The sequence below is a fragment of the Thamnophis elegans genome, chromosome Z, assembly GCF_009769535.1.
Source record: "Thamnophis elegans isolate rThaEle1 chromosome Z, rThaEle1.pri, whole genome shotgun sequence".
Taxonomy (NCBI): domain Eukaryota; kingdom Metazoa; phylum Chordata; class Lepidosauria; order Squamata; family Colubridae; genus Thamnophis; species Thamnophis elegans.
The window spans coordinates 134,688,966-134,755,626 of record NC_045558.1 but is presented as its reverse complement, the minus strand read 5'-3'; the positions used below and the strand labels follow the sequence as shown (position 1 = coordinate 134,755,626).

Sequence of the window (66,661 nt, the reverse complement as noted above, 5' to 3'; positions counted from 1 at the left end):
GGCCTGCTTTGTGGGAGTGGTTTGGCAGCCATGTGACCATGTGGGAGTGGCTTGGCAGCCATGTGACTGGGTGGGTGTGGCCAACTTGTAAAATGTGGTGAAATTCACTTAACAACGCTCTTGCTTAGCAACCAAAATGTTGGCTCAAACTCTGGCATTTGAAGCACGCAAGTCTTAAAGCTGTCAAGTTACAAGACCGTTGCACCCCTAACCCTTTAGAGAAAAAAAACCAGGGGTGTTCAAAGTTGACAGCTTTAAGACTTGTGGACTTCAACTCCCAGAATTCCTCCTCTAGTCATGTTGGCTCAGGAACTCTGGCATTGAAGTGTGCAAGTCTTAAAGCTGTCAAGTTACAAGACCGTTGCACCCCTAACACTTTAGAAAAAAAACCAGGGGTGTTCAAACTTGACAGCTTTAAGACCTGTGGACTTCAACTCCCAGAATTCCTCCTCTCGCTCTTCATCTTGATGATGTATGGATGGACAGGAGGGAGGGAGGTGGAACCGGTTCTAAACAGCACTGTAGATTTGTGGAACCTCTTCTATAGAAGAGGTTAGAACAGGCAGGAACCCACCCCTGGGCAGTAGCCTACAAGGAAAATATGTATCATCATCATCTTTTAATGACCCCATAATCCCATGCTGGGTAGAGTCTGGATAATTGAACAAAGCTGAGTAATTACTGGATGGATGCCCTTCCTGTTGCCAAAACAGAGTAATATTCAGCAGATATATTCTCAGTGTGCCCAGAGAGAGAAGTAGCTGCCTCTACCTAGGATTAAACTCACAGCCTCCTGATTCTGAGGCAAGAGCTCCATCTTCCTGATTACCATAACTTCTATGTATTCTCAAGTCCCCTTCTAAAACCACATCAGTGTGCGTTCATTACATCTGAAAGCAGCACATGCCACAGCTTAACAGAGTGGAAGTGAAACCTGAATATCTACTTCAAGGTCACATCAATGACGAATCATCTCGATTTCTTGCAAAACACAACCCGTTGTCTCAGTTCAGTCCTCAAAGCATCCTCGACTTGTTTGTTCCTCAAACAATATATGAATGGGATCAAAAGTGGAGCCATGACAGTATTCAAAAGAGCCGTTATTTTGTTAAAGTCTGATTTGTTGCTGCCTTTGGGTCTTATGTACATGAAGATGCAACTGCTGTAGGTGATGGAGATCACAGTCATGTGTGAGGCGCAAGTGGAGAAGGTCTTCCTCCTCCCTGTAGTTGATGGGATTCTCAGAATTGTAGAAATGATTTTGATGTAAGACACAACGTTGGTAATTAAGGTCCCAAGCAAAGAGAATGTGGCAATCACAAAATTAATCAGTTCTAGGAGGCCGGTGTCAACACACGATAGTTTGATTAGTGGTCCATTGTCACAAAAAAAGTGATTGATGATGTTGTTAGGACCACAAAACGGCATTTGAAAGAAAAGAACGGCTGGAACTAGAATGAGTGACAACCCCCCAATCCAACAACAAAGTACCAATAATGAGCAGATATCTTCATTCATGATGGTTGGGTAGTGAAGAGGGTTGCAGATGGCTATGTATCGATCAACAGACATTGTGGCCAGTAGAAGGAACTCAACGGTGCCAAGAACGAAGTGGAGGAACATCTGTGTGAAGCAACCAGCTAAAGAGATGCTCTTGCTGCCAGTGGCCACATTGGCCAGTGTTTTAGGAATGATAGTACTCACATACCCAATCTCTACCCATGCCACATGCCGGAGGAAAAAATACATTGGGCTATAAAGTTGGACGTTCACCAGTGTGATGATAATAATCAACATGTTTCCTATTAATGTCAAAATGTAAATCCCAAGTAGGATGAGAAAAAGGCCAATAGCAAGTTGATGGTTGTTGGTCAGCCCTAACAATATGAACTCTCTCACCAGGGTTCTGTTTGCCATTTAGTTCATTCCTAGAAAATAGAATGAAACGATAAGAGATGGCTCCAACTTCATTTTCATTTCAATCACACATTTCAAATAAACACAGTCTCACCAGCTTTGATTCTCATCAAATGGTTAGCCTTATGGGCAAAGACAAAAACGAGGGGGTCAACCTGTTCTCCAAAGCACCTGAAGGCCAGAGAAGAAGCAATGGATGAAAACTAAACAAGGAGAGAAGTAACTTAGAAATAAGGAGAAATTTCCTGACAGTTAAAACAATTAATCCGTGGAACAGAAATTGCCTCCAGAAGTTGTGAATGCCCCAACACTGGAAGTCTTTAAGAAGATATTTGATAGCCATTTGTCTGAAATGGTATAGGGTTTCCTGTCTAGGCAGGGGGTTGGACTAGAAGACCTCCAAGGTCCCTTCCAACTCTGTTATTCTATTCTATTCTATTCTATTCTATTCTATTCTATTCAGTTAAGACAGTTAAAACAATTAATCAGTGGAGCGACTTGCCTCCAGAGGTTGTGGGTCTTCCAACACTGGAAGTTTTTAAGAAAAGATTGGACAACCATTTGTCTGAAGTAGTTTAGGGTTTCCTGCCTAAGCAGGGGGTTGGGCTAGAAGACCTTCAAGGTCCCTTCCAACTCTGATATTCTATTAATCTCTGATATAGTAGGAAATTATGGTTTGAATCAGATCAAGTTACTTCTAGTCATTAGAGATTCTAAGAAGGTGCAGAATATTCTCACCTGTTCAAGATTACGTATACTTCTAGTCATGGAAAAATCTACTTTTCACAGGTGAAGTACTTAACTATTTTATCTTTGCTCAATCCTCTCTTCCCATCTCACCTGAGATATCCTTTTTCTCTTTCAGACAGAAGAAAATTCACACATCTCTTTCAACTTTTCTTACTGCAGTTATTAGAAGTATCCTACTGTTGAATAGAGGGATGCAGTGGCTCAGTGGCTAAGATACTTAGCTTGTTGATCAGAAAGGTCAGCAGTTCAGTGGTTCGAATCTCTAGTGCCAGGTAACGGAGTAAGCTCCTCTTACTTGACCCAGCTTCTGCCAACCTAGCAATTTGAAAACACATAAAAATGCAAGTAGAAAAATAGGGACCAGAAGGAAGGTAAAAGTTTTCCGTGAGCCTTTGGCATTTAGTCATGGGAAATTTTGGACTAATTAACTCTCGGACAAAATGCTCGTCATCCAAATTTGTCAGTCATGTAAATACAATCGGTATAAATTAAGATCAAAAGAGACTTGGTTCAGGGGCACATTCCCTATGAGGAATTGTATGCATAAACCAAGTTTGGCTTCAGTTTTGTTTCAAAACCAGTCCTGAACATCCTTTACCTTTATCCTTTACGCTCCAAACTCAACTGCAGAAAATACGACTTCAGCAACAGAGTGGTCAACGCCTGGAATGCTCTACCTGTCTCTGTTGTTACATCCTCAAACCCCCACAGCTTCAACCTTAAACTGTCTATAGTGGACCTCAGCCCATTCCCAAGAAGTCCATGAAGGGGGGCGTGCATAAGCATACTAGCGTGCCCACCGTCCCTGTCCTACTGTCCCAGTTTATTTGTATTCATTTCCTTTGTTCACGTCCATGTTCATACTTATACCTCTTGTACGTGTTTGACAAACTAAATATAAATAAATAAATAAAAATGCCTTGGCAAGGCCACACTTGGAATACTGCACTCAATTTTGGTTGCCACAATGTAAAAAAGATGTGGAGACTCTAGAAAGAGTGCAGAGAAGAGCAACAAAGATGATTAGGGGATTGGAGGCTAAAACATATGAAGAACAGTTGCAGGAACTGGGCATGTCTAGTTTAAGAAAAAGAAGGACTAAGGGAGACATGATAGCAATGTTCCAATATCTCAGGGGCTGCCACAAAGAAGAGGGAGTCAAGCTATCCTTCAAGGCACCTAAGAGTAGGATAAGAAGCAATGGGTGGAAACTGATAAAGAAGAGAAGCCACTTAGAACTGAGAAGAAATGTCCTGACAATTAGAACAATTAATCACTGGAACAATTTATCTCCAGACGTTGTGAATGCTCCAACACTGAAAGATTTTAAGAAGATTTTGGATCCCCATTTGTCTGAAGTGGTGTAGGATTTCCTGCCTAGGCAGGGGATTGGACTAGAAGACCTCCAAGGTCCCTTCCAACTCTGTTATTTTCCTCTAAATCAATCAATCAATAATGTAACAATCTGAAACTTTTCAATCAGTCTCTTGATCTTCCGAACAGTATTAAAAATATTCTTAACCCAAGTATTGAAACATTTCCAAAATCCTCCCCAATGTACTTTAAAATATTCTCACGAAAATATCCATCAGAATTTTACTCCCTCATTCAAATTTAGGAAAAGGTAATATTCACCATTCAAAGTGCCTTTGGAAAGATTTTTTCTTGGTTCACAGGTGTATACAGGACAATGTTTCTCCATGCATAACTTCCATGTTCATTTTTTCTGTATGCTAAAAACACCAAGAAGAATTGATATATGCATCCATAACTTCCATCTCTTTTCATGGCACTGAGTATAGGAGTAACTTCTTATAAGCCACGGAGCTAATTATTATTTTGAAATAGAGGGTGTAAGAGGGATTCAAGATTGGCTTGCCTCCGGGACTCCTGAAGCAGCGAAGAAGTGCATTGCAGGAGAACCTGTAATAGGCATTTTATGTCTTTTTCCTTTATTGATGTCAAACCCAAAGGCAGGAAAAAATCACTTTGTGCATGTCCCTCCTGAATTGTGCTTCATTTTGTCCTCTCTCATGCAATACACCATACAACTTTAGTTATGTGTTCTGACCCCCTCCTCCATCCAGTAACGAATGCCGAGACAAGCTTAACTGGAATGTACTTTAATAGCAAGACACCAAGACCTCGGTGGCTGAAAGCCAAGCAGAACAAACAGATAAGAACCTTGGCAGCAACTCAGACAAACTCAGGCAGCAATAAACACAGATAAGGCTTGGCAGCAATTCAGCCTGTCAAGCTCCCAGTAATGTCCTCTGACATTCAATCCTGCGTTGACTTCTGCAAAGAGGGGTGTGTGCACCAGTAGCTTTTTATAGTCTGGAGAGGAGCCTAATGACCACCTACTGAGTACAATCACCTCCTGTAATTGCGTAATTGTTTCTGACGCCTCACTACTGGCCTCTGGGTCACTCTCCCTTGTCTCCTCCCCACTGGTCCAAGGCTCATGTGCCTCCTGGTGGCCAACCAGCCTCTCTGTGCCCTTCTCGGAGTCGGAACCCTGTCCAGGGTCCTCCACATCCTCCAGAGCCAACTCAGAGGGCCCCTCACTGTCGGAGTCTGGTGGCAGCTCCAACGGCTCCTGCTAGGCCACAACAGTTATGGTACCAACAAAGGAGAAAATTTGTAGCTCAGGGTTGAAATGAGGGGTCCTTGGTGCTCTCTGAGCTTGCTTGTTTCATTGCCCAAACTAGGTAACATCATCAGTGCTAAGATAATGAAAGTTAGGCTAATGAAATGTTCCCCTGGCAAAATTGGCTAAAACATACCTCCAAAATGTTGGAAATTACCAGGCACATACTACCACATGTGGTGGACCTGTAAAAAAAAAGCAAGGAAATTTTTACTGCAAATTCAGACGTGCCTAGAAAAAATGGTTGGCCAGCATATAGAATTCCAGCCAGAATTATTTCCATTAACTATTATAACAGAAGGCTATAGCAATGGGTCGATATACCCAATACTTCACATTCTAAACAGCAGCGAGAATGATGTATGCACAGCAATGGAAAAGTGAAAATACCCCTTCAGAAAAGGAGATGATAAGGAAGATACTGACTTGTGCAGAAATGAATAGACTAATGTTACAATTTAAAAAAAACAAAGGAGAGACAGAATATTATGACACATGGAACAGATTTTATCAATGGCTGGAAATACAAAGCGGGAGTTGGAACACGAAAAAAATTAGGCTAAGTAGACCTGGAATGAAATATTTTATTTGCATTAGAATGAATACATTGGTCAAAAATAATCATACAAGACTAGCACTGTGTAAGTAGTATATATGTTTTTTTATAGCAAATTAAATTCCAGGATGTCACACTGTGTTCGATATACTTATATGTAAATAATAAATATATATATATATTTTAAAAAGAAATGTTAACTTTTAACACCATTGTCAGCATTCCAAAAATCATGAAGAATTAAATCAGAGTCCAAGGCAAAACTATCCTTAAAGTTCTAATTTAATAAGACAGACATGTTGGCATCGTAGTGTGGAATCCCAATTCTGGAAGTTACATCGGATTCCCACCCAGTTGAAAGTTCATGATCTTGTCCCCATAACCACAAATCCATCACATGGTCCAATCTTCTTCAACCAAGCTGGCATCTCCACCCAGCTGCTTGTGGTCAGGTGCAGAGGTCCGGAGACAAAAGATGACATTGGCTTCTAGAAAAGAATGACAACAACACATTCCACCATTCTACTCCTTTCTATTCCCCCCTCCCAACTACTACACTAGTGAAACAGCATAATGAAATAAGAGAGTGTGGCAAGCCAAAGATCCTAAAAGGGATATAACTGCAGGCCTGACAACCATACTGGGCCACTTGGCTCCGGACGAAATAAGAGTAAAAAAATTGTTGCTAGCTGCTGCTACAGTACCCTTTGGAAGGCCGGTGTTATGCACCAGGGTCTTGGGTACGTCTCCTGCTGCCAAAGTGGCTGCACCCGAGGAGCACTTTTGGGAGAGAAGGCAAAGGGGAAGCGATCAACTTCGCCTCGCCCCTTGCCCTCAGCCCCCCCTTCAGCTCTCCCAGGGTCTCTCCTAGAACCCAGCTCTGCCAGAGCTCAACTGTCCGGTTTCCGAAAGATGCCCTAATTAATTCATGAGCCTCGAACCAAGTTTCAAAAGATATCCAGTCATTTATTAGGAACAACATTTCGGCAATACCTGAGCAGAGTCAGATCTGACCTCACGTACGTTATAGCTGAAGTTTGCCCCTGTTTTCCCCCCTCCTCTCAGTCTGTGTCATAAATCACATTATCCCACTAGGTGCTCCAGCAGGTTGTAGAATTCCATGCCTCACAAGCTTGCTATTGTAATCTGAGATCTAACTTCTTGCCAAAGGTATGTGTGGAATGCTCTCCCCACTCCCCTTTCCTCACATGGCAACTCAGTAACAGACATGGAAATGCTTTATGAGTTGACATCAACTAGACCTCCGCAGGCTTGCAGTAGCAAAGTTGAGGTTGACAGAAACCAGGCTGGGGGAAAGTCCAGTGCTGACACAGTGCTCTTCTTTCCTTGGAAATGGAGTCTTGGGAGGGGGAAACGGCAGCTCCAGGCAGGGTGGGTATGATGGTATGTGTATAGAAAGCACACAGCAAGGGAGACAGGAGCCGCGGATTAATGAGCTTTGTGAAATGTCATGCCTACATGGAAAGTGGATAACCAGCTAAATATGAGCCAGCAGTGTGCAGCGACAGCCAAAAAAGCCATTGCAATCCTAAATTGCATTAACAGAGGAATACAATCAATATCAAGTGAGGTACTAATACCACTCTATAACGCCTTAGTAAACCACACTTAGGGTACTTCAACCAGTTTTGGTCACCACATTATAAAAAAGGTGTTGAGACTCTAGAAAAAGTGCAGAGGAGAGCAACCAGGATGATTAGGAGGCTACAGGAACTGGGCAGGGCTGGTCTAGTGAAGAGAAGGACCAGGGAAAACATGAGAGCAGTGTTCCAATATTTGAGGGGCTGCCACAGTGAGGAAGGGGGTCAAGCTATTTTCCAAAGCACCTGAAGGCCAGACAAGGAATAATGGAAGGAAAATAACCAAGGAGAGATTCAACCTAGAAATAAGGAGGAGCTTTCTGACAGTGAGAACAATCAACCAATGGAACAGAAGTTGCCTTCAGAAGTTATGGGGGGCTTCATCACTTGAGACTTTCAAGAAGAGATTGGACTTTCATTTGTTAGAAATGGTGTAGCATCTCCTGCTTGAGTGGAGGGTTGAACTAGATGACCCACAGCTCCCTTCCAACTCTGTTAATCCATTAAAGTTGGGCAAGGGAGGGGGAAGAGATACTTCCCTCTCTCGGCAATCTTTGGATTGAAAATATTTGAAAATCTGACCAGAGAAGTGGTATGGATTTCCTCTTCTTCCATTATATTAGGCCTACCCCAACAAATCAGGCTAGGCCTTACTTTTTGAACAGGTCATATTTTCAGGAAAACATGGTGGTAGTGTTTCCAATATCTCAGGGATTGCCACAAAGAAGAGGGAGTCAAGCTATTCTCCATCAAACTATGGATGGCGTATGATCCACCTACAATTTTATTATATATATATATATATATATATATATATATATATATATATATATATATATATATATATATATATATATGTTTTATGTACAGTATATACTCTGTAAGTGTGTGTGTGTAGGTGTGTGTAGGTGTAGGTGTAAGTTAATGTATATGCATATACACGTCTTGTTTAATGAAAAGAAGGAGTAGGGGTGACATGGTAGTAGTATTCCTGTTGTGGCCCAGCATGAGCCGTTCGAGCTGCCACCAGACTATGACAGCGAGGGGCCCTATGAGTCGGCCCTGGAGGATGTGGAGGACCCTGGACAGGGTTCTGACTCTGAGCAGGGTGCAGAGAGACTGGATGGCCACCAGGTAGCGCCTGAGCCTTGGATCAGTGGGGAGGAGACAAGGGAGAGTGATTCAGAAACCAACAGTGAGTTGTTCCTGGATACACGCCATCAAAGAGCTACTCGGCATCAGGAGCAATTATGTAATTACAGGAGGTAATTATGCTCAGCTGATGGTCTTTAGGCTCCTCTCCAGACCATAAAAAAGACTGCTTGTGCCACGCCCTTTTTGCAGAAATCAATGCTTTGACTAAAGAGAAACTAACTTGGCAGGCTGGATTGCTGCCAAGGTTTGTTTGAATTGCTGCTAAGGTTTGTCGGACTTGCTGCCAAGGTCCTTATCTGTTTGTTTACTTGGCTTTCAGCCACCAAGATTCTGGTCTTGTTATTAAAGGACATTCGATTTAAGCTTGTCTCGGCTTTCGTTACTGGACGGAGGAGGGGGTCAGAACATATTCCAATATCTCAGGGATTGCCACAAAGAAGAGGGAGTCCAGCTATTCTCCAAGGCACCTGAGAGCAGAAGAAGCAATGGGTGGAAATTAATGAAGGAGAGAAGCAACCTAGGACTAAGGAGAAATTTCCTGACAGTTAGAACAATTCATTAATGGAAGAACTTGCCTCCAGAAGTTGTGAATGCTCAAATCCTAGAAAAAGTTTAATAAGAGATTGGAGTCTGAAATGGTACAGGGTTTTCTGCCTGAGCTAGGGTTTGAATTGCCTTTAAGAAGCCTTCCAACTCTGTTATTTTGTATATAGAAAATATATCACTTTTTCTCCACTGCAGCCCTGCTACTATGAATTAGAAGTCATCTGTTTCTGGACAAACTATCTAACTTGTTTCTTCCCAGTCTCCATATTCATAAGCCTCTAGACATCTATAATGATTTTTATACCTTTATTCGTCTTCTATTGTCCCTTTGTAAGTATCGGTCACGGAGGTTTTAAAATACAATGGGCAAATCCATTCATAAAATTTATATCAACTTTTTTAAATTTAAATTTCTTAAACAGCATTGGTAGTGTGACAGAAAGGGGCATCTATCAAAAAAGTGAGGAGACAGTTTTGCATTAGTAGGGAGTGAAAGAGAGAGAGAGAGAGAGAGACAGACAGACAGACAGACAAACAGAGAGACATAGAGACAGAAACACACAGAGAGACAGAGACAGAGGCAGAGAGAGACAGAGACAGAGAGAGGGAGAGATAGAGACAGAGTCAGAGACACAGAGATGGAGACAGAGAGACAGAGACAGACAGAGACAGACAGAGGGAGACACACAAACACACACACACACACACACACACACACAAATCATTGTATACTTACAGAGGTATTTGAAATGATGTTACCAGTTACATTCCTTTCATAAATATTTAGAAATTAAAATAAAAGCTAAAGAAAGTGAAAGATGAAACAAGAAACGATGAGTTACAAGGAATAGTCAAAAAAAGAACTCTGGACACAATAAAAGAGAATTTCAGTCCTAGTTTTCAACCAAGATAATTATTAGGATTAAAAAAATAAACAAATGTGACAATTTCACAGGACTAAAGTGAAGTGAAGCCAATGCAATCCATTTTCTTTTGACTGCGTTCTTCTAGGGTGTAGTTTTGAGATCTCAAAGAGGGGGAGGATTTTTTGAGACTAGATAATAAGTGATGCTTCTCTCATCCTCATACGAACAAAACCCAACTCTATTTAGATGTCTTTCCAAGCCCTGAACAATCCATATGTAAGGTCCCAGAAATTTTCCCAAGCCATTGAGATGCCAAAGAAAGTGAGACTCGAGACAAGGTTTGCAAAAGTATCAGTTTTTTATTTTTGTGCCTGTTAGGAATATAATCTAACGGTTGGGTTGACAATATATAAATCAGATAACAATGCTATACCTGTTTCTTTAAATCATACTGAAAAATGTGACTGGTTGTTGTTTTCCTCAATCGGCCATAAGAGGGAGCCAGAATGACTGTTAGCTGTTTGTTAGATGCTGGGCTGATCTGATCTGAGTGTTTTGGAAGCTGGCTGCTAGAGAGTGCCGTGAGCTATTGCAAGTTTTGCAACTGTTGGCAAACTTTGAGTACCAAACTGATTATAAGATACTGGACTATGTTATTTAGATTATCCCTTAACTGAAAGAAATTGATGACTGACTGTCTTATTCATGTATGACTTGAACTATTTGATGGATTCTGATACCTCTCTTTCCATGAAAGTAAAAGCCTATTTAAACTGCATTGTCTCTGTATGATGGTTTGTGTGTTCTCCAACACAACTCTCACAACGCTTCACTGAACATACTCGCTCTCCCAATAGGGAGCTTACCTAACAGTGCCAAAGCTAAAAGAACTGGGTGAAAACTATTTCCCAAACAAACAGGTACAATGCATGTAAGGAATAGCCACATCTCTGAGAGAGTATTTCAGAGTATTGTACGCATTTTACCCAGTTAGATACAAAGTTTACCACTGTCTCTGTCTCCCTTCTCTATGGAGCAACTCCATAGCCCTGTGTCACCCACCCTGGCCAACTTGTTTATTCAGCAGAATGCTTTCAGGTAACTCCCTGCTGTGGTACTATCTACGAGGCAGGAAACTCCCTACTCTGCTTCCTTTATCTATGGGGCCTGACATTCCTGGGTTCCTTCCATATTTTCAAGGATGTGCCTAGGTTTGAAGCCAAGAACAGAAGCAAGACACAGAAGTGAGATAACAAATGTTGCACGAAGGTCAACCAGTATCAAGGCTACAATTTACCAAGCTAGAATTAATACCTAACCACTAATTTCTGATGGTATACAATAACAGAAGCCAATAACAAAGCTTCAATTCCTAATAGATGATTTCTAGAAGTATTTCGTATCAGAAGCAAACAGCATATCTTGGTTTGATCAGGAACAAATATACAGTAGCAGAAGCCATTCATAAGAGAAGCAAATAGCTAATATTAGTTTGATCATTCTGCTCCTTTTCCCATCAACTGAAAAAATCATAAAAAAAACACATTTCACAAAATTTAACCTGATATATTCATGTTCGTGTCCCAGCTGTCCCACTGACAACAGCACAGAAGTCCTTTTTTCATTGTGTTCATCTGGAATGTATACTTGATATCCCCTTTTAGTTTGAAAAAGTAGATGACGGTTCTCTCATCCACATATTAATAAAATCCAAGTCTGTTCACATTTTTTGGGGATCAGCCAAGGTTGGTGAAGTCTTTCCAATGATTCATTCTCACAAAATATGTTTGGGTCTCTTCAAACAGTCTCGGAAGGCATCCTTGACTTTCTCATTCCTTAGACTGTAAATAAATGGATTCAGTAATGGAGTAACCACAGCAGTAAGAATTGCCGCAGCTTTCTGCGCATCCGGTGACCGACCTTTGCTGGGCAAAGAGTACATGAAGATGGAGCTGCTGTAGATGATGGAAGCCACTGTGATGTGAGAGGCACAGGTTGAAAATGTCTTCCTTTGACTGCCGCTGCTCTGCATCCTCAAGATAGTCACAATTATGTAGAGGTAAGAGAAAAAAGTTACACTCAAAGAGCTGAGAAACATCAGAGCAGTGAGGCCAGATTCCAGATTCAGGAGAGCATCTACGTCATTGCAAGAAAGCTTGATCAGTGGAGCATAGTCGCAGAAGAAATGATCGATAACATTAGAGCTGCAGAAGGACAGTTGGCCCAGGAGAGCAATTGGCCCAAAAGTACTAAAAAAAGCACCAATCCAGCAACCGAAAACAAGACTCACACACACACGTCCATTCATGATGATGATGTAGCGCAGAGGATGGCAGATAGCAATGTAGCGGTCAATGGCCATTACTGAAATGATGATGATTTCACAGGAACCAAAGAAGAAATAAGAATAGCATTGAGTGACGCATGCCCAGAAAGAGATAGACTTGTGTGAGAAAAGCAAGTTCACCAGCATCTTGGGGATGATATTCAGTAGAATGAAGATCTCAAAACAAGACAGTTTGCATAGGAAGAAGTACATGGGGGTCTGGAGGCGTTGGTCCATGCATACCAGGACGATGATGGTGAGGTTTTCAGCGATGGTAACAAGAAATACAAGTAAAAACACTGAAAAAAGAAGGAGTTCTGATGGCCTGGAAAGCTGGAAGCCAATTAGGATAAACTCAGTTACTTGTGTTGTGCTGTTCTGATTCCTAGATCTCATCTTGAATGTGCTGATGGAGAAAGATCCAGCAGAGAAACAACTCACTGCAGATCAGGGAGCACTGAATGTGACCTTTTCCCAATTAAGGACCTAGTTAGCACAGCTTTCTTTGTGGCATTCTACTGTTTGTATGTTCAACAAGCAATGGGAGCTGACGGATGATCAAAATCCTGTTGTTCGCTCTCTAAAATACATAAATAATTGCACAATACATGATGTAGCTGATAAGGCTGCAAAACAGAAGAACACTTAGAATTTCAAGTCGGGATGCTTCTTTGAAGACACATCAGGACCTTAATTAGTTCCTTGGGGATTAAAACATATTAATAAATTTATTCCTTCTGGCAGCATGTAATTTAATGATATTAGGCACAAGAGGCCATTTTCCTGCTTTGCGGGTGGATATTTTTACAAGTTCACTTCTACGACAACACCTTTGTGCTGGTTAACCTCTCCTTAACACCGTGCCATGAGAACGAAATGGAGAGATGAATTCAAGATAAAACTTATCTCGGTCAATTTTAGATTAATTAACTCTCTGACAAAATGCTAATCATCCAGATTTGTCGGTCAGATTGCAAATACAATCTGTATGCTTGTGACTATGATCAAAAGGGATTTGGCTTGGAGGTTGCTATGCCTCTGTCAGAGGCTGAATCTGAGATGGAAGACATACAGCTGACAGAGAGGGGGAGAGTTGCTCCGTTACCTCTGGAGGAAACTGGAGAAGGACAAAGTCAGGCTTGGCAGAGCAGGGGAAGGGTAGAACAAGCAAGAGGGGGTTCAGATGAAGACCAAGGCCCACCCCCTCTCATCCTAGGGCACGCAGGGGAGAATGCAGAAGAAAGGAACATGTGTTGCATGGTTTATGAGGAAGAAAATAAACTTTCCTAAATAAACTTTCCTAAGGAAAGGGCCCGGATTGACTTCACAAAGCCTGGGGATGGAGTTTAAGGGATAGGCAGTTGGGAGTGGCATTTCTCGGGAACAAATGCTGAAATAATCTAGTGTTGAGCTTTGGGGCCTGCATTCCTGGTATTCCTCCTGACTGTTTGAATTATTGTCATGCTTCTGTGTGCTTATCTTGTCTTGCTGGTGTCATTGTCTTTTTTCGCTGCTGCAACATTATCTTGTGCTGCTGGAGTGCTTGATTGCAGTCATTCTGCCTACAGCATTTGGACTGGAGTATCTGCAGCCAGAGGCTGCTACAGGTTTGTGAGAGAACTTTTCTTCAGGCCGGAGAGTAAATGAGACTTTGGGGGCAAAGTTGATGTCAATAAAGGGGCTCGTACCTGTTCTCTGGCTGTGTTGTCTTCGTGAGTCATCACAGAGGTTCTTCAGGGCATATTTTTCTATCATGAGTAAACAAAATTTGGCTTCAGTTTTTTTTTTGTCAACCAGTCCTAAACATCGTACATCTAATGATATCCACCATTGAGAGTACCTTTGGAAATACTTTTGGTTCACAGATGTTTACACGTCAATTTTTTGGCATGTATAATTTCCATATTCAATTTTTCTGCATGCTAAAAAAATCAATAAGAATTGCTATTGTTAGGAGTATATCCTAGTGTTGGGTATCTCTTTATACAACAACAAATGGTCGTTGTTGCTTTAAATAAGTGGATGTACTTATCAGGTGTAATTAACTTTACTAGAAGAAGGAGTCAAGAGAGCTCTCGCTCTCTCTCTCTGCTTGTCCTATGCTTGATGACTTGATGACTGGAATGTGAACTGTGACTGTAAGCTATTGTTTGTTCTTTGCTCTTTGAATTGTCTTCGGACTAATATCTACTATCACTGCTTGTGAAACAATTATCAGTAGTAAAGCTACTTATTTTTACTAGCAGTGTCTGAAACTCTATTCGTGTGTTTCTACTAGCAACATTCTTTCTCTCTAGCTGTACACTCCGCTGTGCTACTTTCTATCTCCCAACGGAGATACCCCTAACAGATATATTAAAACAAATGAGAGATGACAGATAGAAAAAGACCTGCCACCTATATTAGATATGAGTTATCAAGATTTAGAATAGAGATAAGAAATAGAAAGAGGGAAAAATTGTTATGTATACCCCTGTATAATGTTTTAAAATTAATATGTATGGGGAAGGATCAGAAGCTAAAAGATGCATATTTATAATGTTACTATGATGTGAGTAGGAGTAAGGTAAGTGTTGTGTCCAAGCAGGAGCTGTTGGAGCTGCCACCAGACTCCGACAGCGAGGGGCTCTATGAGTCAGCTCTGGAGGATGTGGAGCACCCTGGACAAGGTTCCAATTCCGAGCAGGGCGCAAAGAAGCTGGTTGGCCACCAGGAGGCGCCTGAGCCTTGGACCAGTGGGGAGGAGACAAGGGAGTGTGATCTGGATGTCAGCAGTGGGGAGGAGACAAGGGAGTTGTTCCTGGATGCCCGGCACCGGAGAGCTAATAGGCGTGAGGAACAGTTGCGCAGTTACAGGAGGTAATTGCACTCAGCTGGTGGTAATTAGGCTCCTCTCAAGACTATAAAAGGAATGCTTGTGCACACGCCCCTTTTGCAGGAGTCAACGCATTAACTAATGTTGGAGAACTGTGGTGTTAGCTTGGCAGGCTGGATTGCTGCCAAGGCTTGTCTGTGCTGGATTGCTGCCAAGGCTTGTCTGTGCTGGTTTGTTGCCAAGGACCTGTCTGTCTGTTAATAAATTCCGTAAAGTTTCTTCGGCTCGGTGTGCTTTGGTGTGGGACGAGGGGGGTCAGAACAGGTAAGTAATATAACTATAATGGATAAGAAGTGAAGGATAGAAATAAAATACCTTTTAACCTAAGATTGGTGTTATCAAGATATGAAATCATGATCTAAGGCTTGTTATAGTTGGACACATAGAATGCAAATGATATTACAGTCTTTTCCCGAAAATGAGACCTATCCCAAAAGTAATTCCTTGCTTGATTTTTACATATGTGTCAATATAAGCTGAAGTGGCACAGTGGTTAAATGCAGCACTGTAGGATACTTTAGCTGACTGCAGTTCTGCAGTTCGGGTGTTCAAATCTCACCGGCTCAAGGTTGACTCAGTTTCCATCCTTCCGAGGTGGGTAAAATGAGGACCCGGATTGTTGGGGGCAACATGCTGACTCTGTAAACCGCTTAGAGAGGGCTGAAAGCCCTATGAAGCGGTATATAAGTCTAACTGCTATTGCTATAAGCACTATTCCAAAAATAAGTCCTAATTAAACCACCACCCACTCCTGGATGCACAGGTAAAAATTAAGCTAGGTTGGAGATGGAAAGATGGAGCTGCCCTGCTACTTACCTTTGGATAGTAGCAGCCAGGCCTCGCACACCTGAACACCTGCCTTCCCAGCCTATTCTTTCTGCAGTCAGCAAGGCTTTCCTGAAGGCCTCTGTAGCCAATAACATAGCTCTGGATCGATCTGGAGCTCTGTTATCAGCTTCAGAGGCCTTCAGGAAGGCTGTGCCGGCCTTGCCAGCTGCCAAAGAAGAATTTCCTGATGGCTTGTGACAGTAAAATGTGGGCCGGGGGTGGCATGCATGAGTGAGGTGAGTCAGTGGATGACATCACCTGAAAACAAGAACTTGTGCCTTTTTTGTATAGAGAATGTTGCAAATGTAAGAACAATTGAATGATACAGAATGTAACATAAAAATATTTTACTACTGGAGATATTTGTATCTGAGCCGAGATGGCGCAGTGGTTAGGGTGCAGTACTGCAAGCCACTTTAGCTGACTGTGATCTGCAGTTCAGCGGTTCAAATCTCACCGGCTCAAGGTCGACTCAGCCTTCCATCCTTCCGAGGTGGGTGAAATGAGGACCCGGACTGTGGGGGCAAGTTGCTGACTCAATTTGCCAAAAAAATTGTAAACTGCTAAGAGAGAGCTGAAAGCCCTATGAAGCGGTATATAAGTCTAATAAATAAATAAATAAATAAATAAATAAATAAATAAATAAATAAATAAATAACATATTTTACTACTGGAGATATTTGAGACGATGTACTGAACTGCTATGGTGCAAATGATCCCAATACTTAATATATCTTGTGCAAAAAGGAAGAATAATGGTGACCGTCAAATAAATGAGATACAATAACAGTAATGTATATAAATATATTTGATTTGATAATATGTGGTTTTGTATGAATTGTAAGTGATGAGTAGGGAAAGTATGCACAGAAACTTTGTAACCAACCAACACACAGTTTGCAATGGAAGATGGCTTTATGTTTTTTGTCTCGTTCGTTTGTGTTTGTCTAAAAAATAAACCCACCCCCCCACCCCCCAAAAAAAGTGACACAACGCACCAGAAAGCTAGGCACAGAGTGAATATGGCTTCCCCTATTGACTTTGCCTGTCAGAAGGTCACAATAGGAGGTCACATGAACCTGGGACACTGTAACTGTCATAAGTATGAATCAGTTGCCAAGCATCCAAACTTTGAACAAGTGAGCATGGGGATGCTGCAACAGTTGTGTGAAAAATGACCACAAGTCACTTTTTTCCTGTGCTGTTGTAACTTTGAACCGTCCCTATATGAACTGTTATAAGTCAATGGCTACCTATCAGTGGTGGGTTTCAAAAATTGTTCGAATGTACTCTGTGGGTGTGGCCTCCTTTGTGGGAGTGGCTTGCCACCCATGTGATCAGATGGGAGTGGCTTGCTGCCCATGTGACCACATATGAAGATGCCGACGACACTTGTCAGAACCACCTTAAATTACCTCACACACAGCACTGGCATGCATAAGAATATGATGTCAACTTGTTTTTTAAAAGGCATCTTTGGTTTGCGTTAAAACAACTTCAACACACACAATGTTCTGATTGCACCACAAACGTAGTAGTCATCCTTACCTTTCACAGAGGCACTAAGTTTTATAAATATGAGCATGATAGTGTAGAATAATTATATCCAAGGACCAGTGGTGGGTTTCAAAATATTTTGTAGGTGTGGCCTGCTTTCCGGGTCCACTGGTGGAACCTCTTCTAACCGGTTCAGTAGATTTGACGAACCGGTTCTACCGAATAGGTGCAAACTGATAGGAACCCACCTCTGCTACCTATATTGTCTGCGCCTATGTACAGAACTTTTTTTCCTCTGTACCCTGACACTTGATCATCATTTGGACCTCAAAGCTGGAAGTTGATTAATTGATTATTAATTCCAAGGATACAAAACAAAATGACACTTAAAATTTCAAGTTGGGATGGAAACCTGAAGTTTTTTTATTAGGAATAATGTCTGCAAAATACAAAAAAAGAAATCCAGTATTTAATACTACATATAATTACAGCGGCAAGGATTGTCTTTGCCCAGAAATGGAAAAACAAATTAATTCCAAGCAAAGATGAAATAATAAAAAAGCTTATGGACTGTGCCGAAATGGACAAACTAACTAAAGAAATCCAGGGAAAAGAAGAATCAGAATTCTACAAGATATGGGATAAATGGTATAGGTGGATGGAGGAAAGAAACAAAAATCAATGAAAGAATATAACAACACTCAAAAAAATAATAGTTATGAGTAAAATAAGAGGGTTAAGAATGGTGAAATCCAAATGAAATACAATAGAAGGGGAAATAATATAATATAATATAAATACAATAGAAGGGGAAATAATATAATAATAATATAATATATTATAATATAATATAATACAATAGAAGGGGAAATAATATAATAATAATATAATATATTATAATATAATATAATACAATAGAAGGGGAAATAATATAATAATAATATAATATATTATAATATAATATAATACAATAGAAGGGGAAATAATATAATATAATAATATATTGATCATCATCAATTGATGATTGCTATTATAAGGAACAGGAAGTTCCTGTTCCTATTGTATAAACGTGATGTACGTCTAATTTTTGTGTGTATGTATTTTACATGTTTGTTAATAAAAATCTTTAATTAAAAAAAATTCAAGTTGGGATGCCTCTTTGAGACACATTGGGGACTTAATAGGTTTCTCAGGGATTATAATTTATCAATATGTTTATTCATTTTGGTGGCATGAAGTTTTAATGATATTAGGCACAAGAGGCAGTAATCCTGCTTTGCAGTTGATATTTTTCACCTTCAGGGATAACTGGGGATGTTGCTCTCACAGCTGGAGTCCATTTTGACACACTTTCACCGTCCTCCAATTCTAAAACTAATGAAATACCAATAAATACCTAAAGAAAAATAAGGAAGGGATCATTGACTCCTTCCCATAGTCTCTGTCCTTCACTGCTGATAGAATTTAAGCCTATCTGAATAATTGAATGATTTAATCTGATCTTTGGACAGTGGCAGGGAGGGAGGAAGAGGAGAGGAGAGGAGGGGAGGGGGGAAGAAAGAAATGAGAGAGAGAGAGAGAGAGAGAGAGGGAGAGAGAGAGAGAAGAGAAAGAAGGAAAGAGAGAACTGGGGAAGGAAGGAGAGAGGAGAGGCAGTGAAAAAGAGGAAAGAGAGAGGAGGAGAGGGAAAAGAAAGAATGAGAGAGGGGAAGGAAGGAAGGAAGGAAGGAAGGAAGGAAGGAAGGAAGGAAGGAAGGAAGGAAGGAGGAAGGTTTAATATATTTACATGCAAACTTTTTGTTAACCCAGATGCAAAGTGGATTATTTATGAACAGCTTATAATAAGGGAAATGCCTATAGTTTAGAGAACTCTGTCTTTAAAGAAGACATCCTTGTCCTGAACTGAATAGTTCCTTAATAACTTTGGTTTTGCTCAGCTTCTGATATTTTGGTCCTGCCATTTTTTTTTTTGTAATATTTCTAGCTATTCTCAATTCTGAATCATCAGTTCCTCTCTCAACAATGAGACATCCTGACATAATAGGATAGGATAGGATAGGATAGGATAGGATAGGATAGGATAGGATAGAAAGAATAGAATAGAATACCGTAGAATGGAATGGAATTAGAATTAGAATTAGAATTAGAATAGAATTGGAATAGAATAGAATAGAATAGAATACTGGTAGAATGGAATGGAATGGAACAGAACAGAACAGAACAGAATAGAATACTGGTAGAATGGAATGGAATGGAATAGAACAGAACAGAACAGAATAGAATAGAATAGTGGTAGAATGGAATGGAATAGAATAGAATACCGTAGAATGCAATGGAATGGAATACAATTAGAATTAGAAGGGAAGGAAAGGAAAGGAAAAGGAAGGGAAGGGAAGAGAAGAGAACAGAACAGAAGAGAACAGAAGAGAAGAGAATACTGGGAGAATGGAATGGAATGGAGTAGAATAGAATAGAATAGAATAGAATACCATAGAATGGAATGGAATTGGAATTGGAATTGGAATGAGAATGAGAATGGGAAGAGAAGAGAAGAGAAGAGAATACTGGTAGAATGGAATGGAATGGAATAGAATAGGGAATAGGGAATAGGGAATAGGGAATAGGGAATAGAATAGAATAGAATAGAATAGAATAGAATAGAATAGAATAGAATTCTTTATTGGCCAAGTGTGATTGGACACACAAGGAATTCATCTCCTGTGCATAAGATTTCATTGTACATAAATATATAGGTGATACATCATAATAATTGTCATCATGAGTACATCCATCATGAATCATACAATACAACTTTTAGTGATAGTCATAAATAACTAACTAACTAAATAACTAAATAAGCAATCGACAAAAATCATACTAGGAAACTAAATAAAACAATATAAATTGTAAGGATACTAGCAACATAAGTAGAAGAGGAGATAATAGGTAATATGAAGGATGAGACGAATAATAGGCATACTGTTTTCTAAATAGTTTGACAGTGTTGTGGGAATTAGTTGTTTAGCAGAGTGATGGCATGCGGGGTGGGGGAACTATCCTTGTGTCTTGTTGTTCTGGTGTGCAATGCTCTATAACCTCATTTTGAGGGTATAAGATGAAACAATTAATGTCCAGGATGTGAGGGGGTCCATAAATATTTTCACAGCCCTCTTTTTGACTTGTGCAGTTCTAATTATCCGTTGCAGTCTTTGGCTGTCTTTGTTTGGAGAACCAAACCAGACAGTTAGAGAGGTGCAGATGACAGACTCAATAATCCCTCCGTAGAATTTAATCAGCAGCTCCTGATTGATATTGGGAGATTCTGACATTTGTAGACACCTATAGTTTGTAAAATAATATTTCTGACATATATTGGAACTATTGAAAGGACTGTGCTGTAGATTGGACACAGATGGCATCATATCATTCAAAGTTCACATTTTGAAGAGAAAGGTTTGCTGGTTTGAAACAGGAATTAAAAAGGCATCTATGTCAAAATTGAACATCCCTCTCTCAACAGAGTGCCCAGGATAGGACATCATCAATCTTTAGTCTACAACACAGTCCTTTCAACAATTCCAAACAGGCTCCACACGCATTTGAAAGCACTCTGGTGACCCTGAGAAAACAGAAAAATATTCAGGTGACCTTAACAACTCGCTAAAAGGATGCAAATGACCAGCTGTCTGCAAGGAGTATAAACCCTCCCATTCCCCACCATCCAGTCAGAGCTGAAGAAACTTCTTGGATGAGAAGTGAAATATCTTCAAAGAAAAACCAAAAAGTCCAGTTGCTTCTTGAAAAAGCACCAGGGTAGTATTCACTTACTTCCCCTACTGGTTCGTAAATGTGAATGCCACTCAGCCTTCTGCGCATGCACTTTGCCTTGAAAGCATGCTTAAATAGAATGGTATAGAGTCAGGGCAGGTGGCCAGGCCCACCTGTGATTTCCACTACCAGTTTAGGTGAACTGGTCCCAACTGGCTGAATACCAGAACTGGACAACTCCTATAGTATCTGTTATATTCTCTGCCATTATTCATGATCGAAAAATGGTTGAAAAGCTTTTTCTCCCTGGATGTAACAAAGTTGTCTCCCATGACATTGAATGTGAGTTGTGGAATGAGACATTTAAGATGGATTCAGGTTTTCTACTTCTGTACAATTTACAATTTACAGCAGATGTAAATTCTATCAAGAATACCAAACTCATTAAACATTTAATTTAAGATCAGACATTAATAAGTATAAGTTGTTTAGGTAGCCTAAGTGTCAGCGTTCCTAGTATCATGTAGAATTAAATCAGAGTCGAAGGCAAAACAATCCTTTTGGTTCCAATTTAATAAAGCAGACATCTTAGGCACATCTGTGTTATTCCCAATACTGGAAATGACATCAGAATTCCACCCAGTTAAACGTTCATGATCTTGTCCCCACACCCACAATCCATCACATGGTCCAATCTTCTTCTTCCACGCTGGCATCCACACCCAGCTTCTTCCGGTCAGGTGTACTGGTGCGGAGACAAAGGATGACCTTGGCTTCTAGTAAAGAATGAAAAACAATACATTCCACAATCTCACTCCTATCTATTCCACACTCCCATCAACTATACTAAAGAAGCTGCATAATGAAATAAGAGAAAGTGTGGCAGGTCAAAATTTCAAAAGGAATATAAATGCAGGCCTGACACTAAGTGTGTTTAGGATGACACTTTCATATGGAATCCGAAACCTGTCATCTTGAAATGAAATCCATGCCAATTTAATGAACTCATTATTTTTTTGTTAGGTCATTCTGAATGTCAGAATCAGGGTAGCATATAAATTAAATATATTAATGTCTAAGTCCATAAAAAGGCAGACAAATGGCCGTACCTACAATGCAAATCTAACTTCAAGCATCATTTGCACATGCAATTCATTTTCAATTTCCTAGATGCAGATCAGGGGAATCGGTGCTCTTCTTCTCAGTGTGGAAATGAGTTCTTCAGACAGTCTTTTAAGACCTCCTTGACCTTCTGGTTTCTCAGGGTGTAAATAAAAGGATTCAATAATGGAGTTATAACCGCAGTGAGAAGTGCAGTGGATTTTTGCACACCCCGCGAATGTCCTTTGGTGGGTAAGGAGTACATGAAGATAGAGCTGCCATAGAAAACACTAGCTACTGTCATGTGGGAAGCACAGGTGGAAAAGGTCTTTCTCTGGCCTTTTGAGTGCATCCGTAGGACGGTGGAAATAATATAGACATAGGAGACCCCGTTGATAGATAAGGAGGTGAGCATCACCACTAAAGACAGAGCTGTCTCAAAGTCCAGGAGGAAAGGCACACTCTTGCTGCAAGAAAGCTTTATAATCGGGGCATAGTCACAGAAAAAATGATCAACGAGATTAGAGGCACAGAAGGATAGATGGAGAAGGAAGGGCACTGGAACGAGAAGGAGAAGAAATCCCCCAGTCCAGCAGCCCAGGGCCAAAATGACACAAAGACGTTTGTTCATGATGATGGTATAGTGGAGAGGGTAGCAGATAGCAACATAGCGATCAATGGCCATCACAGCAATAAGAACGCACTCACAGGTACCCAATGAGAAGTAGAAATAGCATTGGGCAATACATCCCCCAAAAGAAATAGTTTTATTCAGAGAAATCAGGCTTATGAGCATCTTCGGGCAGATGGTCAAGACGAAGAGGGTCTCCAGAAGAGACAAGTTGCAGAGGAAGAAGTACATGGGGCTCTGGAGGCGTCGGTCCATGCTTACCAGGGCGATGATGGCGAAGTTCCCAGTTAAGGTGAGCAGAAAAACCATCAGGAACACCCAAAACAAGAAGCACTCTAAGGTCTTGGAAAGTTGGAAGCCAACTAAGATGAACTCAGTCACCACTGTGATGTTGGGAGAGCGCAGTTCCATCACCAACGTGAGCCTGAAGGCCCTTGTAGCATGAATTCCTGCAATGTCAACACATCCCGAAACTTCAGAACAGATTGTCAGAAGTCCGAATTGTTTCAGTCTATAAGCTTCTAATTGTCCACATTTAGAATATGAAGGACATCTATTTCTCTGTTGCATTTGACTTGTGGCTTGATATATTTTCCATAGGGTCACACATTCAGTAAATTATACGGTTTAAAAAAAAAACAATCCAAAATGCATTGTATAATCCCCACTCATGTTTTACTCCACAAAAAACTATTTCCTTAAGAAATCCACATTGCTGATGCTTCCTTTCTTTTCATATGTAATTGTCCTTATTTTTCAATACCAAGGATTCCTACATATTGAAATGCAACATCCCAGCAGAATATATACTGATTTTACACACTGCTCGAATGATGCACTGCTTTTTTTTAGTTATTTACCTAGGCAAAAGTGTTGATAGACTTCATTCATATTTATGATTTGCATTCTCATTTGCAGCCACCTTTATTTTGATGATCTTCTCAGTAAAATCTCAAGAACATGAAGAAAATGAGACCAACATCTTTCCTTCTTGCTTGTAGATTCGTTTCGCTTCCGTTGACTTCATTGGCTTGATTGTGCTTACAGAAAGAAAGCTGAGGCTTGGTTTATATTCATATAACCAAGGATTGTCTGAATGTCATTTTAATTGCATCCTTTAGGAATAGAACCTAACCTTGCGTAGCTTCTTCTCTGGTAATACTGTAGTGCTAACTAGAGGATACAAAACTTTTGTTAGACCAATTCTTGAATACAGCTCACCTGTCTGGAATCTGCACTGCATATCGGACGTTAATACAATTGAGCAGTAACATGCGGTGAGGTTTATGGCTGGTGAGGCACTAACACAGTGTTGGGTTTCAAATTTTTTTAGACTTGTGGACTTCAACTCCCAGAATTCCACAGCCAGGCATGCTCAGTTCCGATTTAAAGCGACAGCATTTGTTTTTCTCCTTTGCGAAATAAGTTTCCTTCTTTCTTTTTCTTTTTCTTCTCCCTTCCCCTCCTTCCTCCCTCTCTCCCTCCCTCCCCCACTCTCAAACACACACACACACAAACACACACACATGTTGGATTGGACTATCTCTCCTATCCCCTTCCCTATCTCACTCAAACAAACTCTCTTTCAAACAAGCACACACACACAGACACACACACACAAACACACAAACACACACAAACACAAAGTTGGATAGGAGGGAGTCAAGGAGACCACAGGAGGAGGCAGGAAGCCAGTCAAAGAGCCATACTGGAACACACACACTTTCCCCCAGCCCCGGAAGGATCCAGCCCAGCTTCACTGATTACAGGTTTGAAAAGACAACGTGGCTCTGCCTGCAATCAAACTACACTTGGGGAGGGAGAGCACTTCCCTCCAGCCTTTGCCCAAAGCCCCACACCAGGAGGATGAAGTTTGAATTCCTCCCCCTCCCTCCACCCCACACATACCTTTTCCAGCTGTTTCAGAGAGGATTTCAACTCTGCTCTTGCCTGTCATCATGAAAAGGAAAAAAAAATGTAAAAGGAAAAAGGTGAGAGCTGAGGTCTAGTTGCTGCCAGAGTTACCATGGATGACTCTGCTTAACTGTTTAAAAAAGCCTCTAAAAAGCGCCCTCTACAGGGGGAGGCAGGAAAACAACTTGCCTCACCTACATCAGGAATTTTTAGGCTTTTAACCCTTGCTTAACTCTGCTCGAGCGATCATAAAACACCAGACTAGATGAGGCACATCGTAGAGGGCACTTTTTTAGAGGCTTTTTTAAACAGTAAAGCAGAGTCATCCACGGTGACTCTGGCAGCAACTAGCTCAGCCTGACCTCAGCTCTTGCCTTTTTCCTTTTACATTTTTTTTCTTTTCATGATGACAGTGATGAGGCTCTGCCTCCACTGCCTCCCCTGCCTGCACGTCACTGCAATTGTGTGAGTCCAGAGACATTTCACGAGAAGAGTCCTGTACTCCTCTGCTCTCAACAGAAGACCTTATGCCACCAGACTTGAAATTTTGGGCCTACACAACTTACAACAATGCTGCCTTTGGTCTGACCTAAGTGTAGTACATAAAATTATCTGCTACAATATCCTACCTGTCAATGGCTACCTCAGCTTCAACTGCAACAACACACAAGGACACAAAAGATACAAACTTAAGGTAAACCGCTTCAAACTCGATTGCAGAAAATACAACTTCGGCAACATTGTGATCAGTGCCTGAAATGCATTACTTGACTGAGGTTTCTTCCCTAAATCCCCAAAACTTTAACCTTAGACTGGCTACTTTTGACCTCACCCCATTCTAAGAGGTCTGTAAGGGGCGTTACAACTGGTACATCTTTACATACACTGTTTTCTCTCTCAGTATATTTCTATTCAGTTTCACATTTTTAACCCTCCCATTTCATTCTCTTTTATCTATCCATCTATGTTTGATAATTTACATCGCACAGACTTTATTATTCTTCTACTAGTATGACATTTTCCCTAGATTTGTAACTCTTATCTTTCTTGGACTATCATCACAAATTTCTGTTTCTATCCTCCAACCACCTGTGCCATTTTTCTCATATTAAACAATACTCCGTCTCTTCCTTTCCTTGGATTTCATTGGTTAGCTTGTCCATCTCAGCAAACTCTAGAATCTTTCGTATTATCTCATCCTCATTTGGGATTGTTTTCTTCTTCCATCTCTACACGAATGTTATTCTAGCCGCCATGATAATATGTAAGATTAAATATAACGTCTCTTTGTTGTATTTTGTCATCGTTATGCCTAGTAAGAATGTCTCAGGTTTCCAATCTATTTGCTTTCCTGTAGTGGTTTCCAGCCAGTTTTACATTTTTACCCAGTATTTTTTGGCCACCTCACATGTCCACCATGGGTGGTAGTGTCAGGCCTGCAATTATATTCCTTTAAAAATTTTGGCCTGCCACACTTTCTCTGACCACAGCTGAGAGAATACATGTTCTTCAACAGGAACAGAAAGTTCAAATGCAAAGACGGAGAGAAGGTATTAAAAAAAACCCTCTGTCAGGCCTGCAATTATATCCCTTTTAGGATCTTTGGCCTGCCACACTTTCTCTTATTTCATTATGCTGTTTCATTAGTATAGTTGATGGGAAGGGGAAATAGACAGGAGTAGGATTGTGGAATGTATTGTTTTCATTCTTTTCTAGAAACCAAGGTCATCTTTTGTCTCTGCACTTTTACACCTGACCGGAAGAAGCTGGGTGTAGCGTGGAAGAAGAAGATTGGACCATGTGATGGATTGTGGATGTGGGGACAAGATAATGAACTTTTAACTGGGTGGAATTCTGATGTCATTTCCAGAATTGAGATTAACACAGATGTGCCTAAGATGTCTGTCTTATTAAATTGGCACTTTAAGGATCATTAAGCCTTGGACTCTGATTTAATTCTACATGATACTTGGAATGTTGACAGGTAGTATGTTCTATCTGCTTTGGGGATACACTTGATGATATTTTTGCTAGTCTTGTGGGCAGTAGATGCCATCTATAGAACATTTTGTACTGGTTTTCCTTGTCTGCTACAGACAGGCTTGTGTTCTGAAAGGATGAAAGGATGTTGGGCAATTCCTATTATGGCTTAATGGCTTTGTCCTGCTTTGGATCTTGAGTGAAGGGGCCAATCCTATCACTCTGCCTTTGTTCAGACTTCGCTGCATGGAATTTCAAGATATCATGTTTTGAAAAATATGGCATATACTTCACTTAACCCTCCAAGGAAAGATTGAATGCAAATGAGGTCCAGGCAGAAGAAGAACATCATGGCTTCAAAATCTAAGGCATTGGTTTGGACAAAACTCAACAGCACTTTTTTGTGCATCTGTTGAAAAAATAGGATTGGCAACATGATGGCCAACATTCGATGATGCATATGGCACAAGAAGAAGAAGATCCTGCTTTGAATGGATTCCCTCCTGCAATATTTGCTTTGCCTATGAATAGATCTCTCTCTTTATCTCCTAAGTGCTGACATCTGCTGTGGGCTGTTAAGGAATGTGGGCGTCCTTTCTGCCACAAAAAACATGTTTCTCCATTCCTCCTTTAGGGAAATATAATATATTGTCTTTTTAATATTCCTGAAAAATATTTCATTCACCTTGGAGAGGGGTAAGGGCTCAGTGGCTAAGATGTTGAGCTTGCCATCAGAGAGTTTGGTAGTTTGGTGGTTCGAATCTCTAGCGCCACATAAAGGAGGGAGCTCCGGTTACTTGTCCCAGCTTCTGCCAACATAGCAGTTCAAAAGGATGTAAAAATGCAAGTAGAAAAGTAGGGACCACCTTTGGTGGGAGGGTAACAGCGTTCCATAAACCTTTGGCATTGAGTCATGCTAGCCACATATCCACGGGGACATCTTCAGATAGTGCTGGCTCTTCAGCTTTGAAACAGAGATGAGCACCACCCCCTAGAGTTGGGAATGAGAAGTGGCTGCTAACTTTCTACAATATGCACTGCAAGTAGGAAAAACAGCCGAATATCATTAAAGTTTTGATGCCACCAGAATGAATAAATTTATTTACAGACTTTACTCTCTGGGGAACCCATTAGCAAATCTCTCCAAGGAGGAATCTCAACTTATACTTTTTAAATGCTGATTTATTTAGCTGATTGTCAAGAAGGATATTGCTGCTGCCTAGGAATTAATCATCTGCTGAGTTCATTTTGGGAGAAAGTGTCAAAGGATGGAGGAAAATACGAGCATATTCTATGTTTAGGCAGAATGCCAGTCTAAAGAAGATTGGATTGGAAGTGGCCACATTTCTTAGAATAGCAGAGTTGGAAGGGACCTTGGAGGTCTTCTAGTCCCACCCCCTGCTTAGGCAGGAAACCCTGCACCTCTTCAGACAAATGGTTATCCAACATCTTAAAAACTTCCAGTGTTGGGGCATTCACAACTTCTGGAGACAAGTTGTTCCACTGATTAATTGTTCCAACTGTCAGGAAATTTCTCCTTAGTTCTAAGTTGCTTCTATCCTTCACTAGTTTCCACCCATTGAGATCTTCCTGCTGAAAGTTTGGGATGTGGAGATGGAAATAGGATTCACTACTTCCATTCTTCTTCCAGATGCAAGCTAGACCTCTCATTGATGATTGCCCCAGAGGAATCTCCATTTTTCAGACCACTAGTTTTTCCCAGTTCAGATACACCTTATGAGAATGATTTTTGTGAGGCATTCAGATAAAGCATTTATTATTTAGCTGTCTATGCAAGATTCGGTGGAAGCAACAGGAAGCCCTCAAGAATTAAGATGAGCGTGGTGATCGTTTCCTCCCATCACCTATATCAGGTATGACCCATAGGAAGTATTATATTAACAGAATAACAGATTTGCAAAGGACCTTGGAAGTCTTCTAATCCAACCCCCTGCTCAGGCAGGAAACCCTATACTATTTCTGACAAATGGTTGTCCAATCTCTTCTTAAAAACCTCCAGTGTTGGAGCATTCACAACTTCTGGAAGCAAGTTGTTCCACTGATTCATTGTTCTAACTGTCAAGATATTTCTTGTTAGTTGCTTCTCTCCTTGATCAGTTTCCACCCATTGCTTCTTGTCCTGCCTTCAGGTGTTTTGGAGAATAGCTTGACTCCCTCTCCTTTGTGGCAACCCATGAGTTATTGGAACACTACTATCATGTCTCCTCTAGTCCCATACCCAATTCCTACAACTGTTCTTCATGTATTTTAGCCTCCAGTTGTCTAAACATCTTTGTTGCTCTTTTCTGCACTCTTTCTAGAGACTCAACATCTTTTTTTACATCATGGTGATCAAAACTGGATGTAGTATTCCAAACGTGGTCTTACCAAGGCATTATAGAGTGGTATTAACACTTCACGTGACGATAGTAATAAGAAAGGTTATAAGATATGGGGACCTTAAACTGGGAAAGGAACTGTTCTAGTTCACCTTTGTCATCAATGGCTTCTAAGCCTACAGGTCAATGATATTATAAGCAGAACCTCACTATCCATAATAATTGATAAATCTGTACCTTCCAGTATGTCATTTGAAGTAGCACAGATGATGAGGGTCATTCATAGAACCTCAGCAATTATGTTTTCATGGTTAAATTGATTGGATTGGGACTAATCTTTACATGTAGAATTTCAGTTCCAGAGGACCAGTTGGGTTCTTCCTTCCAGAAGTCACAGATTTCACTAAATCCTGAAGAAAGCCTTTAGGTGAAAGTATCATTCTGCCTGTTGGTCAAGAAGGTATGACAATCAGCAGCACTGGGAGCTTCAAAGGAGAAGGGTACAAAACTCCATTGATAGAAGAGATTACAGGACATTTCACATCAATGTCACCTAAGAGATTTCATCTTATTATTTCAAGCTCTACTTGACCTGAAGGAAATGTCTCTTATGGCCAATGTGTCTCACTTGTGCCAATAGAAGAACTGAACCCCACCTGTGGTAAGTCAATTGAGTTCCTGCATGGACCTCTCCATTTTCCTCTAGTGTGCTTTTGAGCTCTCCATATTTTGTTGAATGTGTATTACTTAAAGAATACATTGTTTAGCCAAGTGTGATTAGACACAAGGAATCTATTTGAGCCAAGGTGGCACAGTGGTTTGAGGGCAGTACTGCAGGCTACTTCTACTGCCTGCCGGTTGCCTGCAATTTGGCAGCTCAAATCTCACCAGACTCAAGGTTGACTCAGCCTTCCATCCTTCTGAGGTGGGTAAAATGGTGACCCAGTTTGTTGGGGGCAATAGGCTGACTCTGTAAACCACTTGGAGAGGGCTGTAAAGCACTGTGAAGTAATATATGTCTAAGTGCTATTGCTATTTCCTTCCTTCCGTCCTTCCTTCCTGTGTACATTAGTTACAGTGAAGCATTGCAGGCTAATTCTGCAGGCTAATTCTGCCCACTGCCAACAGTTTGAATCTCACTGGCTCAAGGTTGAGTCAGCCTTCCATCCTTCCGAGGTGGGTAAAATGGGGACCCAGATTGTTGGGGCAATAGGCTGACTCTGCAACCACTTGGAGAGGGCTGTAAAGCACCGTAAAGTGGTATATAAGTCTAAGTGCTATTTCTATTTCCTTCCTTCCTTCCTTCCTTCCTTCCTTCCTTCCTTCCTTCCTTCCTTCCTTCCTTCCTGTGTACATTAGTTACAGTGAAGCATTGCAGGCTAATTCTGCAGGCTAATTCTGCCCACTGCCAACAGATTGAATCTCACTGGCTCAAGGTTGAGTCAGCCTTCCATCCTTCCGAGGTTAGTCAGGTGAGTCAGTTGCCAAGCATCTGAATGTAAATCCTGGGATTGCTTTAGAGGTCGTAAGTGTGAAAAATGGTCCTAACTTACTTTTTTCAGCATCGTTGTAACTTTGAAAGATAACTATATGAATTGTTGTAAGCTGAGGACAACCTGTACTATATTCATACAAACACACACACACACACACACACACATCTCTCTCTCCCCCCTCATGGTGGCACAGTGGTTAGGATGCAGTACTGCAGGCTACTTTTGCTGACTGCCGGTTGACTGCAATTTGGCAGTTCTTACCAGGCTCAAGGTTGACTCAGCCTTCCATCCTTCAGAGGTCGGTAAAATGAGGACTCAAATTGTTGGGAGCAATATTCTGACTCTGTAAACCACTTAGAGAGGGCTGCAAAGCACTGTGAAGCGCTATATATGTCTAAGTGCTATTGCTATTTCCAGTATAGAAGCTCTTGGTGTTTTACATAATGGGTCTTTATATACTTTATATAAAAAGAAGTATCTCTATAAAGGCGTTCATGCTAGAGTGGTAATATTATAGACAGTTCTTGACCACAAAATATAGAAAGGAATACTTTGAGTGAATGTCACATAACACCAGCAATGCCACCTTCTTTAATAAAACAAATTCTTGTTTTATGGGGGGAAAAACCCATACATGTATTCAGTGACTGAAAAGCTGTGATCCAACCAAAATGTCTTCTTTTGCAGACTCACATTCTGAAGGACAGGTGACTATCGGTACTCAGGTTTCTGCTGCTTGGGAGAAGGCATTTTGATGTTGGTGCATTTCTATGAGAAGGAACCTGATGGGGTAGATCCCAGTCACTTGGCCTCAGGATGCTGTGTCTGGCACTCTTTGATGAGAGGTCTACAAGTTTGAACTTGGGACAAGAGAAGAAGGTAAGATAGAGATAGAGATAGAGATAGAGATAGAGATAGAGATAGAGATAGATAGAGATAGATAGATAGATAGATAGATAGATAGATAGATAGATAGATAGATAGATAGATATTAGATGATAGATAGATAGATAGATAGATAGATATTAGATGATAGATAGATAGATAGATAGATAGATATTAGATGATAGATAGATAGATAGATAGATAGATAGAGAGAGAGAGAGATTAGATGATAGATAGATAGATAGATAGATAGATGATAGATAGATAGATAGATAGATAGATAGATAGATAGATAATAGATGAATATAGATAGATTAGATAGATAGATAGATAGATAGATAGATAGATAGATAGATGGATGGATGGATGGATGGATGGATGGATGGATGGATGGATGGATGGATGGATGGATGGATGGATGGATGGATAAATGGATAGATAGATATACAGACAGACAGACATATTTAATGGCACCAATCTGCAGTGGGTTGTTTCTTCTCTCTGTTTTTCTCCACCAGCAAATTCACGATGGGAACTAGGACTCAAAACATCACAACAGAAGTGAGAGAGTTCATCTTAGTTGGCTTCCAACTACCAAGGCCCATGGAACTCTTCCTTTTTTCATTGCTCCTGGTTGTGTGTGTTTTCACTTTGGCTGGGAACCTCACGATTATCACGCTGGTAGGCATCGACCGTCGCTTGCAAAGCCCCATGTATTTCTTCCTCTGCAACCTCTCCTTTCTGGAGGTAGTTTTCGTTCTGACAATCACACCGAAGATGATGACCAATCTAGTTTCTCGGAACAAATCAATCTCCTTCTTGGGCTGCATCGTTCAGTGCTACTCTTACTTCTTCTTTGGTACCTGTGAGATCATCCTGATTGCCGTCATGGCCTTTGACCGCTACATTGCTATCTGCCATCCGTTGCGCTACACCATCATCATGAATGGACGGGTCTGTGTGAATTTGATGTTGGCATGCTGGGTTGGTGGTTTCCTGAATAATTTTGGCCCCATTGTTCTCCTGAGTCAACTGTCCTTCTGCAGCTCTAATGTTATCGATCATTTCTTCTGCGATTATGCTCCACTGGTCAAGCTTTCTTGCAATGACGTAGATACTCTCCTGACTCTGGAATCTACACTCTCTGCCCTGGTGTTACTCAGCTCTTTGTGTGTAACTATTGTCTCTTACCTCTACATCATTGTGACTGTCTTGAGGATGCAGACCAGTGGTAGTCGTAGGAGGACTTTTTCAACCTGTGCCTCTCATCTTACAGTTGCTTCCATCTTTTATGGCAGTGCCATCTTCATGTACTCTTTGCCCAGCAAGGGTCGGTCACGAGATGCCCAGAAAGCTGTGGCAGTTCTTACTGCTGTGGTTACCCCATTACTGAATCCATTTATTTACAGTCTAAGGAACGAGAAAGTCAAGGATGCCTTCCGAGACTGTTGGCAGAGACCCAAACGAATTTTGTGAGAAGGAATCGTTGGAAGGGTTTTGCCAACCTTGGCTGATCTCAAACCAATGTGAACAGACTTGGTGTTAGGAATATAAACTGTATATGCTGATGAAAGTTTTGCTACAGATGTATCTACACAGAAATCAACATCAAGGCTTGTTGTATTCCTGGGGAAAGCACTAATTGGATGGTGGTCTATTAGACAAAAACATTTAAGTCTATCGACTATGGAGGCTGAGTTCTCATGTTTGTCATTATTATGTACAGATGTAGTTTGTTACAAACAACTCCTACTGGATATGGGAATTGACATATGAGAGCCTATTGTTGTTTATGAAGACAATCAAGCAGCAATTCAGATGGCATCCAATCTTGCTGTAAGAACTAGGTCAAAACACACTGATATAAGATATCTGAATGTAAAGCAAAGTGTTAGTAATAAACTGATTATGCTAGAGTACTGCATGTCTGAAGATAACATTGCAGACCACCTTACCAAAGCCCAAGGTACTATAAAGCATAAAGGTTGTTGCGAGGAATACGGATTAAGATTGAAAGATTTATATATTGTCCTACCCGAAGGGGAGAATGTTAGGAATATAATCTAATGGTTGGGTTTGCAATATATAAATCATATAGCAATGTTATACCTGTTTCTTTGAATCATACTGTAAAATGTGATTGGTTGCTGTGTTCCTCAATCGGCCATAAGAGGGAGCCAGAATGACTGTTAGCTCTCTGTTTGTTAGATGCTGGGCTGATCTGATCTGAGTGTTTTGGAAACTGGCTGTTAGAAAGTGCCGTGAGCTATTGTAAGTACCAGACTGTTTGTATGATTATGGACTATGTTATTTGGATTATCCCTTAACTGAAAGGCATTGAGGACTGACTGTCTTATCCGTGTATGACTTGGACTATTTGATGGACTCTGATACCTCTATTGCCACAAAAGTAAAAGCCTATTTAAACTGCAGTGTCTCTGAATGCTGGTTTGTGTGTTCTCCAACACAACTCTCACAACGCTTCTCTGAACGCACTCGCTCTCCCAATGGGGAGCTTACCTAACACTTGGATTTGATTAATATATGGATGAGAGAACCATCATCTACTGCTGTAGCGAGGGACACATGACATGGACTTTGTAATCTGCTAGTTAACATAGTTATTTTGTATTTTAATTTGACTTATTTTCTATGTTCAGGCTCATTACAGATTGGAATGTAGGAAAACCTTTACTGTATGGCTGTATGGATTGATTTGACAGCTTTTCACATTCCTAAACTGAAATGATAATTTACAGAAGGAATTCTTATCTCCTGATCAGAAAAAAGATTCTTAGGGTCAACTGGCATCTGGTTATATAACTTCAAACAAGCTTTGTGGTTAACGTACTGTGCGAGGAACTGTTTTCTCTTATCTTGTCCAACCAATTTTCCTCTTTCATTTTTCTATGTTGTGTTAACTATAGAAAAGGAATGTAAGATGGGTCTCAAGCAGTGGTGGGATTCAGCCAGTTCGCACCTATTCGGGAGAACCAGTTCTTAACTTTCTAAGCAGTTTGGAGAACCGGAGAGTTGGCCACACCCACCCAGTCACATGACCACTGATCCATGCTTACCCAGCTGGTCATCAGGGCAGAGAACCAGTTGTTAAATTATTTGAATCCCACCACTGGTCTCAAGGTTCTCCTTTTCATAGGGAGAGCCCACTTTATCAGGGTACAATAATAAACTTTTAAATGATCTTCCAATTCAGTTGCTCATTGGGAAGGTAAACTAAGGCAAAACTTAAGGCCAGATATGGCTATTGCTAGTCTAGACTGGAATCTCAAAAATACATTCCAAAAGAGCAAGGACTTCTCTGCTCCTCGTAAGGGAACAACATGGGCAATGGCCACAATTACATCAGAGTTAAATTTTGCAAAAGTATGTTTTTCATGTCGTGATGGATAGTTCAGGGTTGGGAAACAATCTACATTGTGAAACTGTTGCCTCTCTTTTCCTATTTCTAATCCTGATCTTGACTGAGGATTAAGCACTGGAATTCTGACAAGAATGTGTTGACAAGCTCAGCGTCTTAGCCACTGAGCCACCTTAGACGTATGCAAATATAGAAGCTTGGAGGAAACATGTAAGATCCTGTGTCCAGACACAGACCAATAATTTTCAGTTCATTGTAGCAGACCTCTAGTGGAGAAAATGTGATATATTTCCTACATATGTTGTGACATTCCTGGTAGATCATATACCCTCCATGGTTCAACACAGCACTGCTTTTCACTAAATACCTATGGAGATTCTAAGTCATCCAGGTCCTAGTTGTCCCAAAGGTGCTTTTTCAATTCCCTGTTCCCTATTCCCTATCCTACGCTATCCTACGCAATCCTATCCTATCCTATTCTATTCCTTATTCCATTCCATTCTATTCCATCCCATCCTATCATATCCTTTCCTCTCTTATCCTATCCCATCCTATCCCCTTTCTTATTCTATTCTATCCCCTATCCTATTCTATTCTATTCCCTATTCCATTCCATTCCATTCTATTCCATCCCATCCCATCCCATCCCTTCCCTTCCCTTCCCTTCCCATCCCATCCCATCCCATCCCATCCTATCCCATCCCATCCTATCCCATCCCATCCCATCATATCCTTTCCTCTCTTATCCTTTCCCATCCTATCCCCTTTCTTATTCTACCCCCTATCCCCATCCCCTATCCTGTATCCTATTCTATTCCCTATTCCATTCCATTCTATTCCATCCCATCCCATTCCTTCTCTTCCCATCCCATCCCATCCCATCCTATCCCATCCCATCCCATCATATCCTTTTTCTCTTATCCTACCCCCCTATCCTCTTTCTTATTCTATTCTATCCCCTATCCTATTCTATTCCCTATTCCATTCCATTCTATTCCATCCCATCCCATCCCTTCCCTTCCCATCCCATCCCATCCCATCATATCCCCCTTTTTATTCTATTATATTCCCTATTCCATATTCCCTGTTCCCTGTCCCCTGTCCCCTGTCCCCTATTCTATTCTATTCCCTATCCAGTATCCCATATTTTATTTTATTCTATTCTATTCCCTATTTCAAACTATTCCATCCCATCCCATCATATCTTTTCCTATCCTATCCTATCCTATCCCATCCTATCCATTCCTGACTTTTGGTGCTTTAAGAAAATGGAATTTATACTGAACCAACACCAGCTAAAGCATGGAGGAATTTACCTATCACTCTAGTGAAATGACCTAACATTTTTTGCATGTTTATGCTTCAAAAAATAAATAAATAGGCAAACCTCTAGATCATGGTTTACAAATCACAGAGGTTGAGTTCACAGATGTGAAATCAAAAAAAAAGCCCCAACAAACCTTGGTGTGTTGCATGAGAGACGCAAAATAAAATTTTTAAAAAAATAAGCCACAAAACACGGGGAACATGTCCACAATGATTTTCTCTTGTCTTTGGGTTTGACATCAATATTAGAAGGAGATTCAGGATAGTTGATGCAGATTGCTGGCAATGCATTGCTTTGTTCCTTGAGATGTCCCTAAGGGATCTTCACCCATGAGTCTTGAATTCTTCTTATACCTCATGTTTCAGAACAGTCAGTAGCTCTGTTGAGCATGAGAGGCTACTTCGGTGTTCATTGCTATGGGAAGATATTGAAGACAAAAGGCAGAGATATTGCACAGTGAGTTCATCCATATTCCAAGAAGACAAGGCACCTTCTCAAAAGCACTGCGAATGGAGGATGCTACATTTCCCAAACATTGAATTAAGGGGTAATGTCTTAATAGATGCGTTTGCTTTGATTTGTAGGCGTAATGAAAGATAGATTAACCAACTAGTGAATGGGCTTCTACTGGCAGAAATTAAATAAGACAATATCATTAAGGTAAAGGTTCCCCTCATACATATGTGCTAGTCGTTCCCAACTCTAGGGGGTGGTGCTGATCTCCGTTTCAAAGCTGAAGAGCCAGCGCTGTCCAAATACATCTCTGTGGTCATGTGGCCGGCATGACTCAATGCCAAAGGCAGATGGAAAGCTGTTACCTTCCCACCAAAGGTGGTTCCTATTTTTCTACTTGTCTTTTTACATGCTTTCAAACTGCTAGGCTGTCCAAAAATGTCTCCGTGGTCATGGGGCTGGCATGACTAAATGCCAAAGGCTCATGGAACGCTGTTACCTTCTCCTATTTTTCTACTTGCATTTTTTACATGCTTTCAAACTGTTAGATTGGCAGAAGCTGGGGCAAGTAACAGGAGCTCACTCCATTAAGCGGCACTAGGAATTTGAACTGATGAACAAGCTCAGCGTCTTAGCCACTGAGCCACCATGTCCCTTATCATAGTATATCATAGAACCATTCAAACGACATGAAATACTTTTACCTATGTTATTTTTTAACATAGTATGTAGATCTCAAGGGTTAAAAATATTTTGCATCCTAAAAATGTGTTTGGAAGCAAAAGTTGATGGCTGATTTTTTTTTCCTGCCTTTGATTTCTAAACACCTGCTTTTATTTGCAAAAATCAGATGATGAAAAGTATAGAGATAATTTTTTTTAAGTATTGTTTTCATTTTTAAAAATATTTTTATTAACAAACATGCAAAATACACACACACAAAAATTAGACATACACCACATTTATACAATACAGTGCGAAGAGGAACTTCCTGTTTTTTATCTTAGCAATCATCAATCGATATCGCTCACATTATATTATTTCCCCTTCTATCGTAGTTCATTTAGATTTCACCATTCTTAGCCCTCTTATTTTACTCATAACTATTATTTTTGAGTGTTGTTATATTCTTTCATTGATTTTTGTTTCTTTCTTCCATTCACCTACACCATTTATCCCATATCTGATAGAATTCTGATTCTTCCTTTCCCTGTATTTCTTTTGTTAATTTATCCATTTCGGCACAGTCCATAATCTTTCTTATTATTTCATCTTCATTTGGGGTTAGTTTGTTTTTCCATTTCTGTGCAAAGGCGATCCTTGCTGCTGTAAGTATATGTAGTACTGAATATTGGATTTCCTTTTTATATTTCAAGTATTGTTTTCAAAGGGTGAGTATTTTTACAACTTTTTCATGCCGGTGGTTCTTGACCCGTAATATTACTTTGTAAAATTAAGAAATGTTTAGTGGAGTTCAAAAGTGATAGAGTAAGGCAAGAGGGTTTCTAATGCACAATGTTGGGGGGTGTTTTATAAGCAAACATAAATTGAATTGGATGCCAATAATTCATATGGGAATATAGTACAGAGCTCAGTAGCACTTCGTCTACATGTTAGCTTTAATCATTGTTTTAAATTAAGCCAGGATTGGTGGAAGTACGCATGCCATAATCCAAGCCATCAATGCCCACTGCATGCCACATATAAACCACAAAAGGGTTAGGTGCAATATATCTTGTTATTATTCAAAACAATCATCAGATTTAACAGAATAGCAGAGTTGGAAGGGACCTTGGAGGTCTTCTAGTCCAACCCCCTGCTTAGGCAGGAGTTACATTGTGAGGCTGAAAACAGAAGTTTCCGTGTTTCACAGCTGCAAAGAAAGGAACCCAGTGAATATTTCTCAGCAGTTATCTTAAAGTCGACACTTAAATGCAGTTCCAATGACATTTTTTAAGTAAAATCATGCATTTCTCTTAGCAAAATGTGAAAACTTCAGATAAATGGAAAAGCAAAATTGCTACCACTGCATCCTGCCTAAACAAAGCATGTAGCTTGTTTTCCAACACCTCTTCTTACTCTAAATTTTCTTTCTTCTATAGAGTTTCCACGGATAAGTGAAAACTCTGGGAAGGTCCTTAAATTCAGAATAACAGAGTTGGAAGGGAACTTTCAGGTCTTCTAGTCCAACCCTCTGCTCAAGTAGGAAACCAGACAAGTGGTTGTGCAATTTCTTCTTGAAAACCTCCAGTGTTGGAGGACTCACAACCTCTGGAGGCAAATCATTCCACTGATTAATTGTTCTTATTGTCAGGAAATTCCTTCTTAGTTCTAGCTTGGTTCTCTCCTTGATAAGTTTCCACCCCATTGCTTCTTGTCTTGCCTTCAGGTGCTTTGGAGAATAGTTTGGCTCCCTCTTCTTTGTGGCAGCCCACCAAATATTAGAACACTCCTTTCATGTCACTCCAATCATAAGTAATACAATACAATAAAAGATTTGGCCCTGGTTCATGCGTGGTGTTAGTATTGGTGAAGGTGGCTATTCCTCTTGAGGTTTTTATCCCAGTTAGAATAAGAAAAGTGGAGAATGGAATTCTATGATTAATAAGAACAATAAAGCAATGGAACAGCTTGTCTTCAGAACTGTGGTTGCTCCAACTTTAGAGGCTTTAAAGAAGGGTCTGGACAACCATTTCTCTAAAATGGTATAGGGCAGTGGTGGGATTCAGCCAGTTCGCACCTATTCGGGAGAACCGGTTTTTAACTTTTTAAGCAGTTCGGAGAACCGGCTGTTGGAAAAAATCTCCTTTTGTTTCTTTCCACTTTACAGGGCTAATCCTGTAAGGAAGGCAGGAAGGAAACATTCTGGTTTTATTTCTAGCCTCATCTTTATTGCCCTGCTTACAGAAACTGCCTCTCTCGTTAACCCTTATTACATTGTAACTGCTAAGGCGAAGCGCCCATCAACCTGAGTGATGTTGAGTTGGCCAAGCCCACCCAGTCACATGACCACTGAGCCACACCCATCCAGCCGTTCATTAGGGCAGAGAACCGGTTGTTAAATTATGTGAATCCCACCACTGGTATAGGGTCTCCTGCTTGACAGGGGGTTGGACTGGAGGCCCCTAAAATACTGGAATACTGCTATCATGTCACTCCTAGTCCTCCTTTTCTTTTTTAAAAAATGTTTTTATTAAACATTTTACCTTTAAAAACAGAAAACACAAACAAAAGAAAAAAAACAAGACAAGCATAACAATATAAAATAGTTATACAGCCTTCTGTATCATGTTTAGTCTTTGTAGTTCTTCATTCTCCATTGCCTTCCCATGGAGACTAAAACATAGGAAGAACAGTTGCAAGAACTGGGTATGTCTAGTTTAATGAAGAGAAGGACTAGGGGAGACCTGATAGCTATGTTCCAATATCTGAGGGGCTGCCACAAAGAAGAGAGAGTCAAACTATTCTTCAAGGAACCTGAGGGCAGGACAAGAAGCAATGGGTGAAAACTAATCAAGGAGAAAAGCAACTTAGAACTGAGGAGAAATTTCCTGACAGTTAGAACAATTAATGAGTGGAACAGAAATTGTCTCCAGACGTTGTGAATGCCCCAACACTGGAAGTTTTTAAGAAGATGTTGAATAGCCATTTGTCTGAAATGGTATAGGATTTCCTACCTAGGCATGGGATTGGACTAGAAGACATCCAAGATCTCTTCCAACTCTGCTATTGTATTTGTATTGGATTTCAACTTCTGTAATAGTGTAATAACAATTGTACTAATCCTTGTAATAATATTAATTGTTTATATCACCATTATATTTGCATTGTGCTTAATATTTTAATAGTAATTAGTAACTGGTTAATTTTTATTCAATACTAGTTTAGAAAAAAAACACAAAGACTTCTACACTTCCTGTTTTGGCTTCCATTTTCTAGCCACTTATAAATTCTATTCCATATTTTATCAAAATCCGATTCTTCTTTTTCTTTTAGTTCCATGGTCATTTTGTCCATCTCTGCACATTCGAGTACCATTCTAATTATTGTTTCACCTGCGGGTATATTGATTTGTTTCCAGTTTTGTGCGAAGGTGATTTTAGCTGCAGTGAGTATGTGTAGTATTATGTATTGAATTTTTTTTATCCATTTTCAGGTCTAATATTCCTAATAAGAGCAATTCCAGGTTCAATTCTATATTTTGTCTTCCAGCCGTCTCTGAATTTTATACCAATATTTCCTTGTGATGGAGCATGTTCACCATACATGGTAGAATGTTGCAGACAATACCTCTTAAATTATACTTGATACACCCAATTCCTGCAACTGTTCTTCATATATTTTAGCTTTAACACTCTCTCTTTGTTTATTCACATTGATTTTGCTCACATTCATCTATTCACATTGGTTTTAGGTAAAGGAATCAAAAGAGAATTTGGACCCATCTCACAAAAACAGACTGGACAAAACCGAACAAAGGTGAAATAATAACCCCCCCCCCAAAAAAAAAGCATCATCCCAAGACAGATCTTTGCGTGTCAAAAAGGATGAATTGTTTTTGACAGATTGAAACATGGAGAGATCCCATCTAACTCCACCTGAGAATAACCACACCTGGAATTTGACGATAAGGATATGGAGTTCTTAAAATAACATATTAGAAGAATCTTGCTTTGATTCAAAGATTGGAAGCAGATAAGCTGATGCTCATTTGAAACATGCAATGAAAAGAAGAAGGGAGATTGGAAAATTAAAACCTTGACACTATTTTTAGGAATGGACTGATGACAAACCGGACCACAGTAAGGGAATTCATATTGCTGGGGCTGACCGACATCTTTCCCCTTGAGGTTAGCCTTTTTATCCTGCTGTTTGGAATTTATCTTTTGACTTTAATAGGAAACATGCTGATTATTATTATCACACAGGTGAATGTTCAGTTCTGTAGCCCTATGTATTTCTTCCTCCGATATTTGGCATGGGTAGATATTGGATATATGAGTACTGTAATTCCCAAAGCACTAGTCAACATAGCTACTGGGAGTAAGAGCATCTCTTTAGTTGGTTGCTTCATACAGACATTTCTGTATTTGGCTCTTGGTACCACTGAGTTCCTCTTACTGGCCACAATGTCGGTTGATCGATACATAGCCATCTGTCACCCTCTTCACTACCCAACCATCATGAATCCTCAAATTTGCTCATTGTTGGTCATTTGTTGCTTGGCTGGGGGAATATCACTTATTCTACCTTCATCCATTTATTTTTTTCTGATGCCATTTTGTGGGTCTAATGTCATGAATCATTTCTTTTGTGACAGTGGGCCCTTAATGAAACTGGTATGTGTTGACACCAGTTTCCTAGAGACGATTAGTTTTTTGATTGCCGTATTCTCTCTCCTTGGGACCTTAAGTGTCAACATTGTCTCTTACGTCAAAATCGTTTCCACCATTCTGCGCATCCCATCCACCACAGGGAGGAAGAAGACCTTCTCCACTTGTGCTTCCCACATGACCGTGGTCACCCTCGCTTACAGCAGTTGCATTTTCATGTACATCAAGCTTAAAGGCACCATTGGATTGGATTACAACAAAATGGTGGCTCTTCTGAATACTGTTATGGTTCCTCTTCTCATCCCAATCATATACTGTTTGAGAAACAGACAAGTGCAAGATGCTTTGAAGGCTGAATTGAGAAAATGGGTTGGGTATTGCAAGAAATTGAGATGATTTGCTATTGGTGTGGCTCTAAGTTGATTTTCAGATTTAATGTCTTAGACATTAACATATAACATATGTTGCCTTCTAATAATAATAATCACCCACGTAGCAGGGACGTGCAGTCAGAGGAGGCAGGGGAGGCAAAGCCTCACCATTGTCATCATGAAAAGAAAAGAAAATGTAAAAGGAAAAAGCTAAGAGCTGAGGTCAGGCTGAGCTAGTTGCTGCCAGAGTCCCCATGGATGACTCTGCTTAACTGTTTAGAAAAGCCTCTAAGGAGCGCCCTCTACAGGAGTAGGCAGGAGAATGACATGCCTCATCTAGTCTGATTTTAGCCGTTGTATGATCATTCGAGCAGAGTTAAGCAAGGATTAAAAGCCTAAAAATTCCTGACGTAGGTGAGGCACTTCGTTCTCCTGCCTTCTCCTGTAGAGTGTGCTTTTTAGAGGCTTTTTTAAACAGTTAAGCAGAGTCATCCATGGTGACTCTGGCAGCAACTTGCTCAGCCGGACCTCACCTCCTGCCTTTTTCCTTTTACATTTTTTTTTCTTTTCATGATGACAGGCAAGAGTAGAGTTGACATCCTCTCGGAAACAGCTGGCAAGTTACGTGTGGGTCAGAGAGAGGGGGAGGAATTCAAACTTCATCCTCAAGTGTAGATCCCTCCCCAAGTGGAGTTGATTGCAGGAAGAGACACATTGTCTTTTCAAACACACACACACACACACACACACACACACACACACACACACAGAGGGATAAAATTATATAAGCCCAGCCTCACTGATTACAAGTTTGAAAAGACAACGTGGCTCCGCCTGCAATCAAAGGCTTGGATCGGCTCCAATCCAACTTCTGTGATTGTGTTTGTTTGAGAGATAGTGAGAAAGAGAGGGAAGGGGGTAAGAGAAATAGTCCAATCTAACTTCTCTGTGTACGTGTGTTTGTTTGAAGGGGGAGGGAGGCAGAGCGGGAGGAAGGAGGAGGAGGGAGAAGAAAAAGAATGAAGGAAACTTTTTCACAAAGGAGAAAAATAAATGCTGTTGCTTTAAATCAGAACTGAGCATGCCTGGCTGTGGAATTCTGGGAGTTGAAGTCCACAAGTCTAAAAAATTTTAAAACCCACCACTGTGACAGTACCTCACCAGCTATAAACCTCACCGCACCTCACTGCCACTGAGATGCCCTTACGAGGGGACTTGAGAAGGCAAAGAGGATGATGTAATCAGGGATGGAGCTCTTGATTGACATCAAAGACAGAATCCCTGAAAAGTTGTTTGCTAGTGAAGAACAATGGAAAAAGAAAACTGCCACACTCTCCTAGTTGTGAATTTACAAAAACACATCTGGTTGTACATTGCTTGACATGGGAAACATGAGAGCTTTACCTAAGGCTTCCTCAAAGTTCTTACCATCTTCTGAAGCAGAACATAAAGCTACCCTCTGGTAATTGTGTCCAAGTATGTTTTATTAGTAGGTCCTTTGAGTGGAATTACAATAAAAGATTCAGTCTTGCTTGATGTATGGAGTCAATATTAGTGAATGTGACTATTTCTCTTGAAGTTTGATCCCAACAGGGATAACAGAAGTGGGGAATGGAGGTCAGTGATTATGGATTATCATAACTCCATAATCCTGAATAAACCGGAATGTAACAGAAAATGCATAGGGAAGGCATGAAACGTGAGATTTCGGGCTAGAGAATGTAGAAATTCATGTTTGTAAGCTGCCCACAGTCACCTTAATATGAGGTGGATTGGAAATAGGCTTCATAAATAAAATGAATCAAAAAAGTTCCTAAGAAGTTCCTTGTTTATTAATTGAAACCAACACACAGATTCATGGTTATAGCATGTCATTTCTCAAAACCTACCCAAAATTCAGGCAAAGTTGCTTTGGCATATTGTGGGAAGATGGTAGGCAATACCTCCACTGGTGGTATGCTGCCAGTTCAGACTAATTTCCCTGCACTGGAAGTTCTGAGCATCAACTAGCCCCACCCACCCACTCCAATAATATCCAGTCCTAGATATCCCACTTTCCAGCATGCTCCCCCCCCCCCTGCAGCCTAGCTGTTTAGTGCACCTTGTCCATTCTACTAACCGTGATTGAACTAGCACAGTAATAAAGAACCTTTTTCTTATGGCGTTCCAAAGTTGCATTCCTGAACTCCAGTTGGTCTATTGAGGCCACTTTTCACCACCACCCCCATCCTCCAGAGGCTTTCTTGAAGCCTGGGGAGGGCAAAAAAGGTCTCCCTCAGCCCTCCAGAAAGGTGAGAAATCAGCTGGCCTGCGAATGCAAATATGGCTCCATGTGCTACCTATGGCCACCACGTGTGCCACTGCTTCACCATCATGGACCTAGGAAGTGTGCAAGAAGCCTCCCCATCAGAAAAGCCTTGTTGGAGTTGTTGCACTCAAATGTGGAAGGTGTACACACTTACATTTTCGGTGAACTGGTTTTAAAGTATGTTCAGTCCACCTCTGAAAATCTCCATTTTCATAGTTCCCATTTTTATACCCCATTTGGTTTCCAAATGTCAAGGAAAGATTGTAAAAAGGGGGGATGTTCTTGAATGACTCAGAATTCAAGAAAATCTACACTTAGATAAAAGAAATATGAGTCCAGGGCAAAAATAGATATTGACTTCCAAGTTCTCATTAGATTCTGTGATGCTCTGCAATTCTTCCACAGGCATATTCTGTCGGAATCCACTGTCCCACTGGGAGGTTTGGTTTTATTAACATGGGCCAGAGGAAGTAGACACAGCAAAAACAAATTTCATCATTTTCAATGAGTTTTGCAAAAATTGTATTTCTTCTTTCCTACTCAAAATTGATTGAAAGAGGACTGATTTGTATTATTTGATCTGAATTAAACAGATAATCAAATCAATCTTCAACTGAAGTGGGGACAGAGATGCTCATCCCCTGGAAATAATTGCAAAATGACTTGGGTTGACTAGGATTTTGATGGGTTGCACTAAACTGTGTGATAAGCAAAAAAATTCCATGAAACATAGCTCTTGTCAGCATTCCAAGTATCATGTAGAATTAAACCAGAGTCCAAGGCAAAACGATCCTTAAAATTCCAATTTAATAAAGAAGACATGTTAGCACATGTATGTAATCCCAATTCTGGAAATTACATCAGAATCCCACCCAGTGAAAAGTTCATGATCTTGTCTCCACCCCCACAATCCATCACAAGGTCCAATCTTATTCTTCCACACTGGCATCCATACCCAGCTACTTCCCGTCAGGTGTAAAAGTATGGAGACAAAAGATGACCTTGACATCTAGTAAAGAATGAAAAGAATACATCCCACAATCCTACTCCTTCCATTCCCCCCACCCATCAACTATACCAATGTAACAGCATAATGAAATAAAGAAAGTGTGGCAAGCCAGAATTCTAAAAGGAATATTATGGATACCCTGACAGCTCTCAAATAAATATTAAGGATAATACTAAATTAAAACCAACCAACATTAGTATTGACTAATTAGCATAATACTTTTTTTCCCCCTGAGTCCCTGAGGAATTGCATTAGTCAATCTTCAATACCTCATGCACCATGGACTTCAAAACGATAACCAAATCTAGTACTTAATGAGAGATGGCCTCAATCTTCATTGTCATAAAAAGATACAGAAGAAAAAGACAGACAAATTAGAACAGAATCCAGCTGTGAACCAAGAAGACAAGGCTATTTCTCAAGAGCCCTGAAAATGGAGCATGCTGTGCTTCTTCCCCAAAAAACAATGAATTAAGGGGTAATATTTTAAGTATATATTTTCTTTGCTTCTGATTTATAAGCAAAATATGCATAGTTTAATAATCTAGAAAATGTTTTCTTACTATATTAAAAAAAGGCATAGGGGTTACAAAGAGTATGCAGATACCAGGATGATTGATATGATTCCAAGTGGTGAACATACTATATCGAACCAAAAATATATTAGCGAGTGAAAGTTGGATTTTTTTCGCTTTGCTTCTGGTTTGTAACTGTATTAAAATTAGAATATTGATTTTGTCAGGGTGATTGAGATGATGAATACCACAAGGATTTTGGAAAAAGTGTGCATTTTTTTTTAGTGTAGTTTGCAAGGGGGTGGGTGTTTTTTGCATTTTTTAATGTTTGTAATTTTCAAGAGTAGTGAGCTGAAATATTACTTTGTAAAACTAAGAAATGGATTTCGGAGTTCAAAAGAAGATTAAGTCAGGAAATTTCTGATTTGTAATGCTTGGGACTGCTTTGGAAGCAAATATAAATTATATCTAGTTCTAATATTAAAATAGGAATATACAAGATAACTTAGTGAACCCAACTTCAAATGCCTTTATTGTTCTTAAATTAAGACACAAGTGGTGAAAGTTGCACATTATACTACTCATAAATGATGGTTTGCAAACCATGAATGCCTACTTCATGCTACACATAAGCCACACAATAAGTGGTTGCAATGCCACTCATTGTTTCTAGTTCAATGAAAAGAAGGACAGGGGGAGGCATGATAGCAGTGTTCCAATATCTGAGGGGCTGTTGCAAAGAAGTGGGAAGTCACCCGATTCTCCAAAGGATCTGAAGGCAGGACAAGAAGCAATGGGTGGAAATGCATCAAGGAGAGAAGCAACTAACGAGAAATAGCCTGACAGTTAGAAGAATTAATCAGTGGAACAGCTTGCCTCCAGAAGTTGCGAATGCCCGAACACAGGAAGTCTTTAAGAAGATGTTGGATAGACATTTTTCTGAAATGGTATAGGGTTTCCTGCCTAGTCATAGGGTTGTACTAGAACACCTGCAAAGTCCCTTCCAACTCTGCTATGTATTTGTATTTGATTTTAACTTCTGTAATAGCGTAATAACAATTTTAGTAATCCTTGTAATAATATTGTTTATATCACCATTACAGTTGCATTGTGCTCAATATTTTAATAGTAATTAGTAGCTTTGGTTTTATTTTTATTCAATACGAGTTTAGGAGGAACACAAACAAAGACTTCTATTTCCAATTTTGATTTCCGTTTTCTAGCCACTTATAAATTCTGTTTCATATTTTATAGAAATCCGATTCTTCACTCTCTTTTAGTTCCATGGTCATTTTGTCCATCTCTGAACATTTGAGTACCTTTCTATTATTGTTTCACCTTCGGGTGTATTTATTTGTTTTCAGTTTTGTGTGAAGGTGATTTTAACTGCAGTGAGTATATGTAGTATTATGTATTGAATTTTTTTGTCCATTTTCAGGTCTAATATTCCTAATAAGAACGATTCAAGATTCAATTCTATCTTTTGCGCTGTAAGTTCTTCCATCGATTTCTGAATTTTACACCAATATTTCCTTGATTTGGAGCATGTCCACCACGTATGGTAGAATGTTCCAGACAATACCTCTTTTTCATTATACTTGATATAACCAATTCCTGCAACTGTTCTTCATATATTGTAGCTTTAACTCTCTCTCTCTCACACACACACAGAGACACACAGACATAGATACACACTCATCTTTGCAATTCACATTGGTTTTGCTCACATTGATCTATTCACATTGGTTTTAGGTAAAGGAATCAAAAGAGAATTTGGAACCATCTCAGAAAAACAGACTGGAGAAAACAGAACAAAGGTGAAATAACCCACCCACCCCCCAAAGAAACCATCATCCCAAGACAGATCTTTGTGTGTCCAAAAGGATGAATTGTTTTTGACAGATTGAAACATGGAGAGATCCCATCTAACTCCACCTGAGATTAACCACACCTGGAATTCCACGATAACGATATGGAGTTCTTAGAATAATATATTAGAAGAATCTTGCTTTGATTCATACCATCAGGTTTTAACTTTTCTTTGTTAATAATGCAAAGAATGGAAACGGATAAGCTGATCTCATTTGAAACATGCAATGAAAAGAAGAAGGGAGATTGGAAAATTAAAACGCTGACACTGTTTTTAGGACTGGACTGATGACAAATAGGACTGCAGTGAGTGAATTCATATTGTTGGGGCTGACTGACAACTTTCCCCTTGAGGTTAGCCTTTTTCTCCTGTTGTTTGGAATTTATCTTTCGACTTTAATAGGAAACATGTTGATTATTATTATCACACAGGTGAATGTTCAGCTCTGTAGCCCAATGTATTTCTTCCTCCGATATTTGGCATGGGTAGATATTGGGTATATGAGTACTGTAATTCCCAAAGCACTAGTCAACATAGCTACTGGGAGTAAGAGCATCTCTTTAGTTGGTTGCTTCGTACAGACATTTCTGTATTTGGCCCTTGGTACCACTGAGTTCCTCTTACTGGCCACAATGTCAGTTGATCGATACATAGCCATCTGTAACCCTCTTCACTACCCAACCATCATGAATCCTCAAATTTGCTCATTGTTGGTCATTTGTTGCTTGGCTGGGGGAATATCACTTATTCTACCTTCATCCATTCATTTTTTTCTGATGCCGTTTTGTGGTCCTAACGTCATGAATCATTTCTTTTGTGACAGTGGGCCCTTAATGAAACTGGTATGTGTTGACACCAGTTTCATAGAGATGATTAGTTTTCTGATTGCCCTATTCTCTCTCCTTGGGACCTTAAGTGTCAACATTGTCTCTTACGTCAAAATCATTTCCACCATTCTGCGCATCCCATCCACCACAGGGAGGAAGAAGACCTTCTCCACTTGTGCTTCCCACATGACCGTGGTCACCCTCGCTTACAGCAGTTGCATTTTCATGTACATCAAGCTGAAAGGCACCATTGGATTGGATTACAACAAAATGGTGGCTCTTCTGAATACTGTTATGGCTCCTCTTCTCATCCCAGTCATATACTGTTTGAGGAACAGACAGGTGCAAGATGCTTTGAAGGCTGAATTGAGACAATGGGTTGGGTTTTGCAAGAAATTGAGATGATTTGCTATTTCTTTGGCTCTAAGTAGATTTCCAGATTTAATGTCTTAGAATGCATTGTTAAGCTATAGCATATGTTGCCTTCAGACATAATAATCACCCACTGAGATGGTCTTTGAAGGGGACTTGAGAATGAATAGAGGATGGAGTAATCAGGGATAGAAACATCTGATTGACATCAAAGGCAGAATCCCTGAACACTTGGTTGCTAGCGAAGAACAATGGAAAAGAAAACTGCCAACTTCTCCTGGTTGAGAATTTACAAAACACATCTGGTTCTTCATAGTTTGACATAGGAGACATGAGAGCTTCACCTAAGGCTTCCGCAAAGCTCTTACCATCTTCTGAAGCAGAACATACAGCTACCATCTGGTAATTGTTCCCAAGTGTGTTTTATTAGTAGGTCCTTTGGGTGGAATTAAAATAAAAGATTCAGTCTTGGTTGATGTATGGAGTCAATATTCCTGAATGTGGTGATTCCTTTTGAAGGTAATATCCCAACAAGAATAAAAGAAGTGGGGAATTGAGGTCTGTGATTATGGAATATCATAACTCCATAATCCGGAATAAACCGAATTGTGACAGAAAATGCATAGGGAAGGCATAAAACTTGAGATCTGGGGCTAGAGAATGTAGAAATTCATGTTTGTAAGCTGCCCACAGTCACCTCAATATGAGGTAGATTGCATCAGACTTCATAAATAAAATTAATCAAAGAAGTTCCTTTGGTAATGATTTTGTTTATCAATTGAAACCAACACACAGGTTCATGGTTATAGCATCTCATTTCTCAAAACCTACCCGAAATTCAGGCAAAGTTGCTTTGGCATATTCTGGGAAGATGGTCCGCAAGACCTCCACTGGTGGTATGCGGCCAGTTTAGACTAATTTCCCTGAACTGGAAGTTCTGAGCACCAGCTAGCACCACCCACCCGCTCCAATATTATCCAGTCCTAGATATCTCATTTTCCGGCGTGCTCACCCCACACCCCCGTCCAACTAATTAGTGCACCTCGCCCATCCTGCTAACTTTGGTTAACCCAGCATAGCAATGGCGAACCTTTTTCTTACAGTGTGCAAGAAATTGTGTTCCTGAACTTCCGGTTGGCCTGTTGGGACCGTTTTTCAGCCTTCTCAGCCCCCGGAGGCTTTCCTGAAGCGTTGTGAGGGCAAAAACAGCCTCCCTCAACCCTTTGGAAAATCATCTGGCCTGCATGCACATGAACGCCAGAGCTGAAGGCTCGCATGCTAGCAAATATGGCTCCAGGGGCCACCTATGGCCACCACGCAATCAATGGCTTCATCATCATGGACCTAGCAGGTGTGAAACAAGCCTCCCCCACCAGAAAAGCCTTGTTTGAGTTGTTGCGCTCAAATGTGAAAGGTGTACGAGTTTAAGTTTTCAGTGAACTGATTTTAAAGTATGTGCGGCCCACCTCTGAAGATCTCATTTTTCATAGTTCTCATTTTTATACCCCATTTGGTGTTCTGACCCCCTTTGTCCAGTGAGTCATGCTGACACAAGCTTACTGTTAGCCACACTTTATTCACAGTAATTACTAACAGACAAGACATTGGCAGCAACCTAGACTCCCAAAGGTAAGAAATAAACACAAGAGTTTCTCCAGCCTAGTATAACGGTTGTGTCCTGCAAAAGGTCTCCTCCCAAAGTCTCTTCTTATATACTCTCTTGGGAGGAACCAAATCACAACCACCTGGGCCTGATTATCTCCTATGAGTCAGTCTCCGTAATTGCTGCCTTGGCTCCTCCGCCCCCATCTGCCGGGGGTAGGGACAAACTCCCTTCGATCGTCACCCCTGCTCCAGTGCCTGGCGTCAGGGACAGACTCCCTTTGATCGTCATCACTGCTCCATGCCTCTGGCGCCTCCTAGTGGCCAACCAGCCTCTCTGATCACTGCTTGGAGTCTGAACCCTGCCCAGGGTCCTACACATCTTCTAGAGTCAACTCATAGGGCCCCTCGCTATCGGAATCTGTTGGTAGCTCCAACAGCTCCTGCTGGGGCACAACAATTTGGTATCCAAATATCAAGGAAAGATTGAAAGAAGTGGGGTGTTCTTGAATGAGTTAAAATTCAAGCAAAACTACACTTAGATAAAAGAAATATGAGTCCAAAAATAGATATTGACTACCAAGTTCTCATTCGTTTCTGTGATGCTCTGCAATTCTTCCTCAGGCATCTTCTGTCTGAATCCACTGTCCCAGGGTCAGTTTTATTGACATTGGCCGTTAGAAGTAGAGACAACCAAATCAATTTTCACCATTTTCAATGAGTTTTGCAAAAATTGTATTTCTAATTTTCTACTCCAAAGGGATTGAGAGAGGACTGATTTGTATTATTTGTTCTGAATTGAATGGATAATCAAATCAATATTTAACTGAAGTGGGGACAGATGTGCTCATCCCTTGGGAATAATTGCAAAATGCCTTGGGTTGACTAAGATTTTGATGGGTTGGATTAAACTCTTTGATAGGCAATCAAATCCCACGAAACATAGCTCTCAAACAAATACTAAGGATAACACTAATTTAAAACCATCCAATATTAGTGTTAGCATAAAACCTTTTTTCCCCTGAGTCCCTGAGGAATTGCATTAGCCAATCTTGAATACCTCATGCACCATAGGCTTCAAAACAATAACCAAATCTAGTACTTAATGAGAGGCGGCCTCTATCTTCATTGCCATAAAAAGATACAGAAGAAAAAGACAGACAAATTAGAACAGAATCCAGCTGTGAACCAAGAAGACAAGGCAATTTCTCAAGAGCCCTGAAAATGGAGCATGCTGTGCTTCTTCCCCAAAAAACAATGAATTAAGGGGTAATATTTTAAGAATATATTTTCTTTGCTTCTGATTTGTAAGCAAAAAATGCATAGTTTAATAATCTAAAAAATGTTTTTTTTACTACATTAAAAAAGGCATAGGGGTTACAAAAATTATGCAGATACTATGATGATTGATACGATTCCAAGTGGTGAACATACTATATCTAACCAAAAATATATTAGCGAGTGAAAGTTGGATTTTTTTCGCTTTGCTTCTGGTTTGTAACTGTATTAAAATTAGAATATTGATTTTGTCAGGGTGATTGAGATGATGAATACCACAAGGATTTTGGAAAAAGTGTGCATTTTTTTTTAGTGTAGTTTGCAAGGGGGTGGGTGTTTTTTGCATTTTTTAATGTTTGTAATTTTTAATATTACTTTGTAAAACTAAGAAACGGATTTCAGAGTTCAAAACAAGATTAAGTCAGGAAATTTCTGATTTGTAATGCTTGGGAGTGCTTTGGAAGGAAAAATAAATTATATCTAGTTCCAATATTTGCATAGGAATATACAAGATAACTTAGTGAATTCAACTTCAAATGTCTTTATTGTTCTTAAATTAAGACACAAGTGGTGAAAGTTGCACATTATACTACTCATAAATGATGGTTTGCAAATCACAAATGCCTACTTCATGCTACACATAAGCCACACAATAAGTGGTTGCAATGCCACTCATTGGTTCTAGTTCAATGAAAAGAAGGACTGGGGGAGGCATGATAACAGTGTTCCAATATCTGAGGGGCTGTTGTGAAGAAGTGGGAGGTCACCCGATTCTCCAAAGCATCTGAAGGCAGGACAAGAAGCAATGGGTGGTAACTGATCAAGGGGAGAAGCAATTAATGAGAAATAGCCTGATAGTTAGAACAATTAATCAGTGGAACAGAAGTTGCCTACAGAAGTTGTGCATGCTCCAACACTAGAAGTCTTTAAGAAGATGTTGGATAGCCATTTGTCTGAAACGGTACAGGGTTTCCTGCCTAGTCATAGGGTTGGACTAGAAGACCTCCAAGGTCCCTTCCAAATCTGCTATTTAATTCTATTTGATTTAAACTTCTGTAATAGTGTAATAACAATTGTACTAATCTTTGTAATAATATTAATTGTTTATATCACATTATATTTGCATTGTGCTCAATATTTTAATAGTAATTAGTAGCTTTGGTTTGATTTTTATTCAATACTAGTTTGGGGGAGGGGGAACACAAACAAAATTTCTATTTCCAATTTTTGCTTCCGTTTTCTAGCAACATAAATTCTATTCCATATTTTATAGAAATCCGATTCTTCTCTTTCTTTTAGTTCCATAGTCACTTTGTCCATCTCTGCACATTCAAGTACCTTTCTAATTAATGTTTCACCTGCGGGTATATTGATTTGTTTCCAGTTTTGTGTGAAGGTGATTTTAACTGCAGTGAATATGTGTAGTATTATGTATTGAATTTTTTTGTCCATTTTCAGGTCTAATATTCCTAATAAGAACGATTCAAGTTTCAATTCTATCTTTTGCGCTGTAATTTCTTCCAGCCATTTCTGAATTTTACATCAATATTTCCTTGTGATGGAGCATGTTCACCATGTATGGTAGAATGTTCCAGACAATACCTCTTTTTCATTATAATTGATATAACCAATTCCTGCAACTGTTCTTTATATATTGTAGCTTTAACTCTCTCTCTCTCACACACACACACAGAGACACACAGATATAGATACCCACCCATCTTTGTCTATACACATTGGTTTTGCTCACATTGATCTATTCACATTGGTTTTAGGTAAAGGAATCAAAGAGAATTTGGAACCATCTCAGAAAAACAGACTGGAGAAAACAGAACAAAGGTGAAATAACCACCCCTCCCCCCAAAGAAACCATCATCCCAAGACAGATCTTTGCATGCCCACAAGGATGAATTGTTTTTGACAGATTGAAACATGTAGAGATCCCATCTAACTCCACCTGAGATTAACAACACCTGGAATTCCACGATAACGATATGGAGTTCTTAGAATAATATATTAGAAGAATCTTGCTTTGATTCAAACCATCAGGTTTTAACTTATCTTTGTTAGTAATGCAAAGAATGGAAACGGATAAGCTGATGCTCATTTGAAACATGCAATAAAAAGAAGAAGGGAGAGTGGAAAATTAAAACTTTCACATTGTTTTTAGGAATGGACTGATGACAAATAGGACAGCAGTGAGTGAATTCATATTGTTGGGGCTGACTGACAATTTTCCCCTTGAGGTTAGCCTTTTTCTCCTGCTCTTTGGAATTTATCTTTTGACTTTAATAGGAAACATGTTGATTATTATTATCACACAGGTAAATGTTCAGCTCTGTAGCCCAATGTATTTCTTCCTCCGATATTTGGCATGGGTAGATATTGGGTATATGAGTACTGTAATTCCCAAAGCACTAGTCAACATAGCTACTGGGAGTAAGAGCATCTCTTTAGTTGGTTGCTTCATACAGACATTTCTGTATTTGGCCCTTGGTACCACTGAGTTCCTTTTAGGGGCCATAATGTCCGTTGATCGATGCATAGCCATCTGTAACCCTCTTCACTACCCAACCGTCATGAATACCCACATTTGCTCATTTTTGGTCATTTGTTGCTGGTTTGGGGGGATATCACTAATTCTAGTTGCATGCATTCCTTTATTTCTGATGCCGTTTTGTGGTCCTAACGTCATGAATCATTTCTTTTGTGACAATGGACCCTTAATGAAACTGGTATGTGTTGACACCAGCTTCCTAGAGATTATTCATTTTGGGCTTTCCGTATTCTCTCTCCTTGGGACTTTAAGTGTCAACATTGTCTCTTACGTCAAAATCGTTTCCACCATTCTGCGCATCCCATCCACCACAGGGAGGAAGAAGACCTTCTCCACTTGTGTTTCTCACTTGACCGTGGTCACCCTCGCTTACAGCAGTTGCATTTTCATGTACATCAAGCCAAACGGCACCATTGGATTGGATTACAACAAAATGGTGGCTCTTCTGAACACTGTTATGGCTCCTCTTCTCATCCCAATCATATACTGTTTGAGGAACAGACAAGTGCAAGATGCTTTGAAGGCTGAATTGAGAAAATGGGTTGGGTTTTTCAAGAAATCGAGATGATTTGCTATTGGTGTGGCGCTAAGTTGATTTTCAGATTTAATGTCTTAGACATTAACATATAACATATGTTGCCTTCAGACATAATAATCACCCACTTAGCAGGGACGTGCAGTCAGAGGAGGCAGGGGGAGCAATGCCTCACCATTGTCATCATGAAAAGAAAAAAAACAATGTAAAAGGAAAAAGGCAAGAGCTGGGGTCAGGCTGAGATAGTTGCTGCCAGAGTAACCGTGGATGACTTTGTGCTCCTGCCTTCTCCTGTAGAGGGTGCTTTTTTTAGAGGCTTTTGTAAACAATTAAGCTGCGTCATCCATGGTGACTCTGGCAGCAACTTGCTCAGCCGGACCTCACCTCCTGCCTTTTTCCTTTTACATTTTTTTTCAAGATGACAGGCAAGAGCAGAGTTGAAATCCTCTCTGAAACAGTGGGAAAGTTACGTGTGGGTCAGAGGGAGGGGGAGGAATTCAAACTTCATCCTCAAGTGTAGATCCCTCCCCAAGTGTAGTTGATTGCAGGCAGAGCCACGTTGTCTTTTCAAACACACACACAAACACACACACACACACACACAAACACAGAGCGAGAGGGATAAAATTATATAAACCCAGCCTCACTAATTACAAGTTTGAAAAGACAACGTGGCTTTGCCTGCAATCAAAGGCTCGGATCGGCTCCAATCCAACTTCTGTGATTGTGTTTGTTTGAGAGAGAGTGAGAGAGAGAGGGAAGGGGGTAGGAGAGATAGTCCAATCCAACTTCTCTGTGTCCATGTGTCTGTTTGAGTGGGGGGGAGGGAGGCAGAGAGGGAGGAAGGAGGAGGAGGGAGGAGAAAAAGAATGAAGGAAACTTTTTCACAAAGGAGAAAAAGAAATCCTGTCACTTTTAATCAGAACTGAGCATGCCTGGCTGTGGAATTCTGGGAGTTGAAGTCCACAAGTCTAAAAAAATTTGAAACACAACACTGTGCCTCATGAGCCATAAACCTCACCGCACCTCACTGTCACTTAGATGCTCTTACGAGGGGACTTGAGAAGGAAAAGAGGATGAGGTAATCAGGGATGGAGCCCTTGATTGACATCAAAGACAGAATCCCTGAAAAGTTGTTTGCTAGTGAAGAACAATGGAAAAAGAAAACTGCCACCCACTCCTAGTTGTGAATTTACAAAAATACATCTGGTTGTACATTGTTTGACATAGGAGACATGAGAGCTTCACCTAAGCTTCCTAAAAGTTCTTACCATCTTCTGAAGCAGAACATAAAGCTACCCTCTGGTAATTGTGCCCAAGTATGTTTTGTTAGTAGGTCTTTTGGGTGGAATTACAATAAAAGATTCAGTCTTGGTTGATGTATGGAGTCAATATTAATGAATGTGACTATTTCTCTTGAAGTTTGATCCCAACAGAAATAACAGAAGTGGGGAATAGAGGTTTGTGATTATGGAATATCGTAACTCCATAATCCTGAATAAACGGGAGTGTAACAGAAAATGCATTGGGAAAGCATTAAACATGGGATCTTGGGCTATGGAATGTAGAAATTCATGTTTGTAAGATGCCCACAGTCACCTAAATATGAGGTGGATTGCAAATAGGCTTCATAAATAAAATGAATCAAAGAAGTTCCTAATTTTGTTTATTAATTGAAACCAACACACAGGTTCATGGTTATAGCATCTCATTTCTCAAAACCTACCAAAAGTTCAGGCAAAGTTGCTTTGGCATATTGTGGGAAGATGGTAGGCAATACCTCCACTGGTGGTATGCTGCCAGTTCAGACTAATTTCCCTGAACTGGAAGTTCTGAGCACCAACTAGCCCCACCCACCCGCTCCAATATTATCCAGTCCTAGATATCTCACTTTCCAGCATGCTCGCCCCTCCCCCTGCAGCCCAGCTGATTAGTGCACCTTGTCCATTCTACTAACCGTACTTGAACTACCACAGTAATAAAGAACCTTTTTCTTATGGCGTTCCAAAGTTGCATTCTCTAACTTCCGGTTGGTCTATTGGGGCCATTTTTCACCACCACCCCCATCCTCCGGAGGCTTTCCTGAAGCCTGGGGAGGGCAAAAACGGGCTCCCTCAGCCCTCCAGAATGGTGAGAAATCAGCTGGCCTGAGAATGCAAATATGGCTCCATGTGCCACCTGGAATTCTGGGAGTTGAAGTCCACAAGTCTAAAATAATTTGAAACCCACCACTGTGCCTCACCAGCTTTACCTAAGGCTTCCTCAAAGTTCTTACCATCTTCTGAAGCAGAACCTAAATCTACCCTCTGCTAATTTTGTCCAAGTATGTTTTACTAGTAGGTCCTTTGGGTGGAATTACAATAAAAGATTCAGTCTTGGTTGATGAATGGAGTCAATATTAGTGAATGTGACTATTTCTCTTGATGTTTGATCCCAATCCTGAATAAACCAGAATGTAACAGAAAATGCATAGCGAAGACATAAAATGTGAGATCTTGGACTAGAGTGTGTAGAAATTCATGTTTGTAAGCTGCCCACAGTCACCTCAATATGAGGTGGATTGCAAATAGGCTTCAAAAATAAAATTAATCAAAGTTCCTAAGGGAGTGATTTTGTTAATTAATTGAAACCAACGGACAAGTTCATGGTTATAGCATCTCATTTCTCAAAACCTACCAAAAATTCAGGCAAAGTTGCTTTGGCATATTGTGGGAAGATGGTCGGCAAGACCTCCACTGGTGGTATGCTCGCCCCTCCCCCTGCAGCCCAGATGATTAGTGCACCTTGTCCATTCTACTAACCTTACTTGAACTACCACAGTAATAAAGAACCTTTTTCTTATGGCGTTCCAAAGTTGCATTCTCGAACTTCCGGTTGCTCTATTGGGGCCATTTTTCACCACCACCCCCATCCTCCGGAGGCTTTCCTGAAGCCTGGGGAGGGCAAAAATGGACTCCCTCAGCCCTCCAGAAAGGTGAGAAATCAGCTGGCCTGCGAATGCAAATATGGCTCCATGTGCCACCTATGGCCACCACGCATGCCACGGCTTCACCATCCTGGATCTAGCAGATGTGCAAGAAGCCTCCCCCATCAGAAAACCCTTGTTTGAGTTGTTGCACTCAAATGTGGTGGGTGTACACGCTTACATTTTCAGTGAACTGGTTTTAAAGTATGTGCAGCATACCTCTGAAGATCTCATTTTTCATAGTTCTCATTTTCATACCCCTTTTGATATCCAAATGTCAAGGAGAGATTGAAAGAAGAGGGATGTTCTTGAGTGACTCAGAATTCAAGCAAATCTACACTTAGATAAAATAAATTAGAGTCCAGGGTAAAAATGGACATCGCCTTCCAAGTTCTCATTAGATTCTCTGATGCTCTGCAATTCTTCCTCAGGAATCTTCTGTTGGAATCCATCATCCCACTGGGAGGTTGGGTTTTATTAACATTGGTCGCTGGAAGTAGACACAGCCAAATCAATTTTAACAATTTTCAATGAGTTTTGCAAAAATTTATACTTTCCTACTCAAAATTGATTGAAAGAGGACTGATTTGTATTATTTGATCTGAATTGAATGGATAATTAAATCAATCTTCAACTGAAGTGGGGGACAGATGTGCTCATCCCTTGCAAATAATTGCAAAATGCCTTGGGTTGACTAGGATTTTGATGGGTTGCATTAAACTGTGTGATAAGCAAACAAATCCCATGAAACATAGCTCTTGTCAGCATTCCAAGTATCATGTAGAATTAAATCAGAGTCCAAGGCAAAACGATTCTTAAAGTTCCAATTTAATAAAGAAGACATCTTAGCACATCTGTGTAATCCCAATTCTCGAAATTACATCAGAATCCCACCCAGTTAAAAGTTCATGATCTTGTCCCCACACCCACAATCCATCACATGGTCCAATCTTATTCTTCCACACTGGCATCCACACCCAGCTACTTCCCGTCAGGTGTAAAAGTACGGAGACAAAAGATGACCTTGACATCTAGTAAAGAATGAAAACAATACATCCCACAATCCTACTCCTTCTATTCCCCCCTCCCATCAACTATACTAATGAAACAGCAAAATGAAATAAGAGAAAGTGTGGCAGGCCAAAATTCTAAAAGGAATATAATTGCAGGCCTGACAGCTCTCAATAAATACTAAGGATAATACTAATTTAAAACCATCCAACATTAGTATTGACTAATTAGTATAATACTTTTTTCCCTGAGTCTCTGAGGAATTGCATTAGCCAATCTTCAATACCTCATGCACCATGGGCTTCAAAACAATAATCATATCTAGTACTTAATGAAAGATGGCCTCTATCTTCATTGCTATAAAAAGATACAGAAGAAAAAGACAGACAAATTAGAAAGGAATCCAGCTGTGAACCAAGAAGACAAGGCAATTTCTCAAGAGCCCTGAAAATGGAGCATGCTGTTCTTCTTCCCAAAAAAACAATGAATTAAGGGGTAATATTTTAAGTATACATTTTCTTTGCTTCTGATTTATAAGCAAAATATGCATAGTTTAATAATCTAGAAAATGTTTTTTTACTATATTAAAAAGGGCATAGGGGTTACAAAAAGTATGCAGATACCAGGATGATTGATATGATTCCAAGTCGTGAACATACTATATCTAACCAAAAATATATTAGCGAGTGAAAGTTGGATTTTTTTCGCTTTGCTTCTGGTTTGTAACTGTATTAAAATTAGAATATTGATTTTGTCAGGGTGATTGAGATGATGAATACCACAAGGATTTTGGAAAAAGTGTGCTTTTTTTAGTGTAGTTTGCAAGGGGGTGGGTGTTTTTTGCATTTTTTAATGTTTATAATTTTCAAGAGTAGTGAACTGAAATATTACTTTGTAAAACTAAGAAACGAATTTCGGAGTTCAAAACAAGATTAAGTCAGGAAATTTCTGATTTGTAATGCTTGGGACTGCTTTGGAAGCAAATATAAATTATATCCAGTTCTAACATTAAAATAGGAATATACAAGATAACTTAGTGAACCCAACTTCAAATGCCTTTATTGTTCTTAAATTAAGACACAAGTGGTGAAAGTTGCACATTATACTACTCATAAATGATGGTTTGCAAACCATAAATGCCTACTTCATGCTACACATAAGCCACACAATAAGTGGTTGCAATGCCACCCATTGTTTCTAGTTCAATGAAAAGAAGGACTGGGGGAGGCATGATAGCAGTGTTCCAATATCTGAGGGGCTGTTGCAAAGGAGGAGGAGGTCAACCTATTCTCCAAAGCATCTGAAGGCAGGACAAGAAGCAATGGGTGGAAATTGATCAAGGAGAGACCCACTAACGAGAAATTTCCTGACAGTTAGAGCAATTAATCAGTGGAACAAAAGTTGCCCCTAGAAGTTGTGAATGCCCCAACACTGGAAATCTTTAAGAAGATGTTGGATAGCCATTTGTCTGAAACGGTAAAGGGTTTCCTGCCTAGGCAGGGGGTTGGACTAGAATACCTGCAATATCCCTTCCAACTCTGCTATTATATTTGTATTTGATTTTATCTTCTGTAACATCGTAATAACAATCGTACTAATCCTGGTAATAATATTGTTTATATCACCATTATATTTGCATTGTGCTCAATATTTTAATAGTAATAGCAATAGCAGTGGACTTATATACCGCTTCATAGGCCTTTCAGGCCTCTCTAAGCGGTTTACAGAGAGTCAGCATATTGCCCCCAACAATCTGGGTCCTCATTTTACCCACCTCGGAAGGATGGAAGGCTGAGTCAACCCTGAGCCGGTGAGATTTGAACCGCTGACCTGCTGATCTAGCAGTAGCCTGCAGTGCTGCATTTAACCACTGCGCCACCTTGGCTCCTAGTAATTAGTAGCTTTGGTTTTATTTTTATTCAATACTAGTTTAGTGGGGGAAAACACAAACAAACACTTCTATTTCCAGTTTTGGCTTCCGTTTTCTAGCCACTTATAAATTCTATTCCATATTTTATAGAAATCCGATTCTTCTCTTTCTTTTAGTTCCATGCTCTTTTTGTCCATCTCTGCGCATTCGAGTAACTTTCTAATTATTGTTTCACCTGTGGGTATATTGATTTGTTTCCAGTTTTGTGCGAAGGTGATTTTAGCTGCAGTGAGTATGTATAGTATTATGTATTGAATTTTTTGGTCCATTTTCAGGTCTAATATTCCTAATAAGAACGATTCAAGATTCAATTCTATCTTTTGCGCTGTAATTTCTTTCATCGATTTCTGAAATTTACACCAATATTTCCTTGTGATGGAGCATGTTCACCATGTATGGTAGAATGTTCCAGACAATACCTCTTTTTCATTATACTTGATATAACCAATTCCTGCAACTGTTCTTCATATATTTTAGCTTTAACTCTCTCTCACACACACAAAAGTTTAGTTTAGTTTTTAGTTTTATTATTATTTATAGGCCGCCCTTTTCCCTGAGGGGACTCAGGGCGGCTTACAAAATATAGGGAGGGGGGTACAAAACAGTAAACATAAAACTATACATAAATAAAAATAGTACACAACATTCATTCATCATTCGGGTGGGGACAGATTACGATCTTTATCCCCAGGCCTGACGGGATAGCCAGGTCTTGAGGGCTGTGCGGAAGGTCTGGACGGTGGTGAGGGTACGAATCTCCATGGGGAGATCGTTCCAAAGGGTCGGAGCTACTACTGAAAAGGCTCTCCTCCGTGTGGTTGCCAGTCGACACTGACTGGCGGATGGAACTCGGAGGAGGCCTAATCTATGCAATCTAATAGGTCGCAAGGAGGTAATTGGCAGGAGGCGGTCTCTCAAGTACGCAGACCCACTACCATGAAGGGCTTTATGGGTGGTAAGTAGCACCTTGAAGCGCACCCGGAGATCAACAGGGAGCCAGCGCAGCTCGCGGAGGATAGGTGTTATGTGGGCGAACCGAGGTGCACCCACAATCACTCGCGCGGCCGCATTCTGGACTAGCTGAAGTCGCCGGATGCTCTTCAAGGGCAGCCCCATGTAGAGCACGTTGCAGTATTCCAGCCTAGAGGTCACAAGGGCCCGAGTGACTGTTGTGAGAGCCTCCCGGTTCAGGTAGGGTCGCAACTGGCGCACCAGGCGAACCTGGGCAAATGCCCCCCTGGTCACAGCCGTCAGATGATGGTCGAAGGTCAGCTGTGGGTCCAGGAGGACTCCCAAGTTGCGAACCCTGTCTGAGGGGTATAGAGTTTGACCCCACAGCCTGAGTGATGGAATACTAGCCGAATTATTGGGAGGGAAACACAACAGCCACTCGGTCTTCTCCGGGTTGAGTACAAGCTTGTTAGCCCTCATCCAGTCCCTAACGTCTTCAAGACCCCGGTTCATCACGTCCACCGCTTCATTGAGTTGGCACGGAGTGGACAGATACAACTGGGTATCGTCCGCATATTGATGGTATCTTATCCCGTGCCTCCGAATGATCTCGCCCAGCGGTTTCATGTAGATGTTGAATAGTAGGGGGGATAAGACCGAACCCTGCGGCACCCCGTATGTTAGGGGCCTAGGGGTCGATCTCTGCCCCCCCAACTAACACCGACTGCGACCTGTCCGAGAGGTAGGAGGAGAACCACTGCAAAACAGTGCCTCCCACCCCCACCTCCCGCAGTCGTCGCAGAAGGATACCATGGTCGATGGTATCGAAAGCCGCCGAGAGGTCGAGGAGAACCAGGATGGAGGCATGGCCTCCATCTCTGGCTCTCCAAAGATCATCGGTCAATGCGACCAAAGCGTTTCTGTGCTGTAACCAGGTCTGAAGCCCGACTGGAAGGGGTCAAGGTAACTGGCTTCCTCCAAGGACCGTTGAAGCTGGAAGGCCACCACCTTCTCAACAACCTTCCCTACAAAGGGGAGGTTGGAGACTGGACGATAATTGTTGAGAACAGCTGGATCCAAAGATGGAATGTCACCAATGATTCAGAATAAACCTGAATAGAACAGAAAATCCACCGGGAAGGCATGAAACATTTTATGCAGGGATAGAGAATGTAGAAATTTATGTTTCTAAGCTTCCTATAGTTACTTCAATATGAGGTAGTTCTGAGCACCAGCTAGCCCCATCCAGCCGCCCCAATATTATCCAGTCCTACATATCCCACTTTCCAGCATGCTCGCCCCACACCCCTGTCCAGCTTATTAGTATACCTTGCCCATCCTGCTAACTGTGTTTAATCCAGCATAGTTTACAGTGTGCAAGAAATTGTGTTCCTGAACTTCCGGTTGGCCTGTTGGGACCATTTTTCAGCCTTCCCAGCCTCCGGCGTCTCCTGAAGCATGGTGAGGGCTGAAACAGCCTCCCTCAACCCTTTGGAAAATCAGCTGGCCTGCATGCGCATGGACTCCAGAGCTGATGGCTTGCATGCTAGCAAATATGGCTCCAGGTGCCACCTATGGCCACCACGCATACCTCGGCTTCACCATCATGGACCTAGCAGGTGTGCAACAAGCCTCCCCCACCAGAAAAGCCTTGTTTGAGTTGTTGTACTCAAATGTGGAAGGTGTACGAGTTTAAGTTTTCAGTGAACTGGTTTTAAAGTATTTGCGGCCCACCTCTGAAGATCTCATTTTTCATAGTTCTCATTTTTATACCCCATTTGGTGTTCACACACACCCCTCCGTCTGGTGAGTCACGCCGACACAAGCTTACTGTTAGCCATGCTTTATTCACTGTAATTACTCACAGACAAGACGTTGGCAGCAACCCAGACTCCCACAGAGAAGAGATAAACACAAGAGTTTCTCCGCCCCCCTCAATCGTCACCACTGCTCCAGTGCCTGACACCAGGGCCAAACTCCCTTCTATCATCACCACTGCTCCAGTGCCTGACATCAGGGACAAACTCCCTTCCATCATCACCACTGCTCCAGTGCCTGACGTCAGGGACAGACTCCCTTCGATCTTCACCACTGCTCCAGTGCCTGACATCAGGGACAGACTCCATTCGATCTTCACCACTGCTCCAGTGCCTGACATCAGGCACAGACTCCCATCGATCTTCACCACTGCTCCAGTGCCTGGCGTCAGGGACAGACTCCCCTTGATCGTCATCACTGCTCCATGCCTCTGGCGCCTCCTAGTGGCCAACCAGCCTCTCTGGTCACTGCTTGGAGTCTGAACCCTGCCCAGAGTCCTACAGATCTTCTAGAGTCAACTCATAGGGTCCCTCGCTATCGGAATCTGTTGGTAGCTCCAACAGCTCCTGCTGGGCCACAACAATTTGGTATCCAAATATCAAGGAAAGATTGAAAGAAGGGGGGGGGGTGTTCTTGAATGAATTAAAATTCAAGCAAAACTACACTTAGATAAAAGAAATATGAGTGCAGAGCAAAAATAGATATTGACTTCCAAGTTCTCATTAGGTTCTGTGATGCTCTGCAATTCTTCCTCAGGCATCTTCTGTCTAAATCCACTGTCCCAGGGTCGGTTTTATTAACATTGGCCAGTGGAAGTAGACACACCGAAATCAATTTTCACCATTTTCAATGAGTTTTACAAAAATTGCATTTCTACTTTCCTACTCAAAATTGATTGAGAGAGGGCTGATTTGTATTCTTTGATCTGAATTGAATGGATAATCAAATCAATCTTCAACTGAAGTGGGGACAGATGTGCTCATCCCTTGGAAATAATTGCAAAATGCTTTGGGTTGACTAGGATTTTGATGGGTTGCATTAAACTGTGTGATAAGCAATCAAATCCATTGAAACATAGCTCTCAAATAAATACTAAGGATAATACTAATTTAAAACCATCCAACGTTAGTATTGACTAATTAGCATAATACTTTTTCCCTAAGTCCCTGAGGAATTGCATTAGCTAATCTTGAATACCTCATGCACCATGGACTTCAAAACAATAACCATATCTAGTACTTAATGAGAGATAGCCTCTATCTTCATTGCCATAAAAAGATACAGAAGAAAAAGACAGATGAATTAGAAAGGAGTCCAGCAGTGAACCAAGAAGACAAGGCAATTTCTCAAGAGCACTGAAAATGGAGCATGCTGTGCTTCTTCCCCAAAAAACAGTGAATTAAGGGGTAATACTTTAAGAATATATTTTCTTTGCTTCTGATTTATAAGCAAAATATGCATAGTTTAATAATCTAGAAAATGTTTTTTTACTATATTAAAAAGGGCATAGGGGTTAAAAAAATTATGCAGATACAACAATGATTGATATGATTCCAAGTGGTGAACATACTATGTCTAATCAAAAATATATTAGTGAGTGAAATTTGGATATTTTCGCTTTGCTTCTGTTTTGTAACTGTATTAAAATGATTATCTAGAATATTGATCTTATCAGGGTGATTGAGATGATGAATGCCACAAGGATCTTGAAAAAAGTGTGCATATTTTTTTAATGCAGTTTGCAAGGGGGTGGGTGTTTTTTTGGATTTTTTTAAGGTTTGTAATTCTCAAGAATGGTGAGATGAAATATTACTTTGTAAAACTAAGAAACAGATTTCGGAGTTCAAAAGAAGATTAAGTCAGGAAATTTCTCATTTGTAATGCTTGGGACTGCTTTGGAAGCAAATATAAATTATATCTAGTTCTAATATTAACATAGGAATATACAAGATAACTTAGTGAATTCAACTTCAAATGCCTTTATTGTTCTTAAATTAAGACACAAGTGGTGAAAGTTGCACATTATACTACTCATAAATGATGGTTTGCAAATCACAAATGCCTAGTTCATGCTACACATAAGCCACACAATAAGTGGTTGCAATGCCACCCATTGTTTCTAGTTCAATGAAAAGAAGGACTGGGGGAGGCATAATAGCAGTGTTCCAATATCTGAGGGGCTGTTGCGAAGAAGTGGGAGGTCACTCGATTCTCCAAAGCATCTGAAGGCTGGACAAGAAGCAATGGGTGGTAACTGATCAAGGGGAGAAGCAATTAATGAGAAATAGCCTGATAGTTAGAACAATTAATCAGTGGAACAGAAGTTGCCTACAGAAGTTGTGCATGCTCCAATACTGGAAGTCTTTAAGAAGATGTTGGATAGCCATTTGTCTGAAACGGTATAGGGTTTCCTGCCTAGTCATAGGGTTGGACTAGAAGATCTCCAAGTTTCCTTCCAAATCTGCTATTGTTTTTGTATTTGATTTTAACTTCTGTAATAGTGTAATAACAATTGTACTAATCTTTGTAATAATATTAATTGTTTATATCACCATTATATTTGCATTGT

At 40.4% G+C, this 66,661-nt stretch overlaps 6 protein-coding genes and 1 pseudogene across 6 annotated transcripts; 4 read left to right on the top strand and 3 right to left on the bottom strand.

Moving 5' to 3' along the window:
* Window positions 1–969: 969 nt before the first annotated feature.
* Window positions 970–1,926, bottom strand: LOC116521900 (annotated as a pseudogene).
* A 9,889-nt stretch (window positions 1,927–11,815) lies between these two features.
* LOC116521899 (olfactory receptor 6M1-like) lies at window positions 11,816–12,763 on the bottom strand. Its single transcript, XM_032236538.1, has one exon. The coding sequence runs from the start codon at window positions 12,761–12,763 to the stop codon at window positions 11,816–11,818; it is 948 nt and encodes a 315-aa protein (XP_032092429.1).
* A 9,773-nt stretch (window positions 12,764–22,536) lies between these two features.
* Window positions 22,537–23,478, bottom strand: LOC116521898 (olfactory receptor 6M1-like). Its single transcript, XM_032236537.1, has one exon. It carries the CDS (start codon window positions 23,476–23,478, stop codon window positions 22,537–22,539), a length of 942 nt encoding a protein of 313 aa, XP_032092428.1.
* An 8,806-nt stretch (window positions 23,479–32,284) lies between these two features.
* Window positions 32,285–33,157, top strand: LOC116520470 (olfactory receptor 6M1-like). The gene has a single exon (XM_032234689.1). The coding sequence runs from the start codon at window positions 32,285–32,287 to the stop codon at window positions 33,155–33,157; it is 873 nt and encodes a 290-aa protein (XP_032090580.1).
* An 8,467-nt stretch (window positions 33,158–41,624) lies between these two features.
* Window positions 41,625–48,197, top strand: LOC116521897 (olfactory receptor 49-like). Its single transcript, XM_032236536.1, has 3 exons — window positions 41,625–42,547; window positions 47,815–47,866; window positions 48,129–48,197. Exons 1-3 carry the CDS (start codon window positions 41,625–41,627, stop codon window positions 48,195–48,197), a joined length of 1,044 nt encoding a protein of 347 aa, XP_032092427.1.
* A 336-nt stretch (window positions 48,198–48,533) lies between these two features.
* On the top strand, window positions 48,534–49,478 carry LOC116521896 (olfactory receptor 49-like). Its single transcript, XM_032236535.1, has one exon. The coding sequence runs from the start codon at window positions 48,534–48,536 to the stop codon at window positions 49,476–49,478; it is 945 nt and encodes a 314-aa protein (XP_032092426.1).
* Window positions 49,479–54,505: 5,027 nt separating this feature from the next.
* Window positions 54,506–55,450, top strand: LOC116521895 (olfactory receptor 49-like). The gene has a single exon (XM_032236534.1). It carries the CDS (start codon window positions 54,506–54,508, stop codon window positions 55,448–55,450), a length of 945 nt encoding a protein of 314 aa, XP_032092425.1.
* The last annotated feature ends 11,211 nt before the right edge of the window (window positions 55,451–66,661 follow it).

Excerpts from the sequence above, each read along its gene's own strand:
- LOC116521899 (XM_032236538.1), bottom strand. The coding sequence starts at position 12,763 with ATGAGATCTAGGAATCAGAACAGCACAACACAAGTAACTGAGTTTATC.
- LOC116521898 (XM_032236537.1), bottom strand. The coding sequence starts at position 23,478 with ATGGAACTGCGCTCTCCCAACATCACAGTGGTGACTGAGTTCATCTTA.
- LOC116520470 (XM_032234689.1), top strand. The coding sequence starts at position 32,285 with ATGGAACTCTTCCTTTTTTCATTGCTCCTGGTTGTGTGTGTTTTCACT.
- LOC116521897 (XM_032236536.1), top strand. The coding sequence starts at position 41,625 with ATGACAAACCGGACCACAGTAAGGGAATTCATATTGCTGGGGCTGACC. Across the intron at positions 42,548-47,814 it reads GAATTGAGAAAATGGGTTGG|GTCTAATATTCCTAATAAGA; the intron begins GTATTGCAAGAA and ends GTCCATTTTCAG. Across the intron at positions 47,867-48,128 it reads TCAATTCTATCTTTTGCGCT|GTAAAGGAATCAAAAGAGAA; the intron begins GTAAGTTCTTCC and ends CATTGGTTTTAG.
- LOC116521896 (XM_032236535.1), top strand. The coding sequence starts at position 48,534 with ATGACAAATAGGACTGCAGTGAGTGAATTCATATTGTTGGGGCTGACT.
- LOC116521895 (XM_032236534.1), top strand. The coding sequence starts at position 54,506 with ATGACAAATAGGACAGCAGTGAGTGAATTCATATTGTTGGGGCTGACT.